Source organism: Adiantum capillus-veneris, chromosome 12, assembly GCF_014529385.1.
Source record: "Adiantum capillus-veneris isolate H3 chromosome 12, ASM1452938v2, whole genome shotgun sequence".
Lineage (NCBI taxonomy): Eukaryota > Viridiplantae > Streptophyta > Polypodiopsida > Polypodiales > Pteridaceae > Adiantum > Adiantum capillus-veneris.
Window position 1 is genome coordinate 31,619,305 of NC_140942.1, and position 72,089 is coordinate 31,691,393.

General features: G+C 39.1%; 2 protein-coding genes and 1 pseudogene across 2 annotated transcripts; 2 read left to right on the forward strand and 1 right to left on the reverse strand.

The window, feature by feature from the left end:
• The first annotated feature begins 24,404 nt into the window (after positions 1–24,404).
• On the forward strand, positions 24,405–25,490 carry LOC147445526 (uncharacterized; annotated as a pseudogene).
• Positions 25,491–25,572: 82 nt separating this feature from the next.
• On the forward strand, positions 25,573–27,187 carry LOC147445527 (uncharacterized). The gene has a single exon (XM_086526055.1). It carries the CDS (start codon positions 25,573–25,575, stop codon positions 25,936–25,938), a length of 366 nt encoding a protein of 121 aa, XP_086382181.1. The 3' UTR covers positions 25,939–27,187.
• A 36,270-nt stretch (positions 27,188–63,457) lies between these two features.
• On the reverse strand, positions 63,458–64,078 carry LOC147445528 (uncharacterized). The gene has a single exon (XM_086524596.1). It carries the CDS (start codon positions 64,076–64,078, stop codon positions 63,458–63,460), a length of 621 nt encoding a protein of 206 aa, XP_086380722.1.
• Between the last annotated feature and the right edge of the window lie 8,011 nt (positions 64,079–72,089).

Genomic DNA, 72,089 nt, shown 5'->3' on the forward strand with positions numbered 1-72,089 from the left:
TAACTAAACCACCACAATTTGCTATATGTGAGATCGAGCACATTTTTCCATGGACCTGTTGGTTTTTGAAGGGATGCCAAAATCCTTTTAGCTAACTCATCATTGATAGACTGCCAATTTTTGATGATGCTGTGCACGATCTCCTCAAGTGTGCGAAGCATAACATTGACAAGATTCAAAACTGTGAGGCACCTTGTGGTATGCAGAGGTAGATAAAGTTCTACATTATGTGCCTTCAAAACAGTTATGCGCTTTTGGAGCTTGCCATTAGATGCTTCCAATTTTGTTACCTGGTTTTGAAGATCAAAGCTGGAGAAGGTTACCAACTCCTCGAGGTGTTGGATTTCCTCCTCCAAAAAGTGCCTTTAGGAGGCCGCTTCTTCTCCACGCCTACTCGTTGGTCTTGTTCCTCCTCCCTCTTCATGGATGCTACTTTTCAGCCGCTTCTTCTCCGGGCCTCCTCCTTGGGCTTGTGCAAACGTAGAAATTCGGTTCTTGATTCGCTTAGAAGCAAGCAAGCATCATCAGGCCTTTTGTAACACTTGCTTGGCTACACGTGTGGAGAGAGGCAACTCTTCAATGCTTCTCAGCTCTAGGTTTTGATTGCCACCAGGGGTTGTGAGAAGGGGGAGATCCTCTAGCCTCCCTATGACTTGAAGCATAGGGGATGATGCAAAAAGCATCATAGAAGAAGCTGGGGGTGGAGGGGAAGGAGAGGAGGGAGTTGTTTCCGCCATTGAGACGTTTCTTGAAACATACCAGATTTCTTGAAACAGACCAGGGTATCTTCATGCTAGCCCAAACCTTGTTACTTGTGCCTTTTAGGTCAACAATAGAAATGGGGGAAAACACTCTCTAACTTTGGACTTTCTTCATGCTAGCCCAAACCTTGTTACTTGTGCCTTTTAGTTCAACAATAGAAATGGGGGGAAACACTCTCTAACTATGGGCTTTCACCAATCTTTCCTTTGTTTACCCTTCTTCAAGTCCTTTTCTAATGCTTCATTTAGCAGCCTTCACTTCTTTATCTAGCTTAAGATTCACTTTCTTTTACCTCAATCTTGGGGCTTCGCACCCCAACCCCCCCCCGCCCCCCCCCCTCTTCTTACTTTTTAAATATAGATGGCCCTTGATTGCATGTACTTAAGAGGTCCTAGTCCTTTGGAAAATACACCTACACAAGATTGATGTAGAAATAAAAATCTAAATACGCAAAACCTAAAATTGCATATTGCTTTGTGCGGTGTTGCTTCTATCTTATTTTGTACTTTCTAGCTCTGTCGGTGACCCTCTTTCAAATTAGGCATTGTGAGTTGAAACATGTCATCTCAAGGTCAAGAATTCAAAGATAATGAGCTAACCACATGAGCGCTTAGGCCTTGTGCTCGTCTTCCTCAAAGTACGTACACTTGATCTACTCCCCCAACAACTCACAAAGAGAAAATAATGACTTCCTTTTGTCAAATTATAGAGCTTGATTGAAAGCCCTTGGAGAAGAGCTTCTTTTGCTAGAATCCACATGCCATAATTGTGACGTGACCTTGAGATACAAATGGATAAAAGAATGATTTCAGTGTGTGCAAAACCAATGATTTGCCTCTTGATTGAGAGGTCAAGTAAAGTCCAAGTCATTACCTTAGAGCTCAATAGGAGTCTATCTGTGAGAGTGTTTACACAACAAACAAATTAGATTAAGCATAAACCTAATACAGCCTACTTAGCTCTCAACCCACCTATTGAGGATGATGGCTCAATCCAAGCATGTTCCCTCCCTCTGATACTCCATATTTTATCATGTGACATGAGACAATACTCTCTGCTTCCATTTCATTTGTTCCAAGTGGTTCATCTGTTTCATTTTTCTAATCTCGTTTTCTTTCCGTAATGAGCCTAAGCATGAGCAATGGTTGTATATCATACCCTTTATCAACGTAAACTTTTTTGGTGTTACTTTGTTCACGCACACATCCAGAGTGACTAATATTCAAGAGGTTCAAACACATGTTCAAGATGAACGCGGTCCTTGAATTGCAAATCGCCACACTCTTGGGCTACAGAAATTCATAGGTGTGTTGGCTCATTTATCCATGACAGTATTTCCATATTAAGCGTTATCATGGAAACAAAATCTTTCACTGAAGTCTTTGTTACATCTCGATAGCTGTTAACTTTTAAGTTCAATTGTGTTGTAGCAGTAGCTTGTCTCCAATAAAGATAACTATAAGCCCGAACTTGGATCATCTTCAGTTGATGCATGAATGGTTTTCCAAGAATAATGTCATAATTAATTATTTTTTTGAAATCTGCAATTGCAAATGTGTGCTCATATTCTTTTATGCACAATGTTACAACTACTTGTTCCATTAGTCCTCAGGACTTCTGCACATAGCCATCTACTATTTGCAGTTTCATTCTTGTTTGTTGTATGATTGGTTTACCCCAAGATTCCTAAACTTGTTTTGTAGCTATGGTTACACCAACTCCACTATTTAGAATTGCTAGTGTTTTACCTCCAGTGTATTCTACAAGAAGAGTGGCGCTACCATCTTCTCATTCACATTATTTTATCGCCTTTTTTAGAGGAACTTGCATAAGTACTTTTACTAGACCTTAAGTGCTTGCTGAAATTTGTTTAGCGCTTTGATACGAGTGTCATATCCCTTCTTCTCCAGGCACTTGCCTATAACTTCCCAAAGCTTTGGCCTAATTTTTGGAAATCAACAAGAGGTAAAGTACATTTCACAGGTGTGGACAATAGCTTTTGAAGAATATTTTGATATAACACAAGGGGAGATGTGCTCCGTTGAGATGGAAGCTTGAAGAGGGTAGACTTAACCTCAAATTGATTTGAGCTGAAAGTCAAGAGAGAAAGCTATTGTACATTGAGACCCTTAGCAAGATTATAAAAGGCATTTTTGCAACTTTTGAAATAATTTTAGTCATTATCTAATACAGAGGATAAGCACTACACCGCACACTCAATCGCTTGAAATTCTAAGGGCTCCAACAAACTAGCATCGAGGAGCTCTACACGTAATAACTACATTGCATTGGTATTGCGAGTTTTGAGCATCAATTCCTACAACATTCTAGGTGACATATATCACTTTTTATTTAACAAATTGAGAATATGGCTATGCATTATTGGTCTTGATACCTAGGAGCATCTGTTAGGTGTATTCTATATCAAACTTGATGACCTGCAATTTTACATCTGTAAAAAATAATTATGATTCTTTTCAATGTGCACAATTGTGGTTTTTGAGTCTGAAAGTGTTTTTGGCCTGGTTAGGAGTATGCCCATCAAGTTTGATATCAACAATTAGAGTTGATTTGCTATTGGATATTCATGTAACTATGTGATAGGATCGTAGGAGAAAAGTTAGATCATCTTGCAGCTAAGACTTTAGTATTTACGAAGTATCGTGTGTTTAGACGGGAGCTTGACACCCTCTTGGCATGCGTCCATGCCCTAGTTGGGTTACTAGCTTTTTGAGGGTTGATATCATGGTCTTGGATCTGTTTCTTATGAGATGTGATAGGTGATGATAGGATAAAAGCCCAAGACACTTCTGCCATTGCCAAGGAGCAAGTACCTAGGCTAGAGTTTCCTGTGTTAGGTCAGAGTAGGTGCACATATCAAGATGTCCTTGGTCTTTATGACTTAGTGGTGATTTTTGGCCATTGAAGTAGTAGAGAGATAGAATAAAGGCATTGAGAGTACCAGTGGAGCTTCGTGTGCAACTTTGTGGGCTGATAAAGAGACGAAGTTTTCATTGGCTGAAAACGCAAAGAAAAATGTAAAGTCAAGAATTTCCAAAGTAGAAATCAATTTGTGATTTGTTTTCTTTTTTCATAGAAGTATGATAGATAGAGAAAGTTTAGAGGAGGATTTTGTTCCGCTTTGGTCCAGATTTGGATAAGAAAAGTGATGATAAATGTTGTATGCCAAATAAAGTTGTAAAGATTGCAAAAGGTGTCGCATAAAGTTGAACTAGTATGTGACCAGCACGTTGCTGCGGCCAAGAGGAAGCAAGTCCCAATTGTGATTGCCTCCCCTCTAAGGTGATAATTTTTTAAAACATAACATATGCATCTGTGATGTAGTCACAATTATATCCATGCTTCATTACCACATAAAATGATCCTTCTAAGCTCTTTTAAGGTTTTCCATCTGACTATCAATAGTCTCATCTTATGTAGAAGGATGAAGAGATAGCGTCTAGAAACTCTCAAAAGATAACCACATCAGCTGCTTCATCCGAACAGAGACGAGAAGCATTAATAGATGTCTTCATGCTAATCAAACATCACATGGCTAAATATCGGTCCAAAGGATTTCAAAGCATGAAGCTTTTTTTCAGCAACCCCTAACTAACCATCCCATCATGGATTTGTTTGCCCGCCTCATTGTCTGGAATGATGCAACATTTCTTGAATACTCAAGCGTAGGTGATTGTATTTGGAGAGGATCCATGTCCTCACATTTACTAAAAACACCTTAGGACTTCCTTGCTTTGCCCTTGTTAGTCATATCCTACAATCAATGCAGCCTAAAAGTGGCATGCCACATTAGGAGTTTATCAGAAACTCATTGTGCTTTCAAAAGTACACTACACTTGGCATGCATGTCAAGCAAAACTCCCCCAGGCACGACATTTTTCCATAGCCCCTAACTGTTAGTCTCATTCAAAATTTGTTTGCCCATTTCAACTTCTTCCATATGTAGCATGCCTTCAAAGCACACAAGTGATTGATTTAAAGAATCTTTGGCTTGGAATCCACTAAAAAAAATAGTATGGACCTTCCGAGCCTTACCCAAGCTAGACCTTTAAGCATGGCCCACATGTTAACTCTTAAAAATAAAAAGAACAAAAAATCCAAGGATTGGTAAAAGATCCATCAATTGGGCAATCTCTCTACCCGTTTGGGTTGCAAATCTGAGGGTTGGTCTTTGTCGGACATTTAACCCATTTTTTAAGGATAAAAAACTTTAGCTACCCTTTTAAAAATACACTAATGCCTAAAAATAATATCTTGAAAATTTGAAGGACGCAAGCTCAACGATAATATATATATATATATATATCTCATGCATGTACACATGTACGTACACACAGATAATGTGATGGTCTCTCTCTCTCTCTCTCACTCACTCACTCACACACACACACACACACACACACACACACACACACACACACACACACACACACACACAATGCCATGGTCTCTCTCTCTCTCTCTCTCTCTCTCTCTCTCTCTCTCTCTCTCTCTCATGGTCAATAACGTTGATAACGACCCTTGCATTTGCATACCATGCATGCCCTCAAAGCGAAACAACCCTAAGTAGATGTTAGGCGAGCTTTTTTCTTTTTCTCAAGCTACTCAAAGAAATACACAAAATTTCTAAAAAATATCAATATTGGTCTTTAAAAAATCCCCTTAAAAAGATAAAGCCAAATAGATCTAAAAATTACAGTTCCATTAAATAGCAAAATTTTCACTAAAATTCTTTCTTTTTTGTTATATCTTCAAAAAGTAAATCTGCATTAAGTAGCAAAACCTCCACTAAAATTTATCCCCTTTTTGTTATTTACAATCAATCAAACTGGATCATTTATTCTATGTAGAATAGAAAGTCTTTTGACTTTACAACCGAAAAGCTTGTCATTGTGAAAAGACTATCATTTCTTACAATCTTACCCTTGACTTTTGCATTTTAGATTAGATGTTTTGTAAGGGTGGCTTGAGAGAGAGAGAGAGAGAGAGAGAGAGAGAGAGACATTGCCTAGTCAATGGAGACACACATGGGGCCACCGCTATTTGTTGATACATTGCCTTGTAACTTTTAATATCTATTTATATTGTTCCCACACCCTTAACGTTTTGTTCTCTCTTTCTCCTCCTGTGTCATTTGTTGGGTACTAAAAAATTGTCCTCTCTCTCTCTCTCTCTCCCTCTCCCCCCCCCCCTCCCCCCCCCTCTCTCTCTCAAGTTGATTTTTGATTAGAACCCTTGCCTGCCAAAATTTGGAGAATTTATAGATTTTTAAGCATGGCCCACAGGTTAACTCTAAAAAATAAAAAGAACAAAATATACAAGAATTGGTAAAAGATCTATCAATTGGGCAATCTCTCTACCCATTTGGGTTGCTAATGTGAGGGTTGGTCTTTGTCGGACATTTAATCCATTTTTTATGGATGAAAAACTTTAAGCTACCCTTTTAAAAATACACTAATGCCAAAAAGTAATATCTTGAAAATTTGAAGGACGTGAGCTCAACGGTAAAATCTCTCTCTCTCTCTCTCTCTCTCATGCATGTACATGTGTACACACACACATGCAATGTGATAGTCTCTCTCTCTCTCTCTCTCTCTCTCTCTCTCTCTCTCATGGTCAATAACGTGGATAATGACCCTTGCATTTTCATGCCATGCATGTCCTCAAAGCGAAACAATCCTAAGTAGACGTTAAGCGAGCTTTTTTATTTTTCTCAAGTTATTTAAAAAATACACGAAATTTCTAAAAAATATCAATATTGGTCTTAGAAAAAGCCCCTTAAAAAGATAAAGCCAAATATATCTTCAAAAATTATAGCTCCATTAAATAACAAAATATTCACTAAAACTTTTCCTTTTTTGTTATATCTTCAAAAGTAAATTTGCATTAAGTAGCAAAACCTCCATTAAAAATTAGCCCTTTTTTTTAATGTACAATCAATCAAACTGGAGCATTTATTCTATGTAGAATAGAAAGTCTTTTGACTTTACAGTCGAAAAGCTTGTCATTTCTTCATTGGGTGTCATTTCTTACAATCTTACCCTTAACTTTTGCAATTTAGATTAGATGTTTGTAAGGTTTTGTCATTTTTTACAATCTTACCCTTGACTTACTAGGGAGTGACACTTGGAGGCCCTCTCCTTCCTTGAAAATTTTAAGTTGCTTCATTTATAGTATAGAAGATAATTCGTTTGTACCAACAACACTCATATCTAAATAAGACGCAAACTTCATTGCATGAATAGAGCTCAAAGTAAGAACTCATCAATGAAGTTAATAAAATAAAGAAGGTCACCTTGTGCCTCTTGTTCTTTGAAGTGTCACTCTTATCTTCTAACAATTGCAATAATTTTATGCTAGGCTATAAACAAAAAAGTAAACTCTTCAAATGAGCTCATTATACTTTGGTTAAGATTATGTTTTTTGGGTTGATCAATATAATTCACTCAAAATTGTGAGTTTTGCAAAAAAAAAGAAAAGATTATGTATTTGAAAAGCATTGAAAATTCTCAAATTATACCCTTTCTCTTGCGTGCACTCTCCTTTGATCCTATTCTAATGGTAATGTGTGCATGACCACCTCCTAAAAAATAGCAAGGAAGTCCACAAAAAAATTTCAAGGGTTTTAAAATGCAATAAATAAAAAAAGCATATTTAGCATTTTATAAGAAATACCTTAATTTCTAGATGGAATGGTCACTTGTAGAAATATTTGATGACTTTTCAAGTAGATGATCATGAATAAAAGTTTCATACTCCTAGTAGGAGTGACACAAGTGTTATATTCTATAAGTACAAATATTAATCATAGTCCACACTTAAAATATAGATTACAACTACTGCATACAAAACACATCTCATAAATATCATGTTCTCCACTTACATTTTCCCAAGGTATGCTAGGAATTTACACATAATTTTGATCCTACAAATGCATCAAAGTTAGCACAACATGCCCTTTAAAAACTTCAAGTTATTATATGCTTTGTGAACATATATGTTACCTGCAAAACTCTTGATTGTTCATTTCCATCTCCTAAAATTTTCTCTTCCAAATCTCTCTCAAGCTTTAAATGTTTGAAATAAACAAAAGTTTTAAGTTCAAAGATGTGTCATATAAATTAAAAAAATAGTCTTACTCACAAGCTTTGAAAGAGATCCAAGTTGATTGATTTCATCCAATTGTTCATGATTTTCAATTGTCTCAATCACCTTAATATCTTCATCTACAACCTAAAAGCATTGAGATATTAGCCTAACGTATTTGAGACAATAAACATATACATTTTCAATGAATTTAGCTTACCGAAGTAGCAGTAGATGACGTCGATGCACTAGGATTTCTCCTTTTTCACTTTTGTTTTGTTGCAAGAGATTTGACACAATAGCTGTAGATATCTACCTCCTCCCAAATATAGGACTCTCCATATACAACTATTGGCTTGATGTTTCCTATGTTTTCCTTGATAATGTTCTCTATTCTTTTCTTCTTTAATGCATTGTTTTGTAGATCCTTTTGCAGGTTCTACATTCTCAAACCACTCCCCCACAAGGCTATGGTTTGCATTCCATACTCTCACTTGGTCATCACAATGTCTCCATAAAGCTTACTTTTATCTTTTTTTTTTTTTTGGCAAAACTCACAATTGTGAGTGAATTATATTGAGCAGCCCAAAAAAATTACAAGGTCATGCTCTTGTTGAGCCATGACATCATCCAGAGACTATAATTACATCAGGGCAGCCACCCCCACCAATACACATGGTCAAAAAAATTGTCCTTTTGAGATCTTTACGCCGTCCTAGGCATTCCATCTACTGTCAACAATGCACAAGTAGTCCTAGACCAATCCTCCAAGTGATGCTTGCACCCGAGCATCCATATTAGCACTTTGCTTTCTTGAGTAATTTCTACGAAGCTTGCCACCTCAGAACCTCCTTCAAACACACGGCGGTTCCTTGTCTGCCATACATTATGCCAAAAGAAATGTCTGACAATTTGAGTGCTGACAAGGAGGGCAGGACTTCCTGAATTCTTGCCTCCAACGAATAGGTCAGTCTTGAAGAACCTAATTTTCCATGTTCTTTGGACCCACTTGCATATTTTCCCTACGAGGCCTTTAATAGTTGGGCAGTCCATGAATAGGTGGGCCAGATCTTCTCTAGCCATCCTTGCACCCCAAGCATCGATCTGACCCAATCCCTCTCTCCTGAATCTTCACCCTCGTCGGTAGAGCACCCCAAATTACCTTCCATAGAAAGACCTTCATGTGCTGCGGAACCTTTGGCTTCCATATGTACTCCAATACTTGCTCCCACCTTTCCTCCGGCCATTGCTTTTTCCATAGCTTGTTTAGGGGGCTAGACCAATTCTTCTTATGCATCATTGTCTGATAAATGCTTTTAGGATGGGGTGGTTTCCCTAATAGACTACTTCCGGGCCATTTCCAGGCATTCCAGTCAAACACCAAATCACAGGTTGGCATCGCTGAATTGTCAAGCTCCTTCATCACTTTGTGGACCAGCAAGACGTCAAAGCTAATGAGTTGGTACTGGGTAGCCAGAAGGTCAATGGTTTTCCAACTCTTGTTGCCACTGTCCCAGAAGTGTCCAAGCCGCTTCAGACCCTTATCATTCAGTTTCCTGGCTGTCTCAATCCAATAGGGAGTTTGTGCCAGATCTACAACTTTGGACAGCCAGGGGGACCAATGCAAAATGGAGTTCTTGAAGTATCTGACTTCTTCCCCCCACTTTAAGACTCCTGCTGCTCTCTTGCATTTTCTTACCAATTCTCATGAGCTACCTCCCAGTCTTAAGGTAGACCACTCCGGGGCTAACAGTTTGTCATGAACCTCCACCTCTCTCCACTTTCCACCATCCGAGCCCAATTTAGATGTTTCTATCATATCTCTGACCATGACAGCCCAAACTTGATCCTGTTTAACCAAGGAGACAACAAACTTGGCGCAACAAGCTTTTGCATGAGCCACAGGGTTGAGAATTCCGAGGCCTCCTTGATTCACCGGTCAAGCAACTAATTCCCACCGGGCCCACTGCCATGGCCTGGAGGATTTTGTGTTGTTTTTCCATAAAAACCTTTTTACTGGTTTTAAGAACTCTTTCTAGTGACACTTAGCCATCTTGAGAAGCGGGCTAATGAAGGCAATTTAAGGAATCGTAAAGGTATCTATCACTTTTATCCGACTTGGGAAAGGGAGAAGCGCATACTCCCACCTACTCATTTTTGTTTTTATTTTCTCAAGAACCCACTCAAATCTTTGCTTGTAAGTCACGTCCACCCCTAAGGGGGCTCCCAGATGCCTGAATAAATTCCCATTTGTGACAATCTCCACCGACCAGACTGAAGGGTCAAATGAGTCGTTTTCTGATAGGGAGATCAGCCTTGACTTCTCTATATTACACTAGGAACCCGAAGCTTTTGAGAATATTTGCACAATCTCCAGAGCTTTTCTGATGACCTGGGGGCATGCCTTCAAGAAGAGGAGAGAATCTTCTGCAAAAAGTTTTACTAGGAGTTGGCTATTTCCTGGCAAAGTGAGGCCTTGCAGCTCCCCTCATTCTGCACTAGCTTTGAGCTTCGTGATTAAAGGGTGTGATCCTATGGCGAAAAGTAGGGGGGCCAGAGGGCATCCCTGCTTGATAGACCTTTTGACCTCAAATGAGCCCACAATTCTATCGTTGAATAGGAGCTCTGACTGGCTTCCGGTCCCCAGTACGTGTACCGACCGACATAGGCGAGGCCCAAAGCCCAAAGCTTCCATGACGGCTTCTATATATGTCCATGTTATTCTGTCATAAGCCGTGTCCAGGTTCAACTGCATCAGAATGCACTCCTGCTTTGTGACAATTGCGTATTCAATGCCCACCATTGCTGCCAAGATGTTATCGTAAATGGACCTTCCTTTTATGAACCCATGTTGATGGGGAGAGATGATCTTGGTTAGTAAGGGGGCTAGTCTGAGGGCTACTGCTTTAGCTATAATTTTGTAGGCCACTGACATCATTGCTATAGGGTGCCAATGTTTCAGTTGTGAACAACAAATTTGTTTTGGGATGGGTTTGATAAGCCCTCTCTTTACACTTACCTCCAACGACCCTTTGACCATGGCTTAATTGGCCAATTTTGTGATTGGGGCCTTAAGATCATCCCAAAATTCTCTATAGAATTCCACCGTCATCCCATCCCAACCAGGGGACTTTTCCTTGCCAAGGACTTGCAATGCTAGTGAACATTCATCTTCAGAGAATGCCCATTCCAAGCAATTAGCTTCTGAGTGGGGAATTTCCTTCTTGACACTTTGGAGTAGTGTCCCTCTGGCGTCTTCCACTTCTTGGGACTGGATCTCTGGCCGTCCAATGATTTGACTAAGATAGCTCAACATCAGACCATCCATCTCATCTTGGTTATGAACTACTGTCCCTTTCTCATCATAGAGCGAGCGGACGTGGCCCCGGATCTTCTTGATTTTTAAAGCCCTAAAAAACTGGGTTTGATTGGAGGTTTCAGGTTGAAGGACAGTCTCCCTCGAGAGAAGCCTTGCCTTTCTGATATCTTCTAACTACTCGTTAGCAAGGTTAGATTTGGCTTCGAGCCATCATTTGTGCTCCTCCTCAGTAGCATGCCCATTGGCTTTTATGGAGGTAAGCACCTGGACCTCCGCTGTAACATGCAGAAGGTGTACCTCCCTAGCTTTCTTGAACCGGGGGCCCGAGGTTTTGATTGCTTTCTAGATGCTCCGAGCAAAGAGGTCCCACGCATTGTGTTTGTTGAGGTCGACATATTTTTTGAGCTTACCCAGTGCTTTCTTGGTTAGATTCCTGAAGAGAGGGTCTTTGAATAGGTGTGCCCTTGTTACTAACAGTTTTTTCCCACCTCTTGGGGTCTCCTCCTCCCCTTTATTCTTCTTGAAATGTATGTGCAAAGGAATGTGATCCGAAAGACTTTTTTTTGGAGCTACCTTCATCTCCATCAACGACGGTATCCAGTCAGCTTGGTGTGAGCAATAGCATCTGTCCAGCCTTGGGGCAGTGCGAGCATACTTGAGGCTTGTGTAGGTGAAATCAGGCGTGATGTTCCATGGGCCGACTTCCCATAAGTCGATCATCGCCCACTCTTTGCACAAACTTTTCCATTTAGACCTTTCCGAGCCAGCCAACATACTGGAGGATCCTGTTCTATCCCTGCTCTTTTCTACCATATTGAAGTCGCCAACCAACAACCACTCGCATTCAATAGGAGTATCTCTAAGGTGCATCCACATTTTAGCTCTTTCTTTTGCATTGCAAGGGCCGTACACATTCACAATTGTGAAGGGATGCCCTTCCCATCTGATTCTAATCCCTAAGATTCTGTCGGATGGGTGGTTAAGAACCACCTTCGGCTCCAATTCTCTATGCGTAATGTTGAGGACGCCACTGAAACTGTTACTTCCTTCTCCATAGAATACCAGTGTCTTTCCTAGCACTTGTTTTCTCTTGGCATGGGCATCTAAGTGGTGTTCTTGGATGGCCCAGTAGTTGATTGTCTTCTCCTTTTTTACTTCCTCCCAAAAAAGGGTACTCTTCTAGAGGTGGAGCACGGAACAATTGAGCGTACATTATAGATTTACGCTCCTCATTGCTAAGCTCATGAGACACATTGCTCCGAGTCTCTGTTTTGAAGGCCCGCCACAAATAAGGCTTTGAGAGAAAACTATCCAACAATGATTGCGGACCATCCATTATGTACATGTCCATAAGAACAAATAAGCTGTACTCAATTAAATAAATTATACTTACAAGCTTTAATGTTATTAGTTTAAAGTTTCACACAAATTTAAGTCTTCATATAGATTTCCACATGACAGGTATAAATTGATGTGTTGTCCATGCTCATTGATATTCTTTCGTTTAAAGACAAGTCAATGTTGAGCTAGATAAACACAATCATTCCAGCTTTGCCATGTGTTCCCTTATACACGAACTATCCATATGTTTGAGTTTTGCATATCAATTTTCAAAAATGCAAACCTTGCTTCCTTTTTTGTAATAACTATTTCTCGCACTACGGAATATTATAAGGATTGCTTCTCTCCATCCTTCACAAGTACTTTCACTATGTCATGGAGTTCCAACCACAAATGAGGATTTCCAGAGGAACCATCCTCATAAGGTTGTCTCTTGTTTTTAAATCCTTTACCTCATAAGCAATCAACCTTTGATTTCTAGGTATTTGTAAAAGAACAAACTTGTGGAGTAAAGAGTGAATGGGTCTAATAGAATCCCAATTCAAAGGAAGAGGATTATCTCAAGTACACGCATTGATGTAACCTTATCATTTAATAAAGTCTTTGATGTATCATCACCCACAGTGCATTTCTTATAATATCCTCCATCAAAAAACAACATGTGCTCATTTCTATGCTGCACTAAAAAAATTGTAGTTATTCTTTCCTTCCAGTGCCCTCTGGAGTTGCTAAAGTTTTCATCATGGTCCACCTTCACAACCACATGGTCCCCAATCCTGTAGATCTCTCCTCTGAAAAGCACCTTCTTATAGACCGTAACATCATTTATACAAAACAACTGAGACTCAATGAGCCAAAATGATCTAAGATATGTAACCTCATGTATGGTTGGCTCCCTAAATGTACATCTCTTCTTTGATATTGCAATCCCTTTTGTTAAGAGATTATCAATACAAGGCCCATGCTCTGCATACTTCAAGAGTTTATCCCAGATGGATCTAGCCTTCTCAATTGAAGAAACAACTAGTAACCCATCTATGTGCTAAGGAAAACAACTGTTGCAATTAAGATCTTCATGGTTCACTTCACAAGATAGACTTAATGAGCCATGGAGTTCTTGAATGAAACGCCCATTGGGTAGTAGCCCATCCTTGTCTTCTTAGATCACTTGGAATGCTCTTTGTAGAAAAAATCCTTAAATAGAACTACACAAAATTTGCATCATTGTTAAGGTTATTGGACTTGATGCCACTATAAATTTTGACCATTTGTTTAAATATGTAGCACCAAAAGTGATCATGTAGGCCATGCCGCAAGACATCCTTTAAAATTTCACCATTTCCTGTAGGTAGGAAAAATTTCTCATTAGACATGAAAGAATTTGAGCATTAATTGGAAACATATGAATAGACCACACTAACATATTGGGTCCATATACGCACCAAAAAAATGCTCAAGTGGTGAGGAGGTTGCACCCACCATGTCATCTTTTTGTACTCGCCATGATTGTAAGAGCCTAGTCACAACTTCAATACTATGAAGAGACCATCCATGATCTCTATCAGAGTTGTAAAAGTAGTGTGCTATGTCTATTAACAAAACACCTAATAATCTCCATGTCAAAAGGGATGTTTCTTACAGTTCTGAGAGCATAGGGCAAGCACCATTGTTTGAACTTTTGATTTTCCTTTGCCTTGAAGCTATCATGATATGTGCTAGGATACTTTGACCATCAACTAGATCGAATTGATGTAGGCACTAGCTTAGAAACCTTTGTCACAACATCATCAATTTCCTTGTTGAGGCTTGATGAAGCATTTTCCATCAAGTGGGAGATATATTTTTTGAAGACATTTAGTGATAATGTGTGCATGGCATCATACACTAAGTCAATAGGGAGATCAAATCCATAGAGATCATACAACCTCCAAAGGATTGATTTTCTTGAAAGACCAGCTTTTTTCCAAACTAATTCTTTCTCTACATTAGTAGAGCAACGTTTGGCTTCATCTAATGCCACAAGCATATCCCGAGTTCTTCTCTTGATGGGCTTGTATTGAGATTGTTCCCGATTTATGTCATAGATGTATCGTCTTTCTCTTCTTCCCTCATTCCGTCTTAGGGTGGCTTGGCCCTTGTCTCTCCTACAAAACCCTTGTCCACCATTCTTGAGCATCCCAATTTTACATTGAGTAGGATGATCTCCAGTAACCATCATCACCATGGCATGTAGTTTGCAATCCTTTGTCATCTGTGTTGCTCACCAAATATCTTGTCAACAAAAATGTCATAGGTCACATTTATAAATTCCAGAAAGAGGGATTCCAAATCATCTATTAAAGGCTTCAAAAATGTCCCAAACACACCTCCACATGTCTTGATTATGTTCTTACAACTTGATGGGATAAACATTACTGGTAATACACCAATTTGTAGTAGAAGTACCTAAACAAATAGGATGTCACTGGATACATACCATTCCAAGTCCCTTGAGCATAGCTTGCATTTGGTCCCAACAAGTAGGAACTTGAATGCCATTAAGATCACCACCTCCAAACAAAAGACGCAACATTTTGTCTTGAACACCAATAGGTATTTTGTTCTCGTCCCATAAAGCTTGAAGCTCTAAGATTCTTTCAACTAGCTCAGAAACTAGATTGAAATGGCATTTTGCTCCATCATTCTTAGGGTCATTAGAGTCAACACAAATATTCATGTCATTGTCACAATCCTCTGTAGTGTGGTCATCCAAATTGTCACTACCATCCATGGCAATATCACTGGGTAGTTGCACATGTTCTTCACAAACTTGGATTGTTTGTGTCATCTGTTCTAGGTTCCCTTGCATATTTGAAGAAAAACGGTCTACTTGCATGGTGTTTTTCAATCCAAATCCACTCTTTAGTACACCAAATTTATGAATGATTGCTTGATGTCTATAAAAGGTTGATAGATGAACATGTCATCCACCTTGACAGTACACTTTGCAAGTACAAAAAGCAGTTTTATCTGTCGCATTTTGGGTACCACCCATTGAGTTTACACTTGCTTCTATGCCTCCTTGCAAGGGAGTAGTATCTCCCTTATGGATCTGTATGTGTGTGGGTTGGGTTTTACCAACCGATGGATGAACTTTTCCTAAAGAGTCTTGAACTTGATGGTTGTAAACTGTTCTCCTTGTTACAAACTCCCATCCCACACTTGAGTGCTTGCATTTATAATTGCATTGATACTTATGGGTCTCCATACTACCTACTGTTGTAGTCATCCTTGCCTAAAAGCATAGGGTTGAATAATCAGATCAAACATGAAATTCAAAATGCTCTTGCATTACTACTTACAAGCTACTTAAATTGGGATCGTATAGTTGATGCACTATTGGTTTGAAATATTTTTCTTAATTGAAAATGTTCAAATTACTCAATGGTTTACATGAAAAGATGCTTCTAATCAAAGACACAAAGAGGGACTAACCCATTTCATAAAAAAACAAATTCTATCTCCATGACGAAGGTTAGCACATCTATGCAATGAAAGACACACAAATATGAAAATGCACAAAATACTTTAACTTCACTAAAAGTTATTGATTTCATAGAAATAGTCTTCTATTCCCAATTTCAAGAGATAATGGGGGAAGATCACAAATACTTATCTTCCTCCTAGGTAGCATAGTCATCATATAGCTGAGCCTATGAGCCTAAGACCCAATACATAGGTGGGTACAATGTTGCAACCACTAGAAAAAATCTTATAAGAACTAACAAGACCTAGTGTCTCTTTAATTAAAGTGATTCCTAGGTTTAGGTACCATTCCTTTGGATCATCCAAAAATATGGTGACTCCTATGGACGGGATTTTTTCAAGTCCAAACAAAAGGTATTGTCCCTCTAGCCCCAAATTGGCCACAATATTTTGCACCAACTCTGAGTGCACCTTATATGGTGCTTTTTTTTTGCAACCATTGTCCTAGCTACCACAAAACAAAAAGCATAAAATCAAAATACCCTTCTCTCTCTCTCTCTCTCTCTCTCTCTCTCTCTCTCTCTCTCTCCGCCCGAATACCCTTGTGTGTGTCTCTCTCTCTAACGTGTCTGTTTGTCTCCCCTCCCCCGCACAAAATACCCTAGTGTCAAAATAACTCTCTCTCTCTCTCTCTCTCTCTCTCTCTCTCTCTCTCTCTCTCTCTCTTTGTGTGTGTGTGTGTGTGTGCCCCCCCCCCCCCCCCCCCCAAATTGAGTGTCATATATAATTAAAACAATTTCAACAATGAGCCAAATGATTGGCGGAGTTTGGATGGATGGCTCCAAATGAGTGTATATATTAAAAAAATCTGAGTGTCATATATAAACAATTTGAGTGTCAAAATACTCTCTCTCTCTCTCTCTCTCTCTCTCTCTTTCCAACCCCCCCCCCCCCCCCCCCCCCCAAAAAATAAAATAAAATATTTGCATAGCTTTGTCTTTTTCAGAATAGGAATGTACCTTTGAGTCCCTTCGTGTGATCCATTCACAAAGAGTCCATAAAGTGGCCTTCATATTGTGATTGTCCTCAAGCTAGTGTGCCTTACACCTATGAACACCTTTCGATCCAAGCTTGTGTTCTATAGAGTGATTGGCTTGTAGTATAGTATGGGCTATAATAATAGAAATGGAAGTAAACGAAGAAGAAGAGAGGAAGCTAATTTTTACTTTGTAGGAAACTATCCCAATAGACCTTAAAGATCTAGCCGACGAGGAGAGTTCATTGGATCGTAGTATGTATAGTATATAGTATAATAGAAATGGAAGTAGACCATGGCAAGGGGTTGTAGTAGGCTGACTTTGCAGTGAATGTCATGGAAGACAAGATCAGTGGATTTTGCAGGCATCTCCTACTACTTCTGTGCAAATGCTTCGACTACGACGCTTTCAAGCACCATGCCAACTACACCAGTAGATTCCTATGCACAGGTTGGCTGGCTTTGCAGTTGAGATGGTGGAAGAAGGACTTGTTAGGCCTAGCTCCAACTCGCATGAGGTATAGTTGTCGGCACTCTCTCCCCGCGATGCCCTCATGCACCATGTTTGCATAAGGTTGCACCTTTGTGAGAGCTCTCGGCATGACATGCTTCTTTGTGAGAAAATCTATGAAAGAGCTCGTAGATGATCCAACCTTCACATCCAAGCTCTTGTAAGCCCTCTCAGCATTCTCAACATCCGACACAAGGGCAAACAATAAATGATACCTTCATTCCCAAATCCAATCAGTGGAGTGGAATAGGTTGTGGCATCACACAAGTAGGATCAAAAACCTCGCATCATGCAATCCGCACCCTCTGCGAGTAGGAAGAGCTTGCCAAAATGTGACTAGAAACTTGAGTCACACCTTGGTGAGGCATTGGAACCTGGATGAGGAAACATCAGAAGGTCAAGCAATGATGGCATGCCCCGCTCTCGGTTGTCATCTTTGACGATCTTCATATTTGAAATTCAAATTAAAGCCACGTTCCCATATGCCTTTACCTTTATTCCCTTCTAATATCATGTTTATTTTTTGAAAGTGCTTGGCATCAAGTTTGAACAAGCAAGCATTCAAACTTCTCATTGCTCTGTGTTGCATGCCAGCTCAAGCTTTTTCACTACAATTCACACATGCTTTTTTTTGGAAAGGGTTCGGTCTCAAGTTCAAATGAGCAAGAACATTGCTCTCCGTTGCATGCCAGGTCAAGCTTTCTAATATTGTGTTTATTTTTTGAAAGGGCTCGGCCTGAAGTTTGAACGAGAAAGCCTTAGGGAGGGTTCAAACTTCACATTGCCCTGCGTTACATGTAAGCTCAAGCTTCTTCACTACAATTCACACAAGATTTTTTTGAAAGGGATTCACCTCAAGTTCAAACAAGCAAGCTTTAGGGAGGGTTCAAATTTCACATTGCCTTACATTGCATGTCAGCTCAAGCTTTCTAATATCGTGTTTATTTTTTGAAAGGGATCGACCTCAAGTTTGAAAGAGCAAGTATTAGGGCGGGTTCAAACTTCACATTGCCCAGCATTGTATGCCAGCTCAAGCTTTTCTACTACAATTCACACAAGGTGTCCAACGCTCATTTTTGTAAATACGCATAGTTCATAACAAAAATCAAAAGCAAGAACGTAGTACATCTGGAAAAGAAACCAATGGCGCTCCTCAAAGAACTTATTTCCATGTCAAAAGAACGACCCTTCACAGACCTGTGTCCTGTGCAATTTGAACCCATTCTTGGACGCATGGGGTTAAGCCCTTCAATTAGAGGAGTATCATGTGGCCTTTGGACTCTAGAATGTGGAAGCATGCTCTGGACTTTGGACTCTCCACTTTAGAGTGCTTATATAATGGCCCTTCATCTGAAGTTTGAGGCAGAGACTCAATATTTTCTTGCAACAACAATTTGTTTCTAAACAATAGGAGCATTGACATGTGGATTTTTGTCATCACTAATAATGCCTACATTGTGTAAAAGCTAATCCCCAAGACTCTATAATGTACACTTCTTCTTTTGTCTTTGTCAGCATGACAATGATAGCCATAAAATTCAATACTATGTGCATTTGGCAAGTCTTAAGTTAGAGTTTAGGCTTGAAGTTGTGTTTTGACACAATCTCTACTCCTACAGAATCATACTTGACGACGAAGGCTCAAGAGTACTCAATTCTAAACAAGTTTGTATTTTTGAGACTCAAAATCTTAACATTCTATGTGATCTTTCTAGTCCATGCAAACCACTAAAAACTACATACAAACATAATGAACATCCTAGAACATTGTTTACCTCTCCTCAAGAAATAAAGAACGAGAAGAACTGTCCCATTTTTGTGCATTATTTCCATAATTCCTAAATGTGTCTTATAGCACTTCCTACTTCACTTGGATATGATTCTAATTTTTTTGTGGCAGGCATGTTAGCAAAGATACCTCACTTATTTCCTATTAAGACGACATACACAACCAAGGGTTGGGATCGGAGGTTTATATATCTCGTCACATAGCTTTAGATTATAATGAAAAGCTTATTTAATACTTTTGGAAATCTTTATTCATCGCTATAGGACACAAGTTTCCATTTAGCACAACCTATCATTGTCAAATTATTGGGGTCAAAAGAAACAAAAACAAGTGAAAGAATCACGATGGCTTTCTAAAATAATTAGAACGTGATAAATTCATTAGGTTGAGTTTAAGTAGAATCAATGTTCAAAAAAGAATTGCCTCAGCTTAGCCTTGATAGGTTGAAAATGGAGACTACCTGGTTGCAAACCATGGTAAAGGGAAGAAAAATTGGTGAAATATGTGAGAAAATAGTTCAAAAATCTTACAAATTTTAAATTTATGCTAGTATTTTCGATTCGCTTCTTTGTGGGAAAGAAACTCAGTCGACGGCCGCTTAATAAAAGAGACTTTCCTAAATATTGACTAGAATTAAGTTTTAGAATGTAAGAAAAGTCAAGCCATGTGAGGTTGTGAAATTAAATGTGAAATTTAAAGAAACTCATTAATATATATGTGTGTGCACTAGAATTATGCAAGTGAAGTTTCACTTTAACATTCTAAAACAATAGAATGAAAAAAAAATCAAGACATATCAGGATATGAAATGAAAGTGAAATAAACATTTAAAGTAAGTTTCCATGATCAATCACTGAAAACAATGGAAGTCTCCCTAACCCAACACAACACTAAGGTTTCTTTTAGAAAGCAAAAATGATTCAGGACATTCTAAGGACTTATTGTATGCAGAGAAAACGAAATAGACAATGTATTCATTCTTTTCAAATTTGAGTACAACTCATCTTTCATTGTACCATTGACATGTTTCTTTTTCAATGTCTTCTCCTTTAAAGTGGATGGGCCCAATTATAAGAGTGAAAGCATCTAAAGAGATGCTAGATGAAACACAACTTTAGACTGATAGTATATGTTAGAAAAGCTATGGTGATCCTAAACAATCCGCTCAATTAGTTGAAGAAGGAGCTATGGAAGTTTTGAGACTAAACCCTAAACGTGCTTCACTTTGAATGAGAAAGTGAAAGAAGCTTAGTGCACGATGTGCTGGACCATTTGTTATCATAGAGAAAGTTGACGATCAAGCCTACCAATTGTAGCTACTACCTCACATCAAGGTACAAGAATTTTTTAATGTGAGCTTACTTCAAAGTATATCTTAACCAATGTCCTCAACTATTCTCTTTTTCCTACCTCCATGGATGAAACATTTGAAGTACACCATCAAACCACTCATCAAAGTCGATCCAAGCCGCGTCAAAACAAGACGAGAACTGAACATCTTATAAATGGCTAACTTATACTAAGGAAGTTTCTACTTGTGAATGTGATGATGTTTTGAAACATAATTACCTTTCATTTATGTCGAAGTGAGAACACCTCAAATTTTTTGAGTGTGGAAGGGTTTAAGATCCCACATCTTATGGGTCTTTTTGTAAAATAAAATAAATAGTTTGCCATGTATACCATATATTAAATTCCATGATTGTTGTCATAAAGTGATTGTTTTCCATGCTTTTGGTGTTTCTTAGAGAAAAGTTTAGCCAATTTCTATATCTATGAGTCAAGGATAGTCATAGCTCAATGTATTTCCAGAAATAAACTTGTTTTTTGATGTTTCCTAACTTAGAATGAATTTTTAGGAGCACTAGGTATATACAAAATGGTCATATTATTAAAGACAATGAAAAGCAACTTTTCATGAGATTGATTTTGTTTCTGAAAAACAACATCATAACGGTTGTAAGTGTGGTACGGCAAATTAGGTGGCCATCTAGGCCTGCTAATGAACTTTGGAATTTAAATTGATTCTCAAAAGCTAGTTGGAAATTTAGGACACAATATGTGACTTACGAGAAAACCTTATAGATTATTGACAACACCTCACCATTCCAAGTTAGTGTAGGAAGGCTATGGCATCATTATTTTGGCAGAGACATTAAAATTATGTTATGTTGTGAAAAATCAAGGATAGGGGCCACATATAGGAATAACAGTGGGCAAAATAAATTAAAAGGCTTGCTTTTGGGCCAAAAAGAGGGGCTTCTCTAGAAACACTCCCCCTCTTTCTCAAAATATCACATTCCCTTTCTTTCTCTCGAGACTTATCTGAGGCCACACACATTGGAGGATAGATTTACTTTATGGAATGTAGTGCAAGCTCTCTCTCTCTCTCTCTCTCTCTCTCTCTCTCTCTCTCTCTCTCTCTCCACATCATTGTCTTCTATGTGCTCTTAGTCCTTGCTCGAAAACATGTTACCGATTGATAGTTTCACAAACACATAGATATGCATGGTCTGATCGTATATGTATGATTCCAATTCAAGTTTATCTAATCATAGTTAGCATTCTGATGTACACTTAGGATGTATTTTCACTCGATTGAATATGTGAAAAGCATGCACATCGTCTAAGTCAAGTAAGCAGCAAAGTCATTGTTTTGACCATAACTCCCGAATCATTAAGAATTTGGTTGAGCCTTTTCACTTTCGAAATATTTGGCATATTAACAAGCAAGATTTTGTTGTTGTCTTGTTGCAATGAATAACAATGACTATGTCGGCTGTTCCCATGCACACAACAACACGTCTAGTGCCTGCACACAAGTGGTGTTCACATGCCGGTTTTTGCAACGCAATAGAACATGCTCGGAGTCCGTAATCAAAAGCGATGTTTGCACGGCAGTTTTTGCAGCCAAATGCACGATGTTGGGACTCCATTTTTCAAACAAAAGGTACCGAACAAAGAAAGTTCTAATTTTGCTAGGAGAGATAGGAGAATGGTCCTGTTGATTTTGAAAATGTGCTTCACACATAGATGTCAAATAAATAGAAGAATCGTTGTATTTATTATCAAACGATGGTGTACATAGATTTGTTTGTGAGGACAAAAAAAGACCCAAAACAGATGTTGTTGCTGGGTATATACACACAACAAAAGGTAGATGATCTGCACATTAGATATCAGTATGGAAGATCATTCTTTGAATCCAAAAACCCATGTCATCTAGATATTACATATGTGCCCTACTGAGAAGATTTGACAACCTGCAGATTATTGCATTCAGCTTGTTCAACTGAGTCTTAAGGTCAATAATATATTATTGGAATGCAAAAAACTGTTCTTCTAATTTCGTGACCTAGACATCAGCAACGTTGAGAGCATAATTGTCGATGGCATCTTTTAAACTATGCACATTGCCAAGAACATCTGATCGCAGAGAATGATGGCTGGAGGCCTGATCTCCCATGAGTTCTCTAAAGGTTCTAATCAATATCTCATGCATCCTATCAACCCTCTCGTCTTCAATAGCAGCGAAAGAGTCTTCTGCATGTGTATCATCCAATCCCAGTAGCTGGTTCTCATCGTCGTGCTCCATCCTCCCTCTAGAAACACGAAATTCAAAAATCAACTCCATTATTTTGAAATACAATTAAAAAAAATAACAATGCACACAATCGCTAAGCGATTGTTGTCATATCACTCAGATGGACTAGCGGGATAAAGTCATCGCCTATCTCTGCATCACTCACTTCGATGTCAAAATGGTCATTCTCAATACTTGGTGGCGACGGGATGCAAAACACGTTCGCTTCTATCAACAATCTCAAAATTCAATCCCTGCGTGCAAATGGTAAACCGCATATCGGAATCTTTCTTGCCACCGAGAGAGGAACCAGTCCGCCCGTGGGTGAGTCGTTGTATACATGTCATTGCTAACAAACATGCTAATTAACAATGTCTTCATAGGTTGTACTCGACGGATATATCATGCACCTCCAAAGCGATTTTATTTTCCCCATTTGCATTCCCCGCCCTTGATGTGGAGTTATCCAATGAGGACGATGGATAATACCTTCCTGTCTTCACCATCCTATGTAGTGTGTTGACAAGAAATAATTTCCTGCTGGATGCCGTAGTTTGAATTTCCAAAACATAAGCGCTCTATCAAAAATGTTTGGTGGCGTCAAGCACACTCTATTCTTGAGCTCATCAGCTCCATAGAGACCATACATTTCTATCCCTTTGTTAACATCGACAGGAGTCACATTATGCATTATTTTCCTAAAGTGCGGCTCATCCTGTTCTTTCAAGCAATACACTATCATGCCCTTGAATGTATGCATTTTATGATATTTTAAACCTCGACACAACACCAACCCCCTTGTAGGAGTCATTTTCTCCCACCCCAAGTATCCTTTGATTTTCTTGTTAACAGTAGCAATCATTGATGTTGCCCACAATCGTACAACCATCTGAAACTGAAGGTGCAAGGCAATTCCTCCCCTCTTCAATGCACATAGACTAGCCAGACTTTCATTCTCAAGAAACAATTTCATGCATCCTAAGAGAATCACATCAATATCATGAACCCCCACAGAGATAGTCACACTTACTTCCATCACCCTACTGCTTGGTCAAAAACCATTGACATTGTTCCCTCTCAAATTACCTCGACTGGAATCCTCTACCCTTCTTGGTCTCTGCCTCTTTGGGAAAACACCTTCATCCAGATCAGCCCTAGCTCTCGCTTCACTTTTCAGGCGCGCCATCTTTGCTATCTACAGTCAATCTCCAATGCTGCAGCTCAATCCTATACATAACAATCACCGGGAATAAATTTCCCTGTTCTCGCATCAGAGCATGATGTAGGACATACTCAGCCAACAATGCAATCAACACACTAACATGTTCGTGAGATGATTGCCTCGTTGTTGAGTATTACCTGCATCAGAACATGTTTGTGTGTTGATTGTGTCGCTGGGTGAGTATGTCCTGCATCATACAATGAAATTATTCTCGGTGACTGTTATGTATAGGATTGAGCTGCAGCTTTGAAGACCTATAGGTTGCAAAGATGGCGCGCCTGAAAAGTGATGCCAAAGCTAGGGATGATTTGGATGAGGATATTGTCCCAAAGAGGAAGAGACCAAGAAGGGAAGAGGATTCCAGGCGAGGTAATTCAAGAGGGAACAATGTCAATGGCTGTCGACGAAGCAATAGGGTCATGAAAGTAAGTGTGACTATCTCTGTGGAGGTGATGATATTGATGCGATTCTCTTAGGATGCATGAAATCGTTTCTTGAGAATGAAAGTCTGGATGGACTATCCGCATTGGAGAGAGGAGGAATTGCCTTGCACCTTCATTTTCAGATGGTTGTGCGACTTTGGGCAACATCACTGATTGCTGTTGTTAACAAGAAAATCAAAGGATACTTGGGGTGGGAGAAAATGACTCCTACAGGGGGGATGGTGTTGTGTTGAGGTTTAAAACATCATAAAATGCATACATTCAAGGGCATGATAGGGTACTGCTTGAAAGAACAGGATGAGTCGCACTTTAGGAAAGTAATGCATAATGTGACTCCTGTCGATGTTAACAAAGGGATAGAATTGTATAGTCTCTATGGAGCTGATGAGCTCAAGAATAGAGTGTGCTTGACGCCACCAAACATTTTTGATAGAGCGCTTATGTTTTGGAATTTCAATTTACGGCATCCAGCAGGAAATTATTTCTTGTCAACATTACATAGGATGGTGAAGACAGGAAAGTATTATCCATCGTCCTCGTTGGATAACTCTACATCAAGGGCGGGGAATGCAAATGGGGAAAATAAAATCGCTTTGAAGGTGCATGATCTACCCGTTGAGTACAACCTACGAAGACATTGTTAGTATCTTTGTTAGCAATGACATGTATACAACAACTCACCCACGAGTGGACTGGTTCCTCTCTCGTTGGCAAGAAAGACACAAGTATGCAGTTCACCATTTGCACGTAACGAATTGAATTTTGAGTTTGTTGATAGGAGCGAACGTGGTTTGCATCCTGTTGCCAGCAAGTATTGAGAATGACCATTTTGACATCAAAATGCGCGATGCAGAGATAGGCGACGACTTTATCCGGCTAGTCCATTGGACTGATGTGAGAACAGTCGCTTAGTGATTGTGTGCATTGTTATTTTTTTTAATTGTATTTCAAAATAATGGAGTTGATTCTTGAATTTTGTGTTCACAGAGGGAGGATGAAGCAGGGCGATGAGAACCAGCTTCTGGGATTGGACGATACACAGATAGAAAACTCTTTCGCTGCTATTGAAGACGAGAGGGTTGATAGGATGCACGAGATACTGATTAGAATCTTTAGAGAACTCATGGGAGATGAGACCTCCAGTCATCATTCTCTGCGATCAGATGTTCTTGGCGCTGTGCATACTTTAGAAGATGCCATCGACAATTATGCTCTCAACGTTGCTGACGTCCAGGTCACGAAATTAGAAGAACAGATTTTTGCATTGCAAAAAGAAATTACAAACCTTAAGACTCAGTTGAACAAGCTAAATGCAATAATTTGCAGGTTGTCAAATCTCCTCAGTAGGACGCATATGTAATATCTAGATGATTTGGGTTTTTGGATTCAAAGAATGATCTACTGTTCTGATATCTGATGTGCATACCATCTGCCTTTTGCTATGTGTATAAACCCTATAGCAATATCTGTTTTGAATCTTCTTTTGTCCTCACAAACAAATCTATGTACACCACTGTTTGATAATAAATACAACGATTCTTCTATTTATCTAACATCTATGTGTGAAGCACATTTTCAAAATCAACAGGACCATTCTCCTATCTCTCCTAGAAAAATCAGACCTTTTCTTTTGTTCGGTATCTTCTGTTTGAAAAATGGAGTCCCAATGTCATGCACCTGGCCGCAAAAACTGCCGTGCAAACACCGCTTTTGATTACGGACTCCAAGCATGTTCTATTGTGTTGCAAAAACTAGCATGTGAACACCGCTCGTGTGTAGGCACTTGACACGTGGTTGTGTGCATGGGAAAAGCCCGACAAAGCCTTTGTTCTTCTTTGCAACAAGACAACAACAAAATCTTGCACGTTAATCAATGGATTTGTGGGCTGTAGACTGAACATAGTAGTGTATGCCACAACGTTGTTTTTAATGCGAATCCAAAAAGATGCTTGGGGTTTTAACAACACTAAGTAAAGGAATATCAAAATTAAAAGGCACTTTCACGCACGTGGGGGAGAGAGAGAGAGGGGGGAGGGAGATGGGAGTTTTGGAGATGTCGACGTGGAGTTCGGGAGGTCGATGAGGTGTGCAAGGCACAGACGATGCCTGCGCATGCGCATGCTGCCATTGTTGCTCTTGCGCTCCTATGGAGCAAAGGCCCCGGGTGTAGTCTCTCTCTCTCTCTCCCCTCTCATTTGTCTGCAGTACACTCGAGCTTGTGGTGATAAGGAGAGCTCGTTTATTTGCAGTGTGCTAGGCCCATAGTGTGTGTGTGTGTGTGTTCGCAGGCGAAGGTGGAGGCCTCGAGTCTCTCTCGTTGTCCGAGGGAGCATCTTGCGAGTGATCATGATAAGGGTTAGAACAAAGTGGGAGGCAATTCATCATTGTCTTGCAAGGCAGGGCAAGGTAGATTGCGAATGGGCAGAGCAGGGCACGACAGAGGGTCAATGCAAGATATGCCATAGAGGGTGCACAATGGTTGGTGCAATCGAGGTTGTTATGCTTTTATTTTGGAAGATTCGGCCAGATGCTTTCCTTGCACAGGAAGTGAAAAGCGAATCAGATCCCGAGGTGGAGAGAATAGAAATAGAGGGGGGGAGATGTCGGACGACGGGGGAAGGGCAATAACAGATGAGCGCTGCTCGGGGAGTTGGCAAATCGAGGTGGACATGCCTTTTTTGTGCGCCAAGGGGGTGGGTTGGTCAACAACACAGAAGGCGAGGGATTGCAGGTCGACATTTGCCAGGAGAGTCTGTGTGTGTGTGTGTGTGCACCTTGAGTGAAGAGAGTAGGCCAAAGACCACAAATGCAAGTGAACGGAGTAGACCAGAGACAATGCCGGAGCCTTGAGATGGTCTTCATCTGCGTGTGAGTGGGACAAGGGGAAGGTGGACATGGAGGAGAGCGGGCATGAAAAAGGGGACATGGGTAGGGGATCTGCAGAGCGCAGATGAAAAAGGGAGGAGGGGGGCATCGGTCGAGGACGTGCAAAGGCAGACAAAAAGGGAGTGTATGTGCACAGCCTCGTCACTATATGGCACGGCTCTGGGTCAGAGGGGATATAGGGCCCAAATTTGGGGCGTGAGCCGGCTTTAATCTCCGATCGTCGAATCCCAAAGTGAACTGAGGGTGAACTAGGGGCGGGTAAGCTAGGGGTGGGTGAACTGGGGGTGAACTAGGGGCGCCTAAACTAGGGTACGATCATGTGCCATGCCAACATGGACAACGACGCGGGCTAGTGTGGTGGTAGGACATTCGTGTGGCAACCGAGACGTTTCAGGTTCGACCCACACCCTGCGAGGTGGGTGAACTAGGGGGGTGAACTAAGAGTGAACTTGGGGCGCCATTTTTGCCCCGAGTTCACCCCTAGTTCACCCCCAGTTCACTGCGTGATCCGATGGTCGAGATTAAAGCTGCCTCGCACCCCCAAATTTGGGCCTTAGATCTCCCCTGCCAGAGCCGTGCCATATAGTGATGAGGTGCGCAGAGCGCATATGAAAAAGGGGAGAAAGGGGGGGGATATATTTTGGATCTCATTAGATGGAATCTAATGAAAGAGTAGGCCCTGCCAATTTGGATTCATTAGTTTTGAAGGAATCATAGGAAGATGCCATTTGAAAGAGTACAGCAAAACTAGAATGGGTGAAAAGAAAAGCCTTTCCAGGTGGACGTGGAGTGATTTTGATTTGGAAAAATTACCAAAATACCCCTCTAATCTGTGGAAATTTTCAAAATACCCCTCAAATTTTAAAAATTTCCAAAATACCCATTATCTATTACAATTGAAATCTGTTTTTCAATGCTTGGCATGTAATTTGCCACAAATCACATCACAGAATGAAGGCGACCATGTCTAGAAATAATGAAGCCACGCATCTCCAAAGCCATCTCAAATTCAGGTATTAGCATCTTCACAATCAGTCGCTTGTGAAAAGCTGTAGACTTTTTTATCTTTCGATTTGAGAAATTTAATCTCATGACCAAGGGGTGCTTTTTATTTTTATTGGAAGGGGGAAAGTGCAAGTGCACGCGGCGGAGAGATATGAAGAGAGAGGAGCGGAAGTGTCTTGTGTGCATTTTGCTCGAGGCTTGAAGCAGACACTGGTGGCCCAATCTACTATGCGCAACAATGTATCCCGCATGCGACATGTGACAGGGATAGCAGGGCGCCATGCTTAGGGCGTCAAGGTGCTATCGCCCTTTTCTTGTAATTAGGACCGTCAGGCCACTAGCTCTTCCTCTGCGTCCTTACAGGAGCTTGAAGCTGTTGGTGAAGAAGAATTCCTTGAAGAGGATGAGGTTGAGAGCTTGGAGCCAAGAGGGGAGGCATTCGCGTCTCTCTCTCTCTCTCTCTCTCTCTCTGCACAAACGAGCGATTGCGTGCATCAAAATGTTAGCCATGGCAGGCATGGTGCGCGTCACGATGGAGAGATGGGGACAGGGGGTAGATATAGCTGCAGGGGGGCCTTGGATTTCAAACTCTTGGCCATGGCAGGTATGGTGTGCATCACGATGGAGAGATGGGGACAGGGTAGGACGTAGCGGCAGGGAGGGGCCTGGCTTTCCAATGGAGCAAGGATCTATGAGGGGCGGGGATGGGGCGACTACAGAGATCTCCATCGCCATGCGGGGCGGGTTGTCTTGATGGGCATTCGATGCAAAGATCTCCATCGCCATGGGGGGACTGGTTGTGCATGCGGGTGTGAACCGTGCGATAGAGTCAGTACCTTTTTGGCCTTCATAAGGCCATAGGAAAGTGGGTGGAGAATTGGTGCACAATCTGGACCGTTGATTAAGAATCACGGATTGGCAACACATGTCAAGTGAGCTTGTTTTATAATGTATATGGGTCTTTCCATTTTTGTAACTTAGTCCCTTCTTTTAATGCTCAATTGACTTCGTTATTTTATAAAGGTTTTTTTTTTAATAATGTAAATGGATCTTTCTATCATTGTAATCTGGTCCCTTTCTTTAATGCTCACTTGATTTCTTTTAAAAAAAATCTTTGTTTAGTTTATAAGTTTTATAAAGGTTATATTTTTCTTTTATAATGTAAGTGTCTGTTTTCATCATTGTAATACGGTCCCTTTATTTAATGCTCACTTGACTTAAAAAAAATAAATCTTTGTTTAGTTTATAAACGGGTCTCTTCATTTAAGGGTCTAATGACTTTCTTGTCAACTTTTTGATTTAAAACATACTTTTTTCCTTGTAAATTTTCTTTTCATTTATAGACAATTTCTAACTAAAAAATCATAAATTGTCCTTAAATGAAAGAATTTTATCATCACTAAGATTTTTTTTTAAACTTTTGGTTTTGATATCCAAATGTCACCTTATTACTTTAGTGCATGTACTATTATTAGGGATTAGCTTTAGAATTTTTTCACAACTAAGATTTTTTTTTCAACTTTTTGTTTTGATATGTAAATGTCACCTTGTTACTTTAGTGCATGTATTATTATTAGGGATTATGTTTATACATTTTCAATATTCATTTCTATCCTAAAGACATTATGAATTTCTTTCATTTTATGGCATGCATCATTTTATTGTGTAATTTGATTTATTGATATATTGATACAAGAATTAGATCAATTCCTAAACTCTAACTAATATTTTATATGCTTTATGTTTTCGTGAGCTCAATTAATATAACACTCATAAATAAAGGCATAAGGAAATGTGAATATTTTTGGTGCAATTCCTTTACAATTGAATTGAATTGTTAGATGTTCTCCATGTGACATTTGAACGCTTTTGGATTTTAATTTGTGCATATGGGAGTGCCCCCCCCCTCTCTCACTTCGTTGGAGTCGAAGTCTCTCTCTCTCTCTCTCTCTCTCTCTCTCTCTCTCTCTCTCTTTTGTAGGCCGTCGTAAATCTTTACCTTGTTTCCTTTGAAGAGTGGAGTGTTTTGGGTGGAATCTTGCTAACTCATTAATTAATTAATGAGATGTAGTATAGAATAGAATTCTACCATTTTACAATATGCATAAACCCAGAATGAGCCAAAGTACATTAAACAAGTTTGCACTTTGTAGGCACCATTGTATCTTTTTTATTTCCCTCTTAGCTGGGTAGGCTACTACCATTCTTTATAATATTCTTCCTAAATCCACATGTTTTTTCTCTAGCCTAAAGCACTTTAGGGTCGACAGGAACAATAATCAAGTTTTAGCATGTAGCAACCCCAATAGAGTTTTTGTGTGGATGAATCTAATTATTATCTTTGCACAACAAAATAGAATGTTACAATGGCCTTAACCAAGTTGTTTGAAATGAAATAGAGTGAGGGAATGAGTAGGAATATGAGAGAAAGTTGAGAAAAATAGAAGAGGGAGAGAGATAGATCAACTATGAGTTCATTTGTGTTATCATATGTGTGGTAGAGATGTGTGTGAACACACTTAGGACCACCCGAGAACTTTTTCCCTCAGAAGGAGGTTTTTACCCCCATGCTTTGTATATACATTCATCACACTCTAAAGCTAACTTACCTTTCTATTTGTGAACTAAGCAATACACTTTCTATTGTGTGCCTTGAGTTTCTTCATCTTTTCCAAGTTGTGTGTGCATCCATACAACCCTAATGACAACAATTGGTACTAGTGTCCTCTTGGGCATAGTGGCTACCATTGTGAGTACCCCCTCCTGGTCACTTTCTTTGAATGGGATGAGCGTTGGTGAGTGCTAAAAGGTCAATTAATACTCCGAGAGAGCTCTTAAAGCATAGTGCACTCCAAATTTAGATTTAAGCTCATTTTGGCATCTGTTTCCACTATAGGCAGTACTGTGTGTAAATGATTTTGTCTTTTTGTGTAGATTTCTATCAATATAATTTTTTGCAAAACACGTTTCTTACAATTCTCTTTGGTTGTTATGCTACATAGCACGTGTTAGTCCTACTTTGTTTTTCCTCTTTTGGAGCAATTTTCACATGAGGTGTAATCACTCGCCCATGGCTAACAACAACACAAATGTTTTCAAAACGTTTGCTACTAAGGAAAAATTGGATGGGGATAGCTATTAAAGGTGGGATTACATGATGACACATGTTCTTGTGTCAAATGGTGTTTAGAACATTGTGCCATGGGACATTGATGTACGTCTATGTTTTGTTGGTACGTGCTCTATTAAGGATGTTGTAGATTCTAGTAGGTTTATTGCTACTAGAGTTGTTTTTCCTACAACTAAGAAATGTTGTTGGGATGTTAGAGATGCAGAGAATCATGCATTGATTACATTGTCTATGAATCTCACTACTATTACTCCTCACATTAGCTCAACAAATTCAACAAAACATGCTTGGGATACTCTGGCTGTTCTTTATGCAAGGCACAATGAGGCAAAAATTGCATTTCTACATTGTTGTGTTAATTATAATAAGGAAAATACGGATTATGTTTTCTGGAAATTCAAATGAGAGTGGTCTCTCTTATTCTTTGAGTCACATGAATGTGGACTCAAAGAGAGAGAGAAATATTGAGGTTGAAAGAAAAGAGGTTTGAGTGAATAACTTGAGAATGTCTACTTTAGTGGATAGTAGAGGGTGCATTTTTTACAACAAGGTTAGTGGTTAGTTTCAGTAATCACTAAAAACTTAGTGGTACAATTTACAATAGGTATAATGAGTTTGATGGTAAAAGGAGATGGTGAATGAAGTGGAAATCCTCGAGATGGTGAAGCCTTCAAGAAGCTTGGAATTACCTTGTGTAGATTGTCAAGAATGACTGTCAATCCTCTTCTTCTTCTTCTTGCCTTTGTTGCCGATGTCGATTACCAATTATGAAAATGATTATTTGATAACGAGATTCATCAATTTTGCAGAGGTTAAGCATGACCTACATGTTGAATTTTTGTTCATAGAAAAGATGTAAGATGAAATTATGATTTAGAGGTGATAGAGCTGAATATACATGTAGCGTTCATATGAGAGCTAATGGAGGTGAGAGGGGAGGTTAGTGATGAAGAGGGTGAAAGAAACCATGGAAGGTGAAGGTTTGAGTGAGGGATAAAGAGGACTGAGTGTGTGTGTGGAAGTGTGAATGAAAGTGGAGAAGACTAGGGTGACTTGTGAGAAAAAGTGGGCGTATTGGGGTCCATCATAAAATTTATATCTCACCAATGCTATCTCCAAAAATGAGCTAACTACTCAGCTTGTGTGCTACGTTTTGTCTTTTGATGACTTTATCAAATTTAGAGTTGAGGCGGGTGCCAAAAATCCCACCAAAACGCCTGTTTTTTGTTATTGCAAAAGTCTTCATTGGCTCCCTCCTTGTTGAATTTTCACAATGCATCCAAGAGTGAGACCCTTCATGAGTCATATCATGCTATAAAGCATCCAAATTATCTTTACACATGCATGGAGAAGGATCATTGGTGAATAAATAAATATATACATGGTGAGACTATGTATGGACTATTCATGGACTTTAGCTCAATGAGCACATGGTGTTTGAATTATGAGTACAAAATAAAAAAAATATGAAAGAATTATGGATATGAAAGATATGTTGGAATCATATGACATGGTCCCTCTTTTGTATTATTTTGGGTAAAACTCTGCATCCAGCAATGCCACCTTGCATATAAGCATACATATACCCCTAAGCCTAACCGCCTAAGCTGTGAAAGAAGATACTCAAGGAACAGAACAGAAACATGAACAAAAAAGGTGTAAGAGGGTAGCCTTTGATAGATCTAGTGGATGCAAACCTCGGGCCTCTATTAGGGAGCATCAACAATCATATTCCAAAACTCAAGTGAGCACTTGCATGATTGGAGGCATAGAAATTCAAAAACTAACCATCTCACTCTAAAAAAGCACTATAAGCTAGTGAGATCACCCAAGAGCAATGACACCTTTGTCCACAATGGCATGCTGTGAAGAATCAACAATAGAAATACAAAAATTTCCCCAGGCTCCCATACTAACAAAGCCAGCATACCAAGTTGTTCCAAAATTACTATCAAGTAGGTGTCCATGATGTCAATATGGCCCTCATCTAGAGGATTCTCATGAACTAGCTGAAAAGCTATGCTCCAACTCTTGTCGGCAACTGACTACAATAGCACATACTCCTGCACATTCTATGGGAAACCATACAATCTTGGAAGTTGTAGCAGCAAACCATACAATCTTGGAAGTGGCTTGGATAGGAAATAATTTGTGTTTGAGTGACCAAAGATTTCAATAATTCAATGTGAAAGGTGATTTGTCTAACCACACATCCCAAGATACTCTAGCAATCCACCATGATTCCATCTCTGGAGAGCTAAGAGCATGCATTAGGCAAGTTGTTCTTTCTCGTATATCCCAAGGATACACTCATCTTGATAGCATGCATTGTGTCAAAAAATGCTCTTTTTTACTACAGCTTTGGGATCATAGCTTGAGGGACTAAAGAGAAACGGGCTCCTTGCTCTCAACATAGAGAGCCCTTAAAGCCTATTTCAATGTCAGGGTTGCAGCTCATTCATCCTTCCCATATGCCAATCTACCTACATCTCTATAGGGGACATGGCCAAGGCCATTTGTAGAGAGAAATGCCCCCATAATTAGGCTAATGAGAACATACACAAAAGGAATTAATGAGAATCATGCAAAGATCTCATGAATCCAACCATGCAAGAATAAAGATAGAAATGCAACATTTTTGAAGAGTAATGTAAATTTTGGATTGAATAATTCTCAACAGAAAAGAGGAATTTTTTTGATAAGAGTTTACTTTAAGGGACATAACTAGAAAGAAAATGAAGGAGAGGAGCCACCACGTATGGTGATTGCACTCAAGAAATTTCTATTAGCCTCAACATGTATGATCAATCTTATCCTAGCACCTCTTTGCTATGAGGAAACACCTACAAAAATATTAAAGAGCATAGAGAGAGAGAGAGAGAGAGAGAGAGAGAGAGAGAGAGAGAGAGAGAGAGAGAGAGAGAGAGAGAGAGAGATATTAATGTCTCTTCAAGGTTATAATGGCCATTAAGCGACTTTTCCATCAACCAAACTTCATAGGCTCCACACATGCTCATGGCCTCAACATATCTTCCAACCATTTTACCCACACAAGCTTCCTGCTTCCGATGCTCAGTACCAATACCTATATTGTCGTGCTTCATCTCATGTTTAAGATTCATATTGTGGTCCGGTTTTTGATCGAGACAATGAGTGGGCTTGTGGCAAGCAACCTAATAGTGTCACATGCACTGGACAAGTAGTTAACACTTGCGGTGTTCCTAGTTCACAGTTGGGCAATCACTTGGCTGATGGACCAAGGTTTTTGATGGTTTAGGGGACAAAAGGCACTTCATGGGTAGGGGCTTAATATTCACATGATCGCATGAAATTACTTGTGATCACAATGTTTATTATCACATTCACATAATCACAATTAATGTGATCACAAAAAAGCCGATAAGTGGTCATGTGGCAACCCACCAAAACCCCATCGAAATATGTGTTTCTTTTAATGGGATTACTAGGAAGCTATGTGAACCCTAAAGCGAGCCTACAAGGGAATGAAAAAATCCAAGTAGGCTTAACAAATTGGATGATATTTATAAGTTAAAGAGAAGTCACGTGAATATTTAATGTAATCACATATTTTGAAATGTGATCACTCAATGTTATTAACGTGTTTACGTATTTGTGATCACGTTAAGGAAATCCCTATTGGTGGGACACAAAGGAGTGGTAGTCCACTATATAGTTTGCTCAAAAAATGACATTAATATTGATGCAAATAAATTGGTTTTAAAATTCATAGATGTTGAAATAATCATTGGAATTTACTGTCAATAAAGGCATCAATATGTTTAGGATTGGTATAAGTGCAAGGATACATGTTGTAATACACATCTAAATAATCGCTCAAAATTACAGATGCTCTTACTGACACCAAAACCTGCAAAAGTTTTTTGAGCAAAGAGGATTGTCAACTGACGTTGTATTTAGTGCAACACCAAAAACCAATCCTCTCTGCTGAAAAGGATAAGTGCAAAGCAACCGCATTCCACCTAATAAATATTTACCACTTTGCATCACATTGTGATAGATTGACATTATAACCATAACCATTACCATACTAAGATTTTAGAACCATAACCATAATAAGATTCCAAATCCATAACCATAACAAGATCCAAACCATAACGATAACCATAATCATGACACAATCCAAACCATAACCATAACCATATTAAGATTCTCAAACCTTAACCATAACCATAACAAGATTCCAAAATCATAACCATAACAAGATTCCAAACCATAACCATAACAAGATTCCCAAACCATGACCATAACCATACCAAGATTCCAAAACCATAACCATTGTCATAACCATAGACGTAACCATAACAAGATTCCCAAACCATAACCATAATAATAATCTAAAACCATAACCAAAGAGTAATTTCATAACCATGACCATGATTAAAAACCATAACCATAACCATAATAATGAACTTAATCATAACCATAAGCATGACCTTGATTTGTGCCATAACCATAGTCTTTATCAAAATCAAAATTGAGTATACATGAAACATACTCAATGAAAAAATATTCATGATTGAGAGCCATAACCATAACTAAGTATACATGAACAAAAAGCATAACCATAACTAACTATACATGAAGCATACTCAATAAAAACATATACATCAACCATACTTGTGAAGGTCATGCCTCCTAGTTGACGACCATGGGGGGTCGGTGGGATTTGCCCACCAGTACAATGTTCTAACTTGCTTAGCCCCACTAGGGGACATACCCATCCCGGCAGGCTACTGTACGTGCACCCGACAGTCCTGATGTGTAGCCTGACAGGCCCCTTGGTGATCTATATAAAGGGCCACTAGGGGGCCCCGTTTCCTCCACAATTCACTTGTATTCCACCTTAGAGCTTCCTAGGCATCAAGAGATTTGCAAAGCTTTCCAAATCCATCTTAAGCAATAAAAAAATTTACGGTATACATGCTATCCTAATCTCACAAGCTCTTAATTTTCTTTGTATTTAAGTTGGTAAAATTTTGTTTAACAATGTTTTCATAATTTTTTTCTAGATTTAAAAGTATGTTGAGCTTGTTTTTCACATTGGCATCGGTCCTACTGTAGGGTTGGAAGTGTCTTTGTGAAATGCTGCACCCTTAGTCATTGGTTTACAACGTGCCAACTGTGTTCACTTCGGGATCGGTTCTACTTTGGACCGGAAGTGTTTTTGTTGAACATGGATGGTTACATTTGATTTATATGTAGTTCTATTAGTCTTGTCATTGGCATCGATTCTATTACTGGACTGGAAGTGTTCTTGTGCAAGCTAATAGGCTTCTTTCTATGATCTTTTTGTGATATACGTGCTTTTAGGCTAGTTCAGTGTTGTTGGAGGTGCGCTATTTGTTACTACCTTGATAAATCAGTGTTAGTAATACCTACCTATTTACTTTTTGTTTGTAACTAAGGTTGGAACCTTGAACCCTGGGACAATTGGTTAATATACTGCTAGCTCATAAAATTTTCAGGGCAAGAAGACAATTGCAGTTTGTACCAGCAGGGGTACCTACTTTACCTTTCAATCCACTGCCAGTAAGAGTATCAAGAACACTTTTGATACCTCCAATGGCTACACCAAATCTCAAAGTGGGCGTGACAAAATTCAACAAGAAAAAGTCCCAAGATGCTGATAGCCATGTTGGTCAATTTCAAACAAGGTGGTCTACAAGTGGAGATGAGTTATTACATCCGGATGAGGTGAAGAAAGAACATTTTGTAGCAACACTGCCAGGTAAAGCCATGGATTAATTCTTGCAGTATGGCATGGCAACCTTTAATAACTATACGGATATGAAGCAAAGATTCTTGTTAAGGTTTAGGAAGGACAAAACACCTGAAGAAATTTCGAAGAAATCGAGAAAGTTGAAGCATAAAGACTTGTTGGTTGAAGATTATACACAAAAGTTTAGAAATTTGAACAACAGACTAGAAGTAGCATAGCAACCTTCTATGGAACAATTGGGAGATTATTTTGTAAGGGACTCAAAACGGAGTTCAAAAGTGCAGTAGTAGGGAGACCCCCATTAGCAAATGCATAGGACTTTACTGATTTGATTGAAGCAGCTGCAAGAGATGAAAGAAGTTATGGTGGTGAAATAGAGCTAAAGGAAAAGAAGAAGAAGCAAAGTGAATATTCATACTCAGAATCAGATGAGTCAGAGTCAGAGGATGAGGATTCAAATTAGGAAATTGAAGAAGAAAGTGATACTGAAGATGAGGAGTGGTAAAAAAAGAAGAAACAAAAGAAGAAGAAGAAAGAAAAGGGTAAGAAAAAAAAGGAAGTAGTAACTGCAGATGCAATCAACAAAATCATTCAGGAAAAATTGCAAACAATTGGCATGAACCAACTTGGAATGTCAGCAGAACCATATTGTTAGGTATGTCAAAGATTTGGTTATGATTATGAAATTTTTTATTTATAATCTAGACTTTAGGGGAAGAAGACCTGAGTATATCACTCAAAAAATGAGGGAGGCTACTGCAAATGTGGTAGCTCCTTAAGTGGGTAATAGGAGATATCAAGGACTTGCAATAAAAAGAAGGTTCCAAAACCCAAATAATTGGGGTTACCAAAACAAGGGCCAGAATAATACGTAGCACTTACATTGCAATTATTGTGGAATAGTGGGGAACAGATAGGGATTGATTGTGAACTCTGGTGTAGACATAAGAATGATACAATCATCCCCATTATTAGGTACAACAATAACAATAACAATAACAATAACAATAACAATAACAATAACAATAACAATAACAATAACAATAACAATAACAATAACAATAACAATAACAACAATAATAATAGGCCTCAAGAACAAAATTAGCAACTTCCACCCCAACAACAACAAAGACCTCCATGTCAGGCCAATTTAGTGATCTTGGAAGAATGAATTGAAGAAGAATGGACTTTTTTGGTGGACCCCACTCTGCCCACTTTTCTCACAAGTAACCCATAGTCTTCTCTCACCTCTTTTCCTACTTCCACACACGCACACACACACACACACACACACACACACACACACACACACACACACACATTCATTTCTCTCTATTTCTTACTCAAACCTGCAAATCCATGGTTTTCTCTCACCCTCTTCACCATTAGCCCCCCCCCCTCTCACAATAGCTCTCTTTTGAAGCTCTGCCTACATCCGCAATCTCCATATCTCTGACTATTACTCCCATATTACAATTTTATTCTACCCTTTCAAGAATACATAAAAAAGAAGCAACCTAACCATACTTAATCTTTGCAAAATGGGGGTTTTTTGTCAACAAATCCCTCATTCTCTTTGTGGTGATTCAACTATGGCTGCGGCGTGAAAAGAAGAAGAAGAAGAATGGCGGTCACTTTCGACAATCTCCACAAGGGTGAGTCCAAGACTCCTCAAGGATTCACCACCTCAAGGGTACACCCATCTTTTCTCATCCTTCAAATCATTTTACCTATTGTAGATATATTACTAACTTTTTCTAGTGATTGCTAACACTAACTACTAACCTACTACCACAAACACCCATTAGCCCAACTCTAAAAAGCACCTTCCCTCAAGACATGTACATATAATAAAACTCTCTCTCTCTCTCTCTCTCTCTCTCTCTCTCTCTCTGGTCTCATTCTCTTTCTGGTCTCATATGTCACTTTGTCCTTTTGAAGACATTAATATAACATTTCATTTCATTTCATCTCTCTCTCTCTCTCTCTCTCCCCCCCCCTCCATCGTAAGCTAAGAAGTGTACCCGGACTCCTTCAATTATGGAATCAAAGAACTACTCTCTATGTGTCTCACTCTCCAAAGTAGAGTTGATCTCCTTCATGTCTAGGTCACATATATATCTGACCATGAGAGTTCTAAACTTTTTTTTAACTCCTTCATTTCCATAGGATCCATCTATGATAACATATTTAGTGATTTTTGAAGACAACATAACTCGAAATTCTATAACAAATATAAACTTCATTCATTGAAACTAAGAACAGCACTAGCTTAAAGATTAAGACATCATTGAATGGGACTAACGACACCTCCATCCCAATAGTCGAGCTGATGCAGAGATCACCATTGAACTAGCCTAAAAACGTAGGGCACGATTCGATGCAACTAACAACACCTCCAGCCGAGTAGTAGAGCTGAAAACACTAAACTAAGCCTAAAAGCTCTAACCCAAGGGTAGAGTTGATGCTCGGGGGTTCACCTCTTAGACATGTAAGTTACCACACGAGTTCAAAAAAATGGGTTTTTTCATTACCAAAAATTTAAATTTTTAACAAGATTATATTCATAGAAGGAGTTTTTTTAAATGATTGTAGAGAAAAACTCGTAACTTTTTGAAGAAAAAGGGGTCATTTTATTACCTTAAGTATGTAAGTAAAGAGGTTTTTTTAATACCCTTTAAACTCACGTTACATGAATAGTTTCTTAAAGGTGCACCCTCGAGAGTTAATGCCAAAAGAAGCACCAAACTAGACTAGAAAGTAGGGCATCATCCAATGAGACTAACGGCATCTCTAGCCCAATAGTAGAGTTGATGCCAAAAGCAACATTGAACTAGCCTAAAATGTAGGTCATCATCCAATGAAACTAATGTTAGGGGTTCAACACCCTAACAGTATTTTAGTACAAGCATTACAGTGACACTGCATGCTACATTGTAATATTGTACATAAGAATACTAAAGAACACCATGAATTAAGAAAAGAAGGTATTGTATTGCTCAATGATTGTATCAACACATGTTTACAAGCAGAAAAAAAGTAGTATGTCTACAAAAAGAAGTGTCTAACTGCCCAACCATCTCAAGACTGCCTCAAGAACTGATTTGCTCAGCCCAAAATAACCCATCAACTTATACCCACTTAAACACCAAACGTTGATGTAAAGACACCCTTAAGGTTCAAGGCTCCAACCTTAGTTACAAACAAGAAGTAAATAGGCAATCATTACTGACACTGATGTATCAGGGTAGTAACACTTGGCACACCCGGTGGGAAATGTTTGCAAAACATTGTGAGAACCCACAAAACCCTTGACAAAAACTTGAAAACCAAAATGAAGTCCTGATTTAAGTTATGCTCTTGAACACCTGTATCTTCAATAAGAGTTGTTCCTGCTGACTCTATATCCACATGTACATCCACATCATTTCCAATTTCAACCAATGTAACCTCAGTAATTGGATTTTTTGACATTGCTTCAACAATTTTCAATAATGGATCTTCAAGTTGCTGCCGATCACTCGTATTATCAATTTGTATAATTCCAACTTTATTTGCATCATGAACTGGGAATGATGTACATCCACATCATTTCCAGCTTCAACCAATGTAACCTCAATAATTGGATTATTTGACATTGCTTCAATAATTTTCAATAATGGATCTTCAAGTTGCTGCCGATCACTTGTATTATCAGTTTGTATAATTACAAATTTATTTGCATCATGAACTTTAACCCGAACTACATTTTGAACCTCATCCACTGTTGTAGTATCCATTTTCACATTCATTTGTACCTACTATTGCAACTGTCCATAGTGCTCCTTTAACTCCTCATATTGTCTCTATAATATCAAAATCTCCTCTTTTGTCTCCTCCTTTGTAAAAGCTTGATAAGGTTTACTCACAACATCATACATTTTGATCTTGATTTGTTCCCACACCCCTTTCATATATTCCATGACTTCATTTTTCATTTTGTCTATATCCCCCGAGCTAACATACCAACCATCCACATCCAATTCTTCATCTGACATTTGTCTGATCTTTTCTTCAACCTTTCTACAAGTTGCAACCCTGCTCAACAACACCCTATTGCTACTTTCCAAGGTAGCATTTATAGTAGACATTTCAGCTAACTGCGATTGCAGAACCTGAAACCATTCATCCTTCCACTGAGAAATCTTGACTGCAGTTTTTTCTCTGGATGCCACCACTTGTTTATAAGAATCCAATTCTTGTTGTATGAGTTCTCGAGTCCTAGTCAACTCTTGAACCTTCTTGTCCAGAACTTCTATTTCAGTCTGTGCCTTGGTATCCTTTAGAGCTCCTCCTTTAAACTGTTTCAGCTCAATGTGCAAACCATCATTCTCTCTACTCAAGAATGTAAGGTCCATAGATTGCTGCTCCACATATTCCTTAACCAGATTTAATGCAGTTTGCAATTCACCAAATGACATAATAGAAAAATGAGCCTTAGAGAACCTATAGGCTTCTCCACAATAGGATCTCTAATCAATGCTATAGGTTCCTCCCCTGCAAATTTTTCCGTCAACCTTCTAATCTTGAAACATGTTTTAGTGGTTGCAGACATAACAATTTTCTCAATCAAGTCAATTGCATTGTCAATAAAGAATTCCCCAAACTCTTTATCCATTTTGTCCTTTACTGCATCTGAATACTCATGTTTTGAATAGTCTGCAGATAAAAGGTCTTGTATATCTTTATTCATTTGCAAAGACCTGTGATCAAATTGTAGTTTTTGTCTTTTGTCCTTTCTCAATGTAGATCCCACATCTTCAGTAATCTGTCCTGGTATTTGCAACCATATCCCCTACAAAATACTCTTACTATTGACATAGTGAAAGATAGCAGCTAGATAAGGCCCAACTTTGGTAGTTCTGTCCTTCCTTCTCTGCTTTTTATAGATATCAAATTGGATTCTATCAATTTGAAATAGGATATTGGTCCATCCCATTTGTCTACCACTCTTAGCTACCAACAAAATGCCATAGTTTTCGCTAGTGATGTATTCTGATTTCACTAGCAAAAACATTGTCTCTATAAACCACTTCACCTGCTGTAGTTTTACTGGATTCTTCATGCCTAAAAGTTGATAGTAATGTCTCTCCCCCTGAGATTGACCAAAGGCCTTGGTCATATCCTTTTCAATTGCCTTATTGACTTCATTATCATCTACAGTAGAAAGATCAAATACATGAGCAACTAACTCTTCTATTAAGTACTCCTCTTTAAAAATCTCACCATCATTTATATGTAGGTGTTTTAGGTAGACTCTTGCCATCTTATTTTTTCTCCAACTTACCCAAGGCAATCTTGAAAAATTAAGCAATCCAATCCTTTTAAGCCATGCAGTATTTGCTTCACTATTCTATAAATCGTAGCTGAAGTTGATAAATGAGCAATCAGAGAATACTTCCTCCCTTTCAGGATGTGATATGCGGGTAGAAGTAACCACTTTTGGCCCATCATCCAAACGCGGGTCAGGTACCATAAGGCCTTGATAGAGTTTCTTCCTTGCAGAGCGCATTAGTGCAGGTGTACCCTCATCCTCTGTTCTTGTATCCGAACCAGCACTTGCAGAAGGATTACGGGATGTCGACATGTTAACCCCCAACGTAAAACGCAAAGGATTGCTGTACACAGGGTTATGACTACTCGTTACCATGTTGCATGCATAAGTAGTCACTATCCTAGGTTCATGATTAATATGATGTTTCTCGATGGTTTGTCCATAAAATGGCTTGAGTCTAAATCCATTAATGGGTTATTTAGATATTTTACCCTCCTGATCTGAAAGTATGAAAGTATTTGGTCCCAGTGGCCTGACTATTTGAAATGGCCCCACATATTCTGAGTTTGAGTTTACCAGGCTTCAATCCCAATTTGTTGTCATACACCAACATCCAATCACCTAGAGAGAAAAATTTTGAACTTGATATTTTTTCTAATCCAAGCTTGTCTTCTTTGTTGGATAATATCTACAATGTACATGCTATGCATTTAGTCCTCTTCCAACCTCAGTAAAGCATCCTTCCTGTAATTGACTGATTCTTCAGGGGAGAATTTTTCTTGAACTGCAACCCTGAGGCTTATTGGGAACTACTGCCTCTAACCCATACACCAGCTTAAATGGTGTCATGCCAATAGTCACTTTATATGCTGCAACCCTGAGGCTTGGAACTATAAATTCCATAGAAAACACTGCTTCTAACCCATACACCAGCTTAAATGGTGTCATGCCAGTAGTAACTTTATATGTTGTCCTAAAAGCCCATAGTGCTGAGTCTAATTTCTCATCCCAGTCTATCCTATTTTGATTGACCAGCTTCTTGATAATCCTGACCAAAATCCTTGCGGGGTTTACCATTTCGTAACCCCCTATATAATGTGCATTCATGGGGTATTAAAAAAACCCCTCTTTTAACATGTATAAATGAATAAAGTGACCCCTTATTTTAGGATTTTTTTTCCAAGATTGAATATAAAACCCCCTTATTTTCATGTATCTATGTTAAATTGCCTAAATTTTTTCATTTTAAAACCCCTCCTTTCAAACTCACGTTATACATTAACATGATTACATAGTGCACCCCTCGAGCCAAAATCTTATTGGTACTCTCTGCTTGTCCATTGGCCTAGGGATAGTACAATGTTGACTTATTATTCAATATCATATGCAGTCCAGCCAATTTACTGATCACCTTATTAATAAAATGTCCTCTCTGGTCAGAAACTAGCTCAATGGGATAGCCAAACCTGGTCATAATGTTTCTGTACAGAAATTTGGCTACACTTTTTGCTTTATTATCTCTTAAAGCCAGTGTTTTTACCCACTTTTTATAGTAGTTAGTTGCAACCAATATATATTTGTTCTGTGTAAAGTTGTAGGTGGTTTGATTGGACCAACAAAATCCAATCCCCACTTGTGGAATGGCTCCAAAGGCAAAATAGGTTGCAATGGTATTTTGTCTACATTCAGTGGCCTGCCATCCCTTTGGCACAACAAACAATTCTTATTGAACACTTGAGCATCTTTAATTATGATTGGCCACCAAAATCCTGCTTGAAATACTTTCCTTGCAGTTACCTCTCCTAAAAAATGTCCTCCTGCATTACCTACATGAGCTTCTACCAAAACTGCTTTCTGCTCAAACTGCGGGACACATCTCCTTATCACCTGATCTCAATTCCTCTCTTATATAAGAGTCTTGCAATAACTATAAATGGTTTATTCCTCAATGCCATTCTCTTCTTCTGCTCTTTGGTCATTGTTTCAGGTAACACCCCTTCAGTCAAAAATTGAAACATGTCATCATACCAATCCTCTGAGTGGTCAGTCACCTCGACTAAAAACAGTTATGCATCAGGTAATTGATCAGATACTCTTGAGGAGTTATCCTTACCTGTTTCCAAACTACTGAGATAGTCAGCCAGAGATGAAGCCTCCCAAGAGTACGCATTACCACATATTTAAATTCCTACAAGAGCAGTATCCTCTGGCCAACCACCCTGGCAGATGTGGTTTGTTCACCAAATAGATAAGAGCCTGATGATTTACATGGAAGATTACCCTATTGTCTAAAAGGTAATGTCTGAATTTCTTTGATGCATAAATCATTCCCAAGCATTCTCTCTTAGTCATTGTATAATTATTCTCTACAGGTGTCAGTACCCTGCTTCCATAGTAAATTCGTCTAAACCAACCTCTTCTAGTTTCCTGCATCAATGATGCACCCACTGCCACATGAGATGCATCCACAAAAATATGGAATGGTAATTTCCAATAAAAAACAATTAAAATTGGTGCTATAGTCAATATTTTCTTGATAATCCTAAGTGCCTTGTTTTTCTCTTCTCCTCAGTTGAATACAACATCTTTCTTTGTTAGTTTTGTTAGTGGAGTGCATACATGAGAAAAATATCTCAAACATCTATTATGCCACTTCACTTGATCCAAAAATCTATCCAATTTCTTAATTATCCTTGGTTTTGGTGCTTTACGGATTGCTTCTACATTCCTTGGATTTATAGATACTCCTTCTTCAGAAATTATATGTCCCAAGAGAAATCCTCTCTTAACTGCAAAGGCACACTTGGCTAGGTTCAATGATAGTCCAAATTCCCTGCATTTCTAAAAACACAACCTCAAGTGCTCAAGATGCTCCTGTTTCTTTCCAAAAACACTAAATCATCCAAAAAAACCCTGATAAATGTTGTAAGGAATTCAGTAAACACACGTTGTACTGTCTTCTGAAAGTTGGTGGATCATTTTTTAAGCCAAATGTCATCACATTGCTAGCATAAACTCCCCACTCAGTTACAAAAGTTTTTTTCTCCTTGTCTTCAAGTGCCATTGAGGTTTGGTTGTAACCACTAAAACCATCTAGGAAACTATAAATATCATATCCAGCTACTGCATTCAATAGTGTATCACAAAAAGGTAATGAAAATGGATCAATTACTGTAGAAACATTCAATTTCCTATAATCTACACACACCCCTTCTTTGGAACTATAACAATTGGTGACAACCAAGTAACGTCATCCAAAGTGTAAATGAAACCCACAACCAACAGTTTGTCAATCTCCTCTTGAACCTGTTTGGTGTAGTTAGGATTCATCATGTACCTTTGTTATACAACTGGAACTGCATCTATTTTCAAGTTGATTTTGTGTTGACAAAAGCTAGCATCTACTCCCTTCATATCTTTGTATTTCCATGCAAAAATATCTTTGAATTCTAGCAACAACTGCTTCAGTTTTTGCTTAAACTCCTCTTCCATTTCTACTGATACCTTCACTGTTCGTGGTTCCTCTTGAGTGTTCAGGTTCAGTTCCTATAGTTCCTGAGTGACCCTAGTAGTTCTTTCCATTTGATGTTCAAAAGATCTTCCTGCCTGCTTTATTGCTTCAATGGCTTTCGATTCTTCTTTGTTTCTGATCTATAAATTCTTCAACAACTCATTACCCATTTTTTTAGTGGAATACTTAGCTGTCTGAGTTATCACTGGTTCCTGAATTACTGATTGTATCCCCCCATCATCTTCTGGTTGTAATACATACTTGGTTGCTATCTTCTTCACATCCACTTTAAAGATAGGTATCACTAATGAATTGGTTCTAAGGAATTCTTCTTGTACATCCTCTCCAATTTCTTCTACCATGTTCTGTCCTTCTGCATGCAGTGCCCTGAAACCAGGTGGTATTACTTTCTTGTCATCCATCTACATTCTGACTTTCTTCTTTCCTCTTTTGATCACTATGGAGTCTACTCCCCATAACTGTTGTACTCTTGCTGCTCTTAACCAAGGCCTTCCCAACATCATTGGATAAGAGACAGTAGACTCTTCCAACCTAAGAACTATAAAACTAGCTACAAACTGCAGTTCCCCCAACTGAAATCTGTAACTTCCTCAAAATTCCCAAAGGATGAACCTTGGGGGGGTCACTATGTATAAATTGTGTATATCACGTGCGTTATTTGTGAATTTTTGAAAAATAAAATACACCCTTTGTCTATTCAATCTGTAATTTTTTCCCCCAATCCATTTGTACCCTTCTTTATGTGAAAATGTATGGAAAAAATAGAATTTAATAACCTCTTATGTTGCACTCTCATGATAGTCACATTATTATTAAGTGACCCCCCCCGAGGGCTGAACCGCCTCTAGTCTGCCATTTTCACCTGAAAAGATGCTGGATCCCATTTGAAAAGATTCAAACATTTGTAGGTTGACTCTGGGAGAATGTTAATGCCTACAAAAATACTCCTGTTATAAGTACTTTTTCAATAGATGCCCCCAGTACTGGTACCTTGTAATCAACATCCATTGGACTTCACATGCTTCCCCACAAAGCTTTTCCTCAGTTCCCCTGCTTGTTGAATGATTTGTTTCTTCAACTTCATTAGTCAATCTTCTCAACAACTTCTATGAAAATGCAGGTGGCAACCTCATTTGCTTTACAGTGACTGCTATTGGAGCTCACAACAAGGCTTCATAGAATTCATCACCACCTTCCTGCTCTTTTAGTGCAATTTTGTTTCTGTCTACTACTCTTTTGCCTTGATTACCCAAGGATCTTGTAGGAAACTCCCATTCCCCAGGTGGTATATTCCCTCCTTGGTACTCTTGCACTTCCTTGAGTACTTATGTTCTCACTGCATGGTCCTTCCAATTCAGAGTACCTTGATCTTCTTTTTCTTCCACAATTTCCTTTCCCGGATTTGCTTTTGGCCTTGTTACAACCGTAGCCTCAGTACATCCACTACTCTCAGGAAAATCCTTCATTTGGATACAAGCTGCACAATCACAATTGTAGTGTCATTATAGGAAGAGAATGGGATCTAGGCGGGCCTCTTTATTTGGCAGTTTAAGAAAGTCAAACCTTTAGTATTAAGAAACTAATCAAAGGATAGCTTTTGAATACAAATAGAAAAATGGCTAATTTATTTGAATTCAGGTTTTCCCCCCAAAATGGAATTTAAAATCTAGTGGGTAAAACCATATCATGTAGCCTATCTATGGAAAGAGCTTGACGTGTAGATTCCAGATATACAATCTCCACTCAAATCTAAGATCATATGTGGGAGTTATGGAAGGCCAAAAATCATAAAATTGTCCATCCCCTTTTTGGGGGGGGAAGTGCATCCTTGGACCACTCTTATACATGTCTTACACACCCACCATTCTTGCACACATGGCATACACTTATTCATCAAAATGTTAATCACCATCTTAAGCTTATGGAAAATAAAGAGGCCCTCCTTACCCCATCCTCTTCCTAATGTTAACCATTCCCTAAGAAATATGCGACTTTTGTATTTCCATGACTATGTACAATGAAATGGTAGGGACAACCACAATGTTTGGGTGATTTTGGTAGGATGAGGTAGCTCACTATGGAAATTTTGGATAGCCAAAAAACGGCTATTATTAGCCCCTCCGGTACATTCATATAGCATTTATCTGATCGCACAACATGTGGGTATTCTTTTTGCATCTGTCTTTGTCTACTTTCTTGAAGAACCTTCCTTGTATGAGTAGAAAAACTGGTGTGCTCTAAAAGGTTCTCAGAGTCAATAGCGTGATGTAATGAAGTGGCTGAGTAAACCTCCTCCATTAAAAAAGTTTCCATAAGCAAGTCCCAGCTTCAAAGATCTTGAAATTTCTTTCCCAAAGAGAGATGTATGGTATGGAATTAGTTAATGGATTTAGTTGAAGAAACTTGTAGATCTTATTGCTATCTATCATTGCTTCCACCACTATGAATGTGATATAAAAGATAGGTTGCTCTTCCTTGTGTGTAAAGTTGATGTATCTGCTACGATCTTCAAGAGCTTGTATGAGCACATCTCTGAACTGTAGCTCATAAAATTCATTCAGCCTGGGTAGGCTCGTCAACTCAAGAATTCTATGACCTTCATGATATAGGAAATCTTGATCCATGCTTCCAGTTGTTGCTATTGGAAGATATTGCAAATAGTTTACCACATAAGTAGATAATAGACGAAGGTTCCTATTGCTTCCAGCACATTAGAAGAGGATAGATTTTGGTACGAATTGATGAAAAATATCCACATTGTAGCAGTCAACAAGTTTTCCATCTATGATAAGACCAAAAGCATCACAATGTGCGACCTCCATACACCAAAGAACCAAATGAAGAAGGTTTGGAAACATCCGTTCATCACCAAGTATTCATGTCCTCTTCCACTTAAGAAGGTATGGTGCCCACGATGAAAGGTATATGTGAAGAGAGTAGGAGTTGACTTTGAAGAGGTGAAACCCAATATGAAGCTGATTGGGGCTTCAACAGCTTGGATTTTCTTGCTAAGAGGCTGTCTCATGAATGAACAGCCACCCACTAATACACCATTGGAGAGAATAATACCCTTTTGATAGTCTCCTTTTTTGATTTTTTGTTTACTACTCTCCCATGTTCTTCATCCCCTTCTAAGCCCCCCCCTTGGCAAGGTACAAACTCCTCACATTGTACCACCTCAAAGGTTGATGGTGGATTAATTTTTGATTTTTTGTGAAAAATTTGGCTTCTTGCATGATAGGTTCCTACATGCTTAACATACATGGGTCATACCAATGATTTTCAACATCCTCAAACACTTTGGCTTCTTGCATGATAGGCTCCTACATGCTTAACATACATGGGTCATACCAATGCTTTTCAACATCTTCACTTCTTGAAGATTATCCTCATATGGATTCAGCCTACACTCTTCTACTTTGTTTTGGAATTGGCATTCCATGTACACAGTCATCTCTTTATGATAAATGTGGTCTATGATCTCCCCACTTATGATTTCATCTTCTTCTTCACTCTCTTTTTTTAGACAAGACACACTCTCAGAACATTCCATAGGATCAAGGTTACCTTCAAGTCTTCATTCTCCCTAGAGTCATGTTGTACAAAAGCTTCCTCTGATCTGACTAGAAACTGGTCCTCCAAAAGGCTGGATGTATCCATTATTGAATCATCCCCAACAAAATTTGAGATATCTTGTGCCCATTGTTGCATGATTGTGATGAAGGTAGGAGAAAGAGATGCCACTTTTGAATCTCTATCACACACTTTAGCACTGGAATAATCAATTGCCATGTAAACATCATCTTCAATATTTTATGGAGTAGAAGGAAAGAAATACGGTAAAGGAGCCAATTCCTTGGTTGAAACACTTTCTTGATAGTTGGTTCTTCTAGCATGATTGAAACCATTTTCGATGTAGAAGTACTTGTGAAACTTCCTTCGGGCAATAGTGACCGCTTCTTCAAAGGTAGAGGGTCCACTACAAATACCTTAGTCTTTAGGAAAGGAGACAAAACCAAAATAAATTGATCCATTTTTACATAATCTGGAAATATAGAGTTAAATCCACATCCTACCCATTGCAGAGAAAAAATCTCCTCATAAGCATAGTAGTCTTCACCATGTTGCTGAAGTCTCCTCAATGAAGCCCGTGCTTTCTTCGTTGTTGGAACTTAAAAGAATCTGGTCTTCAAATCTTTGGAAATTTGGGTATTTTTGTCTGCAATCTGAGAAGACATACTCCAAAATCTGGTCTTCAAATCTTTGGAAATTTTGGGTATTTTTGTCTGCAATCTGAGAATACATACTCCAAAATCATTGCTCAGTGTTGCCTCCAAGGCATAGCAACAGAAAATCCCCTTTTCCAATGTCATCTCTTTTGCCAAGAATATGGCAAACCACTCGAAAATCAGCAAGAAGATCATTAATATCTTCTTCTAAATCTCCAAGGAAGATTGGGATATCCTCAAAGGTATAGTGTGTCATAGTCTCTAAATGCTTGAACCACACAAAGGTTCGTTCCAAACAATCATTTTTGCTTATGACATGCAATCAACCACATAGAGTCTTGAAAGGAATTCCAACATAAATTCTAGATTCTTTTATGAAGATCTTTTTCCTTTATTACGTTATGCCAATCCATACCATATTCTAGCTCAATTTTTGTGGTCTTGAAATCAAACTATGCACTCAAAACTATTTTGCTAAGTTGCACTAAAACAAGATGAATGCAAGTCAAAGGATGCATGATAGTCAACAAGAGGCAGGATGACAGGATGTGGTGATGCAAGAATTTCTCCTACTCTTTGAGCACCAAACATAAAAACCATACGTTGTTGAAAATGAATTTTTCTACTAAGTGCAACATTTATTTGAATGTCTGGAGTGAAATGGAAGGGAAAAATATCTATTATTGGGCCATTATCCATGGTCTATGCATGACCTAATGCTTAAAACAAAACAAAAATATAGACGTCCAAACTAAGATCATACCCAATGAGAGGCAAAATAAAAAGATTTACTGAAGCGTTTATCTTGGCCAACCTAAGGGGACGTAAAATTCTATGAATTACACGTTGAAATTGCAACTTAGTACTAACAATGATGTGTACCTTTTTCCTGACAATGGGAATGAAAGGATCATACAAATTCTCATGATTCATGCAACCTACTTGACTATTCTAAAGGTTGAACCTACACAAAAACATACACAAGCTGTCCTCCGTGGGGGCACCAAAATTGAGGCGGTTTGGGGAGGGCAACAAGAGAGGTGATATCTAAGATCCCCTCAAGGCTCCTGTGCTATTCAATTGGGTTGGGGCAACCACAAACAAGAAAAAAAAACAATAAACCAACAACCAAACAAATAAAGGGGCACCACCTAGTTATGGGATGCGAACTAGGACACAAGAGAGATTTTGTCACGACTAAGAGGAGGCACAAAAAAAACACACATGAACGATCTCACAACAAGACACACACCAAATGGCACAAGAGAGAGTCAGAGCAAGAGAAGAAAGAGAGAGAGAGGAATGGAGTTTGTACAAATACCTAATTAACAACTTGCAAGGTAAGGTTGTATACTATCACACTATCACATAGCTAACATAAACTAAATCAACAATTAGTGAATGGTAAGTATTGCTAGTACACACACACTGTCTTAGGGTGTGAGAAACCTCTCACCCCGAAACCCTCTTACAATGAACAAGAAACTTGCAATGAAAACACACTAACCACTTTCTCAAACAAGCTCGAACGACAAAACTTAAAAGATACGAGTAACCTTGCTTTCACCAAACCACGCAGCAAAGTGAAGAAACGATGATTCTAGAACCAAGACGCGCCTCTAAGGCACCAAAACCTTAGTTTTTGATAATGGAAGAGCATGTACAATAGTGGTTTTAGATCGGGCTCTCACACTCTCTCACTTTGGGATGTGTAGCATCAAAGCTTGTCCCACACAAAGTGTGAAGCTCACAATATGATGACTACACCTTAATCTCTCCTCGCACCTATAGTGTATTATATGGAGATAATTTTATAAGAAGTAGAGGGGCCTATTTATAGGTTGAAAACCCCTGTTTAAGATTATTGGAAATCTTAATTTACAAGCTAACAAATTAGGATTATGATTTTTTTTAAATATCAAAACATTGCGGGCCTTCTTTGTCTGCTTGAGTCATGGATGTGGGCTCAAAAGAGTGCATTATTGATGGTAGATAAGATGAAAGTAAAGTTTTAAGGAGAGAGAGAGAGAGAGAGAGAGAGAGAGAGAGAGAGAGAGAGAGAGAGAGAGAGTTTTTATATGTAAATGTCTTGAGGGAAGGTGCTTTTTAGAGTTGGGTTAGTGGGTGTTTGTGTTTAGTAGGTTAGTAGTTAGTGTTAGCAATTACTATAAAAAGTTAGTAATATATTTATAATGGGTAAAATGACTTGAAGGATGAGAAAAGAGGGGTGAATGAGATGGGTCTACCCTTGAGGTGGTGAATCCTTGAGGAATCTTGGACTCATCCTTGTGTAGATTGTCAAAAGTGACCGCTATTCTTCTTCTTCTTCTTTTTACGTCGTTGCCATAATTGAATAACCACAAAGAGAATGAGGTCTTTGTCGATAAAAACTCCCATTTTGCAGAGATTAAGTATGGTTAGGTTGCTGATTTTTTATGCATTTTTGAAAGGGTAGAATAAAATTGTAATATGGGAGTAATAGAGAGAGATATGGAGATGGTGGATGTAGGTAGAGCTTCAAAAGAGAGCTATGGGTGTGAGAGGGGGGACTAATGGTGAAGAGGGTGAGAAGAAACCATGAAAGTTATAGGTTTGAGTGAGGAATAGAGAGAAATGTGTGTGTGTGTGTGTGTGTGTGGAGGTAGGAAAGGAGGTAAGAGAAGACTATGGGTTACTTGTGAGAAAAGTGGATAGATTAGGGTCCACCAAAAAAATCATATCTCACCGGTGGTATCTTCAGAAATTGTCAAAATGTTTGAGGTGATTATTCAGCTCTTGGTCTGCATTTTGCCTTTTTAACCACCACTTCAAATTCTAAGTGGAGAAGGATATAAAAAATCTCACCAAAATGCCTATTTTTCTTCACAAAAAAGTCTCGAGTGCTCTTCTTTTGTTGAATTTGCATAAGGCTCCAAAGGTAAGGCCCTCCTTGCATGAGAGCATGACGAAGTATATTCTTAGCGGTTTGAAAATATGCATGGTTGTGGATTATGCATAAATATAATATATTGATATGATGAAAAAAAACAAGCTAGTATACATAAACAATTCATGGAATCTAGAATAGTGTTATCTATATATATAAAAAATAAATATATGAAAATATAGGGAATCAAATGAGGAGGGCCCTTGTTTGTTTTTATTGATATATATTTATTTACAAGAGCTAAGAAAGAATACCTGTAGAAAATAGGAATTTAGTGAAAGGCAATGACTGATGATGAAAGTTTTTTTTAAAAAAAGGTTTTTTCTTGGAGTGGATTCACACCAAAAATAAGAGAAGCTTGCGTGAAATGATTTTTATAGAATACATGGTAAGAAAGATGATGGTAATGTTGAGTAAATGTACATAGCATACTTAGATAAATAACACACACCTAGACATACATATTTAAATAAATATAAAAAATAATTATATTAAAAATCCCTATATCTAAGCCCTATATACAATGAAATACTTATACACAAAAGGGTCATAATATATTTTGCATTTTTTTTTGGCTCAATTAGCCCAATGACTAGCTAAGTGAGGGTTTTTAAGAAGACATAGGGAAAGTCTCCTAAGTCACACACATTTATGTGCAATGAAATGGTAAGGATAGCCACAATGTTTGGGTGATTTTTGTAGGGTGAGGTAACTCACTATGGAAATTATGGATAGCCAAAAAACGGCTTTCAGTACCAATGGATTTATAAATAGGACAGTGTGTTTCTGTGGTGTAAACTTTAGTTTTTATTGCACATTGAAGGCATTTCAAATGTGTTTCTGCTAGGCATGGAGGAGTATGAGAAATCCAAGAAAGCATATAGCTGCTTGCATGCACTATCACATGCAACTGGCAAAAATGACGAAGCAAGAGTTGCCACACAGACTAGTGACTCGGCATCGGCAAATGGTAAGCAATGGAAAAGCATCAAACATCAACAAAGATGTCACCACAAAGATGGTTACGGAAACGTGGCCGACTATTTTTGAATTCCCCATTCGCCACGGGATATTGAAGCTAGACAAATGTGTTGTGCCATAAATTTGCATGCATATGGAGTACACTAAACCACACAGATTATCCCATGTGGTTTTCAAAGATGCTATCTTTTCAAAATGAGCCAATGGGATTCAGCAGTAGGGCCCCCAATAAGAGCATAGTGGACATCCAAAGTGAGACAATTACAATATCATGAGAGGAGTTAAGATATGCATTGGCTGGCACTGCTATGCAAAAACATGACACTGTGGAGGAATTGAAAAAATAGATTTGTACCTCCCCATAGACCATGGGGGAAGGTGACACAAGTAAATCTCAAGAGTTACAAAGAGACATCAAGCTTCTCAAGCGTGACCTTTGTGAAATGGAGGAATGATGTTAACAACAATCAATCGTGACTATGATCAAGCATCCTAACAATTCCAGCCACCTCCAACTTACACAAAATACACATTGGGGGATCCTTAACCAATTTGCAAACACTTTTTCCACAATTGGAGTGGTCACTACAGAATAGCTTGTGGTCACATGTACCATTTTCCATGTCTCATGCAGAACATAAAAGTATAAAAAAGAGTGCCATATTTGCAAGGATCCAATTGAAGAGCTTATGTATTCTATGTTCAAAATGGAGAAAGACTATCAACGCTTAGTGGCAGCCACTACAAGGGAGAGAGACTCTATTTTGGATAGCATGAATTTATCTTTGTAAACGGAATGAATTTTTTATTATTGTGTAAGCCCCCTTGCAATGAAAGTTGAAGTCTTGTAAATTTTTTGAAAGCTAAACTTGAGTGACTTTTTGAATCATGTTGTATGACACCCTTGCAATGAATGCTAGAGCAAACTGCCTTCCAACCAAATGTGAATAAATTGATCAACAAATGTTTTGATAGTCTTACTTGGTATGTAAAGTAACCTATAAGTGAAAAGTGTATAAAGGGTCCCAATGCTTCAAACAAACAAAGTTTATGATAATTTCTAGACACCAGAGTAGTCATAAATAACAAAGTGTATAAAGCCATCAATTGATTTAAGCAAGCAAAATGTAATTGTGGTCTTTCCCTTGTCCCATGGGCCACTAGCCACAAAAAAAGAGTTTACATGACTTCCAATTGTTTTACACCCCAATAAAGGTAAACCAACATCGCTATCTATGTTTACATCACTACTCCGCAATACCCTTCTTTGTTGAGTAGAAGAATAGTCATCCACCTGAAGAATCACATTCAATTCAAGCAAAGTACATCCACCAAGCTCACAAAAGTTGAGTTCTTTGAATGTCAGCTCTTCCCCTTACTCGTGCTCATCTTCATTGATATCCATAGTCCACCGTGCTCTGTCTACTTTGCACCTTTTGATTGAATATTTCTCAGAAGCCTATGATTGCAATATAGGTATACCAATTTCTTGGCATGATTGTTGAGATACTGATTGCAAATAGTCAAGTGTACATAGCTATAGGTACTCCAATTTTACTTGGAACTTGAATTGGCAGCACACTATACAAGAACCCTAATAGCCAATCTATGTAATGTAGGCATTGAAGACCATTCATGAGCCACCATCTCCATGCTCGCTGTTTGATGCAAGAGTTTGCACAAACTCTGAACTAAAAAGTCCATCCTTTTAACCTATAGTTTCATTAGGAAAAATGTGGACTCTCTTTGGGCCATATAGGATTAAGGTTAATTAGGCTCCAGCCAATAGGAAGAGAGCGATGTATATAAGTCTAGAACCTAAGAAAGTAGAGAGAATAATAGGGTTGTCCACTCATTTATTGCTTTGTATCCTAGAGGGAGGTGGATGGGTAAAAGAGGGAGGGGAAAAAAGGGAGGGGGGGAGTGGTGGGTCCACAGATACGTTTTTGCAAAAACCCTAAAATTTCAAAATTAAAAAAAAAAATTAAATTCAAAATATTCCATCCAAAACTTCCCCCAAACCTACCCTATGATCAAAAAGTCATTTTCTCACTCTAGAACCTTTTTTCCAAGACTCCCTTCCTCCATAGCCCCTTTCCATAACACAATGCTCTCACTCTCTCTCTAAACTCTTACACCTTCCTCCTTCTTCAAGCTCTCCATTGCAACTTTAAGCTCCCACTCTCTCTCTAAACTGTCTCCCTCCTCCTTCCTCAAGCTCTCCATTGCAACTTTAAGCTCCCACTCTCTCTCTAAACTCTGTTTCCCTCCTCCTTCCTCAAGCTCTCCATTACAACTGTAAGCTCCCACTCTCTCTCTAAACTTTGTCTCCCTCCTCCTTCCCCAAGCTCTCCATTGCAATTTCAAGCTCCCACTTAAGCATCCATGGCAAACAATGGTCAAAATAGACGCCCCAAACCCATCATTCAAAGTATGGTTCTCCACAACTCGAAGAATGAGGAGCAGCAATGGGAACCTCAGCTTTTTCAAGAAGGTGCGTGGGTCTACATGCAACCTTCCGCAATCGGTCCCCATCGTGTTCGTGAAAGAACAAACGTTGATCTCCATTGGAAGGGAAGACTTCTAGGCTTTAATCAAGTACGAGACAAGGGTACGGTGGCAATCGTTCAACATGTTTTCATGTTTGGACACATGCGTCTACGAGGGATCACCAACCCAAGGGATTTTCCTTGTAATTGTATGTCCCTTGCACTTCAATGGTTTTGGTGGTAACAAAAAAATGGACTTTTTACATCTCATGGACTGTTTTGTTTCTATGTAGATGTTTTTCCTTCTAGCCTTGTGGAGGAGCAACCACTCTCGTGCCTTTCAGGCACATTTACGGCCATGCATGCAAGTCTTGGGGATATGCTCTTCTCCAACACAAATTCATCAAACCTTGCTCTATAGAGGGTGTTCTTCTACACCCACAAGTACATTGTACCTACATATGAGGAAGGCTACGGAGAGCTACAACCTTTGGAGGCTACAACCTTGCGTAGCATGGAGTGGCCAAAGCCAGATGCATTCACTGTAATGTATTTGAAAGCCAAGATTGTAGCTGATGTGAGAGAATCATTAAAATTTGGAAAAGCCTCGCGTTCAGTTGGGCTTGGATGGTGTTGTCCTGCTCATGTCTTCGCTAGCATCTTTGGATCTTTGCCTTTCCATCATACAAATACTATGTATGTTTGCAAAGATCTACAATACGATACATTGGAAGCCATCCTGTGGGAGAAGTGGGGGTATCTTGAAGGACTTCACAACGGAGATCGCTTTCGGTGTTAGGTTGGAAGTTTCGGCATTGCTATCCGTTTCATCAAGGTGCGCTCCACTCTTTACGTGCGGTACTTCTATGAAAGGTGGATGTGCAAGCTTGGTGAATGGATTCCATTGCAATCCACCGATGCTACAATTGAGGTATTTGATATTGCAATCAAATTGTCGAGTGGTGCCGTTGAAACCGTCCAAGTGAACAAGCATTGGACATTGGCCAATGTGCGGGAGCACTTAGTGATAATGGGTTTAGAGCATCGAGAAGATACAAAATTTTGCATCGGACGACGTAAAGTGAATGATTTTTCTCTCTTAATTATGTTATATTTATGTTTTTTTGATTATTCCCTGCTCTAAGTTGGGTATACTAATTTATTTATTTTTTGCTAGATTGGTAGCCGCATGGAGAGCACGATTCAAATTGAAAAGGTGTGGACGACGGAAGAGAATTTGATTTTATCATTAGAGTAGATATGTTTTGGCCTATCTTTTCAGCCTATCTTAGAATTTTTTGAATTTTACATCGACAAGTATGCTGTACCAATTTTCGAACAAGGGGAATTGTGGATTCCATGCGATTTGCTTCGCTACATACACAAAGGCGATCGGCCTTTCACCCAACGACTTCAACGATTTTGTGTAATTGCGGGTGAGGCAGGTCAGTACATTGAAGATTCACGTTTGAAAAAGAAGAAGGTCGGCACCCAGTTTCTAAGTCTCTTGGCGACTTTTGTGTTTCTTCTTGCGGAGGAGCCTGAAAGATCTGAGGTGAGTTTGCCTCATTTGCGCCCTGGGGGTGTCGTCAAGGACACAAAGGAGCCCATTACAACACCCTGGGATGCAAGCAAAGGGGGAAATATTCTTGCCCTAACCTACCCAGGAGGTGTCATGGATGCCGCCAAATCCATGGGTGATGAGGGTGCAAAAGCATCCTTTAAGCCCGCTGCAAATGCACCGGAGGAGACATTAACTCCGGAGGTTTTTTTTGAACACCTCTCCCCAATTGTGATAGATGGGGAGGAATATTTGTTTTTACATGATCTTGAAAAGACTTTTGACATCCGCATGGATGAGTGTCTGTCCATCCTCTGTGCCACTGTAGAGTCCTCTGCCATTGACCCCTCTTCCGATCCTTTGGATCAAAGCCTCCTTCCCCTTGGAGGGAGTGTGGTAGATACAGTGGAGTTGGCAATGGTGGCGGTGACAGATGCACCGCACTCATCTGTGTCGGAGGATGAGTTTGTAGCTACACGCGCATTGCTTGAAGCCCAACGCACTCCTATGCCTGTTCATATAGATGAACTTGAGAGTGTCGCTATGGCTCCCAATTCATCTATTTCTCTTGACAGCAAAGGCATAAACGATGAAGACGACAAAAAACAAGAGGTATTAATTGATTTTTGTTTTGTGATTACGTTAATTTTCATTGTTGCATTCTGAAATCTTATTTACCTATTGATTTCTTTGTAGAATGTTGTGGAGTTGGATGAGCATGCAGGTCGGGGAGGAGATGGTAGGTGCCAAGCTTTTGGATGGCAGTCGTCTCTTGAGCATTACCTTGGCAAGCTCCCCCACGACGGATTTGCGATAATCCGCAAGGAGTACACTCCTTGTGGTCAATTTTGGGTGTCAATGATGAAATCAATGAGCCGCATCCTATGCCTGTCAACCATATCTCAAGCCTCCCAAGTTATATATCTTGTAAATAAATCTCTTGCCAGTGATGCATTTGCGACACACATTCGTGGTCGTGTGCTTTGTAACGTGGCCTTAAGCCAAGCTGTAGGTCTAAGCAATGTGGAACAAATTGCTTGGGATGTGCTGCACAAACAGCTTCCTTGCGCCCGAGAGCGCCAAGAAAACATTGCTCGCCATATCTTAGATGGCTCAAACAGTCAATAGATGCATAAATCTTGTAATTAACTCCTTCAAATATGTAATGAGATATATCACATCTTTGTACTTTGTTATTTCAAAATTCGAATGGAAATTGATTTTAACTGGTACTTTTCAACTTCTATATTGAGTTTATTGTACGATAGATAGTATATGATTGGTTCTATCTTGTGATACACTTGTGTAATTCTCTGAATCAAAATATAGAGTTTTTTTCAGTCCAATCTCCATCAATAAAAACATAATAACATTGTATTCTTATAATTTTGGTATAAATAAGCTTTAATTAGGCTGTCTAGAGGCCTGCTGCAGAGGCGCGCGAGAAGTCAGAAGTAACATTTAATGTTTTTTTGGTTATTCAATCAACCAAACGTTGATTAAAAGAACTGTCAACCAAGTTTGGTTGATTGAATAGTGCAGAGGCGCGCGAGAAGTCAGAAGTAACATTGAATAACCAAACTTGGTTGACAGTTCTTTTATCCACATCTCTCTCTCTCTCTCTCTCTCTCTCTCTCTCTTTTCCTCTCTCTAGTTAGCTTTACTTATCACTTAAAACAAATGTACACGACTCATTATATTTAAAAAAGCCACGACTCGTTATATTTCAAAAAGATATCTTTACATTGGCAAAATTGCCTAAAAGTCAAATTCAATCTCTTTGTCCTCTGATTCGACGCGCAAGAGCTAAATCTTTGGGCATTATTGTCACACGTTTTGCATGAATAGCACACAAGTTGGTGTCTTCAAAAATAGAAATTAGATGATATTCTGCTGCTTCTTGCAGAGCTTCTACGGCGATACCTTGAACTCGAAACGCCATTCGATAACTTTGCATGATCTCTTTTACCAAACGTGCGAATGGTGCCTTGTGTATGAGAAGGTCTGAAGTTTTTTGATAGTGACGAATCTCTTGCAACGCCTTTGGAATGCGTCGCTTCACAGCAGGAGCCCGTTGTTGAGGGATGGTAGGATCTGGGACATGGGCCTTGCGAGGGCGAACCTTGAAAAACTTTTTCTTTTTACGAGAGGGCTTGCGAGGGGGAGCTTGCGCATCTTCAAGGCCACCATGTGCTCCGACTGGCTCTTCAACTCCACCCTGCGCTCCAACTGGCTCGTCTGCTACATCCTCAAAATCCTCTTCATTTAGTAACCCATGATCACCTCTAGGCTGATCTGACGGCAAAGCGCGGAAGCCACGTGGCAATGTCTTCCCGGCCGGAACTCGATGATTGCTTGGGATCTCCTGTCCGCTCCATGGTGGGCTTTGTGCTTCGTTGTCCATTTTGGTTTCTGTGTCTGATGTCACTACCCGTTTCTTCTTGCGTGAAGGTTTTACATCTTGTTGCTCTTCACCTGACCATTCTCTCTCCATCTCTTTTATGAGCTCTTGTTCGTGTATCCAAGGTGGTTTTTGAGCACCTTGGACGGTTGAGTGAGGGTGAGCAAAAAAAGGTTGATCTTTTCTTGCTGTTTGCTTTGTGCGTGCCATGGTGTAAGAAGGGGCAAGATTGAAAATGAGACTCCTTCTTCACTAAAAGCCCTCTATTTTAAAAAAAAAGATCTCTTCACACTTGACCAGGCCACTTAAAAAAACTCTTAATATCATCAAAATATAAAAAACAAAAAATAGATAAATGGAGAAGTATTATATGCAACTCAACAAAGACATCTACAAACATAAACATTACATTGCATAGCATCATTTGTTTTACATGTTGGGTAACCAACGTTTGCCCAGTCTATGGTGATTTTCACGCCACCTAGCATGATTAAGGGGTCCGGTGGAGTTTCTCCATTTTTCTTTAGCAGTAAGTCGAGATTGTCTCCTAACCTCCTTGGCAAGACTTGACTTTTGCGCTCACTCTATGGCATGACATCTCCCCAAAGAACAACGAAAGAACCAATCAAACATCTCCTTCATGTAGTTGGATCTCGTAGTTCCACAACTGTGACGTGTATTTTTAAAGTAAACACCTTTGGCTCGATAATGTGATTTTTCCATTCCTTGAGTGCTCCACATGTCTAATGAACCATGTTTTGACATAAAGAATGCTCCATGCGCATACAAAATAACCTGCATCAAGAAAAAATGCTTAGATCAAATAAATATTTATGTATAGTATCAAAATTTGAACTGAACAAAGTAACTTACCATGTAGTGTGTGATATTTCTCTCTCCCCATGCTTGCACAAATGCTTTAGTGAAATTCGAAATGTGATCTTTGAACAAATTTTGTTGCTCGCTCGTGGTTTGGGGTTTCCACATGATTTGAAGCACTAACTCCAAGTGGTGTCACACTTGCCTACGCAGATTTACAAGCACGGGATTTGAATCTTGATCAGTCGTACACTTGCAAAGCGCTTTCCATAGCTCCCATGGAGCATCCTCTTCACCCCTCTCCTTTCGCATCTCTGGTTTCTTGAAAAACCTACGTGCTTTCACACCATTCATAGATACTTTTTGTGGCACTTCATGCATATTATCCACCTCACCGATGATAGAAACATTGCCACCATGACATCCAATCGAATTTAGAATTGTTTCAACTATTCCAATGGCTTCCACGGATCTGGAAAGTGGTTTCATTGTGGAAGCGTACTCTATGTGAAGCTTTAACAAGCGATCAAATATACGCATAAAGGCATGCAAAGTGCAAAAGTGTACATTTGTAAGTGGAAAATTGATAATGGGATGCCATGTTTTATCTTTTGTCGACCGATTGGGGACCTCCATGATAGGACACTTCAACACCGAGCACACCCAATCCCTTGCATCATCATCCATTGACCCTGTTGCCTGACTTCCCTTGACATTTTTCTTTGAAGACGTGGAGCCACGAGTACTCTCCTTGTATCCTCGTACACAATATGGACAAGGAAGAAGTGATGAAGCACCTTGTTTACACCTAAGTATACATTTGATTGTTTTTAAATCACCTCCTAAGTGCCACTCAACATCAAATGTACCTACTCCATCTACTTCTAGCTTTTCTCCCTCTAGTTGTAGCTTAATAACCTCTGTGATTAGCGGGAGCATAGAGAAGACCCATGCCAACACCTCATGAGTCTCCTTCGGAACTTCAAAAGCTCCTAACCACCATATTTCTTTTTCTGATTGTACACTAAATGATGGTTTCTGAGAATGATCACCGATAGCATTGACTTTTGCAAAAAACATTGCCTCATTCATGAGTGTCACACTCATATGTTCCAATCTCCGTCCTTTGACAATTTGACATTCATCTAGCTTAAGAATAAATATGAGCTTCTCTCCAAGTACTGAAACAACACAAGAATTGAATTGTTATACTAAATGATATTCAATACAAATAAAAAAACGACATTACAACTTGTATTACCTTGTGGAGACAAAGCATAAAATTTAACCATAGCTCGTTGTAGTCGTTTCAAGTCAACAAAAATATTGTTGAATTGATGATAACTAAAAGACTTTGTCCCATTAGGAATAGTATTGCCTCCCTTTATATTACCACGTGACTTGGCACTCGTGGAAGAGTACACCATGGATCCTTCAATGTGTTCGTATTCGTCAAGGGATTCCTGAACGAGATCATTGTTTGCTTTTTTTGCAAGTCGGACCCTATGTGGAATAGGAAATAAATTCTCGGTGATGCCTTGCTCTCGTAATGCATCTTTCATCAATCCATGAAGTGCATGGTATGCATTTGTGCTGATCCCAACCTCATCACAAGCTCTCTGGACATCATCCTCAGACACAAGGTTAGAGATCTTTTTTAGGATCTCCTTTGTGATGGCATCTTTCATGTGTTTGGCCTTTTCACAACCTATGATGTAAAGTATATCTCCCTTTGATATGCATCCCAGGAGAAGGTTGCAATGGTCCTCTTGTCTAAAACTTCCACACACATCTTGTATATATGTCCTATTTCAAAAGGTGAACCGAGTTACAAATTGATGAAAATTATTTGAGAGTTATAAACACTGTGAATTTTAAAAAATACCTGGTTGCCGTGATCTGCTTCTTACGTGTCCCTCCATTAGATGCTAAGTTTTCAATGGAAGAGAACTCCCTTTTATGCTCACGCATGCCAAATGGAGTGGCTTTTAGGTGCATCATTGCAATCTGTAGCTTAGTTACCTCTGTTTCTGTAGCTTTCATCTCCTCTTTAAGATCTTTGAGTTGTTTCTTTGTGGAATGTAGTTGTTGTTGGAGATTTGTGGAATGATTGTGTAACACTTGACATTGTTGTCGAAAATATGCCGACGCACCTGCGTGATTGGAGCCCAATCTCTTACAATACCCAAGAAGACCACGTTCTCCTTCTCCCACATATTTGATTAAGCTTGGGAGTGTACGGAATGTCGGATGATAGCCCACGAGCGGATCTTTTAGATACAACCCTCCATCAAGCCACAAGTCAACATTGGTTTCTCCTCGAAACCGTCGTACGGATGCCGGTTGAGATGCTTTCTCGTCATTTTTTTTTGTGGGAGCAAATTCGATCGGTAGACGCAGACTGACATTAGTTGACCTAGTAGATGACGGCGCAGGTGATTCATTGGTTATGTCGCGAAGAGACATGGTGAAAAGTTATGATGGGAAAAAAATTTGATAAGATATACTTTTTGGGATAAACAGACAATTTTTGGGATAAAAAGACTTAAAAATATATTTTTTCATATATAAGTTCAATTTTTGAGCTCAAAGGAGGGAAATTTTTAAATTTTAAAAATTCCAATTTTTAGGCTTTATTAGATGGACGTTTTGATGATGTGGCATTGTCTATTTATTCTTGGAGTTAATGTAGAGAGGGACCCAAGGAATTTTAGATTTGGAGCTTATAAAAGCTAGATTCTTCTAAAAAAATTACTGTTTATATATATATATATATATATATATATAGGGACCTTTTGAAAGCTTAAAAGATCCATTTTGAAGATTTTATAAAAAATTCATTTTTTGGGGGTAAATTGATGCACGAACTGAAAAGTGGCTTTTGCCATAACTACTTACTCTCTTTGTTTGGTGATAGGTAGAGAGAGAATGGTTCTTCTCTCTACCTTTACTCCTCTCTCTCTTTTTACTCCCCTCTCTCTCCTACTTTATCCCCCCTATTCCTCCTACTTTACCACCCTCATTCCCTACTTTCCCCCCCTCCCCTATCTAGAGAGAAGTTAGAGAGAGAGCTACAAAAGTAGCCCTATTTATTGTTTTTGTTCCCTCCATCCCCTACAAAATTAGCTTTAATCCCTTAAAATTAGGGATCCTTACATGGCCCCAAGGGGGTCCAATTTTTTCCTAATGTTGTTAGGTCGGCAACTGCCTGGGCTTAATTATCTAGATTGTTGTAGAAATTACTGATCACATCATAGAAGTCTTCAATCACCTCTTCATCTAGTTCATCACAGTCCATGTTCCGGTACTCTGTGATAAGCAAAAAACAAACACTATCTAGTGGACTATGTGCACATACCCATCGAGCATGTACATACTTATTTAAGATATCCCTTTTAAATTTATTAAGGGGTGCTCTCCAAGGTTTAATCAAACAATTTATAGGCTCTGAAAGAGAGATCAAATTTTTTTGCACATTATACTAGCCCATGCACACCTTCCCTATATTGGGTAACTTAAGATCAAACGAACGCAAGGAGATCATCATAGGCCTCATCACCAAGTAGGTGTCACCAATGTCAGACCAAAAGTGTCTATAATCATTAAGCACTTTCAAGGACCACAGGTTTATTTTTACTCTTTCTAGTTGCTATGTTTCCCACTCATAGAATCCATCAAAACAAATGTATCCAAAACAACTTTTTTATTTTGCGAAAGGATTTTCACAACGTTGCCGATACATGTCTAGCACATGTTGTCTCTTCAAAATAAACGTCACCACCTTCCTTGCTTTATCTATAATGCTTTTGAACCAATCAGTGTCATCTTTTTTATACCAATCTTGCAACACAAGATTCAAGCTATGCCCATTGCAACCAAATATGTGCAAGCTAAGAAAGCGCTCCTCCAAGAGACGACCAGCTTCTCTGCAAATTTTGGCATTGTCCATGATCACCTATACTACATTGGGGACACCCACTTGAGAGATTGTCTCTAATATTATATCATATATATAGCCCCCTAAATTTATCTCAACCAAGTTGTCAACTGCTTTAATAAAGCACTCCCCTCAAGGAGTGAACAACATCACATTATTTCTGGCCTGTGTTGTACACATGTCCATCCATCACTGACTATAGTTTATCTTGTTTGATCAAATGATTTCAAGATCAATCTATCAACTTTCTTTTGAGTGTCTACAAAGCATTTATTTAAGAACATTGTGCACATTGGTGATATGATGGAAGGGAAAAACCAGCACCATACTCACTGATCTTCTTCCATGCATGCCTACATGGATCTCATGTGAGCATTAACATAGAACTGCCTATAGGATAGATAGCTTGGGCAAGAGCAGATTTTTCCTCCTTTAGAGTAGCTGATCAAAAGCTTTGCTCTAGAATTACTTGCCTTATTCTATGGACTGCAAATTGGCACTCAAGAAATCCATCTTGACTGCTAGCTCTTTGAGTGTGTGTGGTGACCGGTATAAGGGCGCACCACTATTCTTTCCGCCTTGTTTTGATGCAACAGTGCCTTGGTGCTCTAAAACCAATTGAACTTGGAGTCAGTACTCTAGGTTGCTTTGCATTGGTTGCACCTCTTATAACTCTCTCAAGCATTTTGTAGAACTCTCCTGACCTACACCATTACATCTACCTACATTTGACCTACTAGTTGTTCCAAATAAGTGTTCCCTAATACGAGGTGCACCTCTTGATTTTCCTTTGCCACATAATTTGTAGCGCCAATCTATAAATGATTTTATGCTCTTAGAAAATTTCCACTCAGGCCCTAGCACCTTACCACCGGCCTTGCGCTTCCCTTTATTGGAATCTCCATTGTTTCATCCTTCACCACCAATCAATGGAAGGCTAGAATTAGCCACATTGATGTTTTGGGAGCAAGCATTAGCATCCATGATAAGTTCACAAGACACCTATACATTCATGGAATCACAAAAATGTTAGGTTTTTTAAAAAATGGATTTAATTGAACTTTTTTATTATAAAGTAAGATAATTTGCATATAAAATAGAACAAAAAGACATGAAATTGATGGTAATGAGGAACATTCCATTCCAATAATGGAAATGGGCAGACAAATATGTTGTTGTAATGATGAGGAGCGCTCCATTACACCATAGAAATGAGGCACTTGAACCATCTAAACCCTTCAAGGATGCTCCCTATCCAAACATGTTTCCAGATGGATAGACACCTAGGGAAGGTAACTAAATGTAGCAAACAATTACCTCAGTGCAATGATAAGGAGCTCTTTATTCCAAAAATATAAATGAGTCCCATGCACTTGCACCATACAAACCCTTCACTAGGATACTCCCTATCCAAACCTATTTCTAAGCGGATAGACACCCAAGGGAGGTAACTAAACGTAGCAGACAAGTACACTGTTGTAGTGATAAGGAGCATCCCATTCCAGCTATATAAATGACCACCCTCCACGAGGATACTCCTTACCTAAGCCTATTTCTAGGTGGATAGACACCTAGGGGAGGAGGAGGTAACTAAACATAACAAAACAGTACGCAGGTGTAGTGATAAGGAGCGCTCCATTTTAGCCATAGAAATGAGTCCCAAGCACTTGCACCACTTAAACCCTCCACAAGGATGCTCCTTACCCAAACCTATTTCTAGGCGGATAGACACCCAGGAGAGGTAACTGTTCATGGATTTTAATAAATATACGAGTCAAAGCTATCTGAACAAAAGACAACACGTATACCTCAACTAAAATCTCTAGTGGAAGATTTGCGGAGTGTGCCAAACTACAAGGCTAGAAGGATGGTACAATGTTTATATAGCCACCTCCAAAAAATGGGAGGCGGTGAGAGGATATAGATGAACCCAATGGGCCCCCTGCTCGCTTGATGGGCTAGAAGCAAAGCTGAGAGGGATAACAAGAAGACCCAGTTTAGCAATTCATTGTGAATTCGTTGTTATTAACACTCCCACAGAGTGTTAATAACATGAGTTACTACCATTTCACACTTCATTTGAAGACGTGAATGAAATCCCTGCATTGAAGCAATTCATACATCCGTGAAAGAAAAAACAAGTAATTTTTTAGCAGGCATTTATGAGCATGCAATTCAAAAAGCTATGGACCCAAATTTATTATTGCCATTATCACAGACAATGCATCTAGCTACAAATGTTCATGGCATGCAATCAAAATTAAGGATCTTGAGCTTACCTAGGTTCCATGTCCTTCCCACGCTTTGAATTTTCTTCTCAAAGAAATGTATTCATGGCCTGACATGAACAGATTAAGAGAGCCTCCACGCAGGTAATCTCTTGTGTAAACACTTAAGAAAATCTAGTATGACTACCTTCTTTGGGGGTACTTCACATCTTGGTCCTCTCATCATGGAGAGAGAAGATTTTATCACGACTTTGTTGTGAATAAGACTCCAAATGAACAAGAGTTGTTTCTTAGTTGCAACACTGATTAGGCCTCTTGGAGTGGCATTTTCAGGGGTATGGACCTGCTAATACACAATCGCTCCATAGGTGTTGAGAGCCATGATTTGAGCTTACTAAAATAGTGGATAGACTCAACTTGCTTAGTTGATTCCAAACACTTTTGACCATGGTAGACTATGTATGTCACCGTTGGCTACTAGATTGATCATTTTTCATGCAAAGTCTAACCAAGCAATTTGAAACCATAGAAGCTAACATGGTTTGGATTGCAATGGCAACACCCAAGGTTAGTAGTTTCTATTGGTTGTTTTCACTAGCATTTTATTTAATGTTCAGCAGGTCACCAATATATTACCTTTCTCAAGCTAGTTTAAAGGTAAAGTATTTTTCTAGTTGTATCATTCAGGTTGGCAAAGGTCACGTGACTGCAAGTAAGTGAACATTATGTTCAACCTCAACGTATGCATATGATTTGGTTTTATGCTTTTCTTGATTTTTTCAAGTTGTATGAATAAGTATGACAAGGTCATGTAAGAGCAAAGAATTTTGGGCCGCAATGTCCCAAATACATTTCTATATTATGCAGTTATGGACCTATATGTAGGGTTTTCTTTGGCACATGTTGTCATATGGGATACAACATGGTCTAGGAACTCAAGGAGTTTGTCTTATCTAGTGTGGAGCAAGATTAATGAGGGTCCCTCTCAATCATGTCGTTGAGTGTCTATAGCTACATCCACACACAATGTAACATTTAATACACTAGTAGCTTGTGTGTAGTGGAAATTGATAACATAGTGAGCATTTCATTAAGAACAAGTTCCTAATGAGCATAGAGAGAGTACTTAATTTGAGAAAGCAACATAGAAATTTACACCTAGCTAATTTGGCATTCACAATACTTGAAAAGAGAAAGAAATAGAACAATTGGCAACAATTGAGGACCGTATTTACATGGAGCCGGTCCCCCCTCCATAAAGGCTTTGTATTATAGCTTCTCCCATCAAAGGAGACTTTTATACAATACAATCTTTGTGTTCCTTGACAAAACTAGTTGGTACAATGAAGATGGAAGCTTCATGCACCAAATTATGCTTGAAACAACACACCTAGTGTCCCTAGCCTCACTCCCAAAACCTTACACACTTTCATAAATGATGAGAGCTAGCAGGGAATGAGGAAAGGTTAAGAGGAATAAGGTGTATCTTACGAGAAAGAAGTATTATCTTCACATAATCACTCTAACAGCATATCTTAGCTTAGTAAATTAGCATGGTAGAGGAGGTGAACATGCCATTGAAGCTTGGCTCTTGGTTGGATTTGCATTCCATAGCCAAGAGTTGTTGGTGTAAGCCTCTACTTCTCAATGATTAGAGAAGGAGATGGAGTTCTTCGTGCACACATGAGTTGTGTGTGTGTGTGTGTGTAGCATTTTGTAAGAGTAAAATTCAGCTTTCTCTCTCATCTTGGTCGGCCACTCTTGCTATTTGCTCATGCTAGCCTCCCATTGGCTCCAATAAAGCTTAGCCAATCACAAATTAGAAGCATAGTTGATAGCTTTTGACAAGTGTCCCTCTTTCCCCTTTTGTGAGACCTTTAGGTAACTAAATAATTCAATTAAACTCTCATTGGACCTCTTAGTCTTCTGGCCAATAGGAATTAGGCAAGCCATTGGGCTGCTGAATCCTCATTAGACCCCTTGGTAGACTGTCGAATAGTCTTTTAGGGAGCTTAAATTCTACTGGTTCTTGTATTAAGCATTTTTGAATTGATTATATTAAATTTACTCTAGCCTAATTCTCATTGGTCCACCTCTATGGCCATCCAATAGGATTTGAGGGGAGCTTGGGGGTAACTGGCCTAGGAGCCTGACATGTGTCCAATATTCCCTTTGTGTAAAGGGGGAGCTTTGGAGTGTGTGTGTGTGTGTGTTTTGCTCTCATCCCCTACAATAACGGCTTGCCCCCTCCTTCCTAGGGATGTGGGAAGAATTTTTAGTCTTGCCATGACCATCCAATTTTCCCCTTGCTTTGGCCATTGGATAAATGATTGAATTTTTGGAACCTTAGCCCATGGAGGTCTTGATGGAGCTGAACCTTAGGTCTTTTAAGCCCTATTGACAGACATTGCTCTTTTGTAGATTGTCCCCCTCCCTCCTTTGGATCCTTGACAGAGACCGGTCTGGAAACCTTACCAATATTCTAGCTTTTACTCCCCTCGTACTTCGCCATATTCAATGGTCAGTTTAAAATGAGAAAATCATTGGGGAGTATTAGATATTAATTTTTATGACATTACCTCTCTCTTGAATTATAGTCGTCCTCGACTATGAGGTAGAGAAGATAACGCCTAGTCATTAGTCCATTTCCTAGTGGGTAGAGGATCCCTATTTTACCCTACAACACCGTTCCAGAATGGATGACTAGTCCATTTGGTGCTTGAGAGCCTTAGCTATCGCAAGCATGTCTGCACTTTAGTACGTATCAATCTTCCATATTAGAGTGACGAACTCTAATTGGTGTTCTCAGAAGACGTCGTCCCCACAAACATGATCCTAAGTATGCATTTAACATGTGTGCACAATAAATAAAACGAGGGTCTCATAAGACAAAGACTTTGTTCATTTAAACATATTTACATTTGCTTACTCTAGGGAGTCATTGTAAGCATTGACAAGGTTTAGGTTATCCTTTAATTGTATGCCTTGCATCCATCTAGCATCTTCAAAAGGATAATTTTTAAACTTGATAAGATATCGTCGGATAGTCTTACCACCTCGTAATAGGGTAGAAGCATGTTAATGTGCATAAGAAAATGATGTCCCAGACAATGCTAGTTAGTAGTGCTTGCTAGCATACATTCGAGAGCCAAGATTAATGTTAAATTTACTCAGCACCAAGTTCAAACATGGCATCTTTTTCAGTTAATGAAGTCATGGTGTAGTGGATGACCACTCTCTCTCTCTCTCTCTCTCTCTCTCTCTCTCTCTCTCTCCCCCGACGTTCTCCATGCTCTGTGTAAGCCAAGCTCTCTCTCTTTCTCTCTCTCAAATAGTCTCACCCTCTCCCTTTGCCTCACATTCTCTCCGTGTGGCCCACTTCCTCCCCATCTTATATAGTTATGGCGAACTATACCTTGCAATCTCATCTGGTAGGTTTACCTGCACATTCAACAGAAGCAGATGAAGGTAGCAGAAGGGATCCTTTACAGACACTGAATCCAAACTTGGAGGACCCAAATTCTACTATCATTAGGGATTATGAGAGATAAAGAAAGAGGAAACAATGAGAGAAGATAAAACCTAAGCAGGTTCAGGTTTGAGAGCTTGCTTTTGAGGAGGAAAAGAAGAAGAAAATTTCATCTGAGATTGTGGCACTATTCAAGAGGTGGACAAAAGGAATTAGTACAGAATACAAACAAGAAATTTGGAATTTAGTCTCTCATCATCCTATCGTGCAAGCAGTGTGTCCAGAGGAGTCTACTATTCAAAGTGCGATCATGTGCAATGTTCATAACACCTTGGCGCTTGTGAAGCAACCAAGTTGTAATGAGGAGTTGTATTTGAAGCATACAACATTGTCCATGATGTTGAATTCAAAGGAGAACATGCATATGTCAAAAGTCTCAAGACTCCTACGGTTCTGCATCGATCCTTGTACAAGGCTAAATTGCGAGTGACATCGAATGCTGAGACGGTCGAATGTTTTCATTGGTTGCATGTCAAAAACATGCTTGTCGTAGCACAATCACAAATGATATGAAAGAACTGGTTTACACATTTTGGAGGGAAGAGGTCCGTGTATCCCCCAACAAAAAAGATGTTTGTTGAAAGGGGATGGGGAGAAAAAATTACATAAAGCACCCTGTACACCTCCTTGATGAACCTTAGGTAATTGATCTAACCAAAGACCATTATTCGAGTACACTAAAAATCATGTGAAACTTTACAGTTAGCATACTAGTTGTTATTTACACTGTGGTTGTTTATGGTTTATTCTAGCTAGAACATGCTATATTGTATATGCTAGTTC

What these genes read in the sequence shown, in the direction of transcription:
- LOC147445527 (XM_086526055.1), top strand. Translation starts at nt 25,573, where the DNA reads ATGAAGCAGGGCGATGAGAACCAGCTTCTGGGATTGGACGATACACAG.
- LOC147445528 (XM_086524596.1), bottom strand. Translation starts at nt 64,078, where the DNA reads ATGTCTCTTCGCGACATAACCAATGAATCACCTGCGCCGTCATCTACT.